The sequence below is a fragment of the Chinchilla lanigera genome, unplaced genomic scaffold (genome assembly GCF_000276665.1).
Source record: "Chinchilla lanigera isolate Chin_1 unplaced genomic scaffold, ChiLan1.0 scaffold00007, whole genome shotgun sequence".
Lineage (NCBI taxonomy): Eukaryota > Metazoa > Chordata > Mammalia > Rodentia > Chinchillidae > Chinchilla > Chinchilla lanigera.
In genome coordinates this window covers 26,925,342-26,997,430 of record NW_004955408.1, presented here as the reverse complement: position 1 = coordinate 26,997,430, position 72,089 = coordinate 26,925,342, and the positions used below count along the sequence as shown (strand labels likewise).

Below are 72,089 nucleotides of genomic sequence, written 5' to 3'. Positions count from 1 at the left end.
ACTACGGCCATGCCACTTGTCATTTAGTGGGGCTTTAGTGGGGCTAGTTCTTCTGATTCTCCTCTACTGCTATTCCTCAGTGAATCTTATACTATCACACTGTGGATGTCTAGATTCACCTTTTTACATGAAGCTCCTATGCTCTTATATTTCCCTCTACCTAGAGGGCTTTCCTCTCCTTTTCCCACCAGGCAATCTCCTACTAATCTTGGTTAATCCATACGATTACTGCCTTCCGTGACTTCCCACTACTCATCCTCCTAGTCGAGGTTGGCATCACTCCTTCCCTGACCACATCTTGGTTGCTTTCCTTGCTGTAGTTTTTGGCAGTCTGATGCTTACCACAACTGTTGTGCCAGTCCAGGGGCTTGTCTGGCTCACCCATAAGACGATAAACTTGAAAGTAGGACTCACTCATTGTCTTAATACACAAAAGATCCCAGGGAAAAATAGAGTATATAGATGAATGGATGGGTGGGTGGGTGGATGGATAGATGGATGGATGGATGAATGGGTGGATGAATGGATGGATGAAATTATAGTACTAATAGGTGGGATATTAGCCAGACTTTCATTACTATTACCAAAATACCTGAAAATGTCAACTTAAAAGAGAAAACGCTGATTTTGTTTCATGTTTTCAGAGTTATTGGTCTACGGTCAATTGATTCCAAGGTGGAAACATAATGGAAGGGCATGGTGGAAGAAGCCAGCTCATTCTCATGACAGTCAGGAAGAAGAGTGCAGGAGAAGAGCCCAAAGGAAGGAGCCAGGGACCAGATATAGTTCCCTAGGTCATGCCCTTATGACCCCTAAACATACTCGGAAGTGCACTTTACTAAACCTCTAGATGTCTCTTAAACCACTCAATTTGACAATCAAGATTAATCATCGCAACTGGGGGCCAAATTTTCTCTTTCAACAAGTACTCTGCCTCTGACTCTTTTCCAAGTAACTATTTACAGCTACAGTCTCCCCTTGATATTCATAGGAAATTGGCTTTAGGACCCCCCAACAATGTTCAACTCCTTTCTACAAACCAGTATAGTACTTGCATTTGTTTATAACTACATATATCCTACCATGCACTTTAAATCATCTGTACACCATTGCAATCATATGTATAAGAGCTCTAGGAACACTGAGAAATGTGTATTTTCACTAGGGGCTGGGATAGAAAAGCAGGATGACTGGAGCCAGCAATGTTAACCACCTTCAGGATTCTCTGTACTGATCTAGAGACCTTTGGAATAAGAGAATGAAGGGACCATATGTCAGAACTGCTCCAGAAAAATGCAATTGTGAGTTACAGAAAAACTGCTTTCAAGTCCATTTGACAAAACGTGCTAGAGGTTGGGGCACTCAAACTCTCCAAAGAAATTTCCAGCACCCAACATCTCAGGACTTCAACATCTGGGCACTTTCAGCAGCACCTCAGCGGGGATTTTTTTTTTCGGGAGGTACTGGGAATCAAACTCGGCACCTCACACTTTCCAGGTAAGCACTGTGCCACTGAGCTAAACCTTCAGCCAGCAGGGACATTTTTGTGCTTTTGATCACAAAACCCATGAGGAGACTCTGCTGGGCAGCACGGAGATAATGGATAGGAATGGATGGGAACCAAGGACAGGAACAAAGATGACATCATAAAGTCATTAGAATAGGTAGTTGGTAAGATGTGAGGTGTTACCATTAATCTCATCTTTTTTTTTTTTTTTTTTTTTTTTTTTTTTCTTTTCCAATGAAATTACTAGAAAATTTAAATTTCACATGTGACTGGGCATTGTGTTTCTCCTGGACAGGACTGCTACAGCCCATTACCAAACCATGGCATGAATGAGGTCCATCTGTACACACCTCCATGGGTGCTCTCTAATACACATTTACCGTTGAGGGTAGGAAGCAAGTTGTGTGGCACAATGCATAACCCAATTAAAAACCTATATACACATGGGAAAGAGAAAGATGAAAGACAAAGAGAATATTTGAAAGGGTCCCAGGAAGGACCCGATGGGGACCCCCAAATAGGCCAACTGAGCTCGCCGACTTCACAAGAGAACTCTTGAAAAGTTTGATTGGGGTCAGGACAAGCCAATGCATTAGAAAAACATCTTAGGGAGCACTGTGGGTTTAGGGAAGAGAGAAAGGTGGAAATTGGATATCTTCCTAGATGTATATTTCTGTATATTTTATTATGACAAACATAGAAGTCTTCTGTAATTTCTTAAATAACTATGATTATAGAACAGACAGCTCGTCGTCACTGACGGGCTGACAGTGGCCCTGGAAACTGTGCCAGGCCTCTTCCTCTGTTGGCTCAGTGCACCTGGCTCCCACGCATTGCCTTCCGTAGAGTGTATTTCCACAGAGCCGGCTTCGTGCCCCACTTGATAAATGCGTTGTCAATAGCTCACGCCAACTGAAATAATAGTGGAAGAAATGTTTGCTTCTGCCAAGAACGGAGAACTGCAGTGACGCTGGCAAATGTTTCCCAAAGCCCAAGGCAGGTTTCCTATAATTAGAAGCAATTTGCTAGAAAGTTTACCAGGCTCTTCCAAAGCATACACTATGGCAAATTGTTACAGGATTCTTTATTTTTCCTTTCCTTTTCATGACACATTCACAGATGGAGAGCATGGAGTACTCCCTTCTCCTGGGCTGGGGCTGTTATTTTACAGGATCACATCTTTGCCTAGTCAGGAGAGTGGGAAGAGGAAACCAACTTTGTGTATCGTTGTGGGAAACGGGACCAAATTCAGAATCATATTCTAAACATTCCGAAGCTCAAGGCCTTTCCATGTGTCTCCACTCAGAGACTTCAGCTTTAGCCAAGCAGGGTCTAGAGAGTGAAATTTAAACCCAGACTCAACTCATGGAATTTCCACTCCAGTGTGTAAGAAAATAGGAAACTCAGATTGCATTTATGCAAAGAGATGTTTCAATATTCCTTGAAGTCAGTCTTGAAAGCCAGAGAAAAGTACAGGAATGGGTGGACTAATACCTATTAAGTGCTTCCTGTTTCCCCACTCCCATACAGGCATTTTGCCTATTACTAATACAACCCCTGCCATCTCAGCCTGTCACTAATCTCCTTTTATAGAGAATGAAAGTGACACCCAGCAAAGCTAAATACTTTTCCTAGGCTCAGTGGCAAAAAGGAATCAATCCCAAGTTCATCTGACTCTTAAACCAGTGCTCTTTCCATTGCACATACCCGCCCTGCTACTGTGACTTGAGTCAGAATTGTGATGGCCAAGTGGTGGCTCTGAGCCAGATGTCAGACCACTGTGTTGTGACGGCACCACATTTCGATCTGTCCAGCTGTGTAGCACAAGCCCTGCTAAAGCATCAGATGAGAGTCTCGTTCACCCTGAAAGCAAAGTGAGGGGGAGAGAGAGAGTAAGAGAGAGAACTGGATCTTATTAACTGTGACTGTGGTTAAATGGGTCCCCTGTATCCACAAGTTCTGCATTCATAGATTCAGTCACTGAAAACATTTTGAAAAAAATTGTGCTAAATGTACATAGCATTTTTCTTGTCATTATTGCATGAACAATGCAGTATAACATATTTATATAGCATTTACACTGTATTGAGTATACAAGTCATGTAAAGATAATTTAAAGTCTATAGGATGATGCACATAGGCTATATGTAAATACTGTGTCCTTTTATACAAGGGACTTGTACATCCTTGGGTGTTCACCACTGAGCGGGCTCCTAGAACCAATTCTCATAGTCACTAAGAAGTGTCTGTATTTAGATCTTTCAACCACCTTCTTCAATTCAGGGTGCCTGGAAGCTTCTCTAGACCTGGTGTGTATGTGTGTGAGGTTGGTAGAAAGCAGGGGAAAGTGCCTTTAGAAGGGGTGAATCCCGCTTGCATTAGGAAATCCCAACTAGTTTGTTTCTGCAATGCCAAGAAGCTAGAGGTGGCCCTCTCAGTCCACTCAACTTGGCCACCGAGTAACCATCACATGAGGAAATAGCAAGAGTTTTGACAGAACAAAAATTTTGAGAGATAATGCATGTAGTGTGATCTGTTATTACAAAAAAATCTATGCAAAATGTCAACTATACATTTGCATATGCCCATAACTATAAATTTTAAATATATAAAAATGAACCAATGCTAACAGGGGCTATTTATGAGAAGGAGAATAGAATTGGGAGGGGGATGGGAGAAAAATAGAAAACCAGTCTCACTCTGTATTTTTAAAACTATTTTATTGAGATGCTCTTTACATACTATAAAATTTTCCCATTTAAAATATACCATATAATGTGTTTAGAATATTTATAGGGTTGTAGAAATGTACCATAATCTAATTTTAGAACATTTAGAACATTTCATCACCCAACAAAAGAATTCATACCTCCCCATGAGGCAAACAAACCCAAAATGTATATGGAACCAGAAGATACTCACAATAGCAAAAGCAGTAAGAGCAATCCTGGGCAGCAAGGATAAAATAGCAGTGTAATCCTGGATTTCTAGTTCTATTACAAAGCTATGGTGATAGAAAGCAACATGGTACTGGCAGAAAGTCAGATATGTGAATCAGTGGAACAGAATAGAAAATGCAGAAATAACTCTAAACACATTGAGCTATCTGACCTTTGACATAGACCAAAAACATACATTTATGTTAAAGAGGAAAGATAGCCTCTTTAACAAGGAAAACTGGCTATACATATGTAAAGAATTGAACCCAAACCCATATCTCTTACCAGGTACTAAACTAAAATCAAAATGGATCAAAGATCTAAATGTTAAAACAGAAGTATTTAATCTGATGGAAGATAAAATAGATAAAATTCTGGAAGACATAGGCATAGAAAAAATTATTCTGAAAAGAACACCAATCGCACAAGAGAGAACACCAAGAATCAACAACTGGAATATATCAAATCAAAAAGAGTCCACACAGCCAATGCAACAACCAACAGAATGAAGAGACAACGTACAGAATGGGAAAAAATTTTTTTACAGCTACTACTCAGACAGAGGAGTAATACCCACCATAAATAAAGAACTCAATAAACTTAGAACCTCCGTCAAATGACAGACTCAATAAAAACACTGGGCATCTGAAATGAGTAGATATTTCTCTGAAGAAGTACAAATGGTCAATAAATACATGAAAAAGTGTCCAAAAGTGTCCAAAATGTCTCTGGGCATTAGAAATGCAAATTAAAACAACATTCAGCATCCATCTCACTCCAAAAAGCATAGCAATCCTCAACAAATCGAAAAATAACGAATGTTGGTGAAGCTGCAAAAGAAGAAGGAACACTTCCACTACTAGAATGTAATGCAAACTAGTACAATGAAATCAGTATGGAGAGTCTTCAAAATTTCAAATCTAGAAATTCCACTACAAAGAATAAACTTCAGTCATTTATAGGATGATGGATGCCTCTTGAGACCATGTTAAATGAACTAAATCAGACACACAAGCTTAAATATCAATGGTTGCTCTTATATGAGAAACTAAAATGTAAATAAAAAATAGTAAGAAGTAAGGAGATAGATCTTTTTCAGGTGAGAAGAGGATCAAGAGATGGAGAGGGAAAAGGGATAAAAAAACTGATAAATGTTATTACATGTACCATCAAAATACCTACAAACATGTACTAATATGTACTACAAACATGTACTAATAAACATTAAACAAAAATGTACTAATAAAAATTAGGGGCTTTTCCCCATAAATTATGTATAACAAACACGTACTAATAAAAATTAAAATTAAACAAACCTTTGAGGTTTGATTTCAAGAGGTACTTACTTTGGGACCTGTGCTGTATACTCATTTCCAATAGGTTTTTTACTGCTTTGAGGCCCAGTTTTCTCAGCTTTAAAGAGGGCCTGTATTGTTCCCTTCCTGTGGTGACTCAGGATTTCATTAGAGCTCATATGTGAAAAGGACACAGAATGTTAAGTCTTTCTCTTCTCTCTCTATTTGTCTTCTGTGTTTTTTTCCTCTCCTTCTGACCTCTGGTTTCTTCACCTATACAAGAAGATGAATCATAAATTCTACTTCGTTGGGTCGTTATACAGGACAGATGAAAGTCTTACATAAACTGAGACATTGGATACATCAGTCAGAACAGAATTACAAAGAAATCTTTGGAGGCACGGGGATTGTTTGATTTTCCTGCCAGAGGAGTCTGGGTCCACTCCCCACCTACCTCAGCTCCAGAAGTCAGGGACCAAGGGATATAATGGTTTCTTGGCATGAAAAGAACAAAGTCCCTCTGAAGAAAATCCTAACACACCTTTCCAGAATATCACACCAAGTGGGAAATGGTTTCAGCTGAAGCTGTCTGAATAAATTACTGGCACACAGAGGGCAAGGAAATTGAGCTGTGAGTGCATTTATAGAATGTTATTTACATGTCAACCTTAGCTCATGGTCTGCATATTTTTGTGTATTTTAGACTCAGGATATTTTACCAGATTCTCCTCCCCTTGGGCATTAGTTGTGTTGGTGGGGAGAAGGCCCCACACAAATCTTGAAAACATATAAATTCTTCCCTTCTTTGAAAGCTTTTGTAAAGAAAAACAAAAGACCCTTTACTGTAAGGTATACATTCAAACACATAACTCCTATTGTTGAATTGGAAAATGTTTGAGTGCAATCTTAAGGTACACTTCTCCTTTTCTCTCTACTTGGTAAAGCCTAAATCAAAGTTGCTTTGCCGTATGAACCTTTCTTAAAGGGTTCCTAAGCTTCCTGAGCCAGTTGGCTCTTCCTCTGAAACTAGACTCCCCTTCATAGATTCTTCAGTCATGGCACATGATGCTATTTCCTTGTCTATTTCTTACCAGAAGCTATGACTTTGCTGGAATCAGGAACCCCTTCTGATCTATACAGGTACCACAGAACCCAGCACAGGGACTGCCATGGAACAGGTGTTTTGCTGGTGGATTAAAGAGGGAAGCGTATGCATGCATTCTTATAGACAAGTGAAGAGGAGGTTATAAAGCAGGAGATTTTTCAGGAGAGTAGATACAGGAGAGGTGACTGATAACACTTTCTGAAAAGTCCCCAGGGGCTTGTTTTCCTAGTCAAACAACAGTAAGAATCGCTTATTACACACTGTGGAGGCCAAACTTACTGAGTGTGAAGCCAGCAAGTAAAGGAAGAATAGGAACGATCAAGAGTCTCTGCAAAATGCCTTACATTGTCCATCAATAGCGAGACAATGCCTTAGTGCATCTAACTTCATAGATGATTTCTCTCCATTCCTTTGCTCCTGGTCTTCAACTTTTCCCTCAGTTTTCTGTTTGAAGAAGTGAGTTCCTCCAGAGGAACATTGTTTTCAGTAAACTGGACTTTGCTTCATTGTGATACAGCTAACATTAAAGTCATCTCTACACACTCTCTGTCCCAGTGGGCATACACCAAGGGAGCCAGGCTCAAGGACATCTGGCAGAGTGGCACTTATTTATAAAAGGAAAAATTAGCAGCCACTGGCATGTGCTACACTAGGTCACATTATGCCAGAATAAGCAATACTTCTATAGTTACCTTTTAATACAAACAGTACTACTTAACACTATCATTCATCAGCATGTATGCACAGAAAATACCGTGAATGCACACATCACATACTAGCATTTGCAAGTGGCAGGATGTCTTCACAAAGTAACTTAAGGAAAAGAGGGGAAGTGTTTATTTCACATTATCAGAGTTCAAAATGACCACAGTCAAAGCAGGCCTTGGGATGAGCAGAAGCTCCTTCTTTTCTCTCTCCCTCTTTCCCCCTCTCTCCTTCCTTGGAAGACAAGCAACTTTGTGTGCCAGGGAACAGAGCTGCTGTCAGCCATAGGGTATGATTTCCCAGTTCTGTGAGGGGACATGCAGGGAAAACTCTCCCACAGGCTTCCAGCTGTGGAATTCGAAGAATGACTCCAAAGGGTTGAGCTTAAAATGCTCTATGGTGCTTGGAGAGGGTCCTCCTTACCCAAGAAGGTAGGTGACTGCGTCTTGGATGGACGTGATATCAGTCATGGCAGTATATGACTTGGAAGGCTACAGGTAGGACCATGTTTTTAAAAATTTTGTAGATGATTTGGATGCACATTTCCAATTGAAAAGGGTAACTATAGAGCCTAAATGAAAAATAATGCATAAGAATTATTTAGCTCAAGGTCTGATATGCAGTGGGCCCCTCCTCTGAAACTGGACTCCCTTTATAGCTGCCTCAGACATAGCACATGACACTCTGTGTCCTTGTCTATTTCTTACCAGAAGCTATGACTAAATACAGATTGCAGATTACTGTGTAAAAACTACTTTGGGAAGTCCTCAAAGCACAGTTTGGCATTTAGCAGGTGTTCCATTTCTTCCAACCATTGCAGCTAAGAGGGACCCACAGCTGGGAATCATCTTTGCAAATCTGACCGGCTCACAAGCGTTTGCTGAGGTGTTGAACAAAGATGGGCTCAGCAGCTCCACAGCTCACCACAGTCAGGGCTGCATGACAAGCAGGGAGGTTGCCCCACTCATCCAGCTCAGCTTTCTTAGGCAGAGGCCCAGAGTGTAATGAATGGAAAGTTGCCATGCCAGGGAGCTCATTCTGGAAGAGAATTAGCCCTACTGGAAGAAATTCTTTAATGGAGTGAAGTCCTGGCAGATGTAACGGAATTACTACACCATAAGGATGGCATGGTCTCCCTTTCCTGGGGGCATGTGGAAACCAGAAAGAATATTTCACATGCCTCATCCAAATAGGCAGCTGACTATTCTAATGAGCACCCCAATCTGGCGGGAGTGGGCAGGACTGAAGTCAAGATGGGGCCAGAGCTCGGGCATTTCTTTGCCATTTATACACATTTCATTTCTCAGTATGTTCAGTTTTTATGTGGCCTAATCAGGGCCTGAAAACCCCAAGAACTTTCAGCTGGCCAAGGTCTAAGTTCTTTCTCCACACCCTGAGACTTTGAGATGGGCAGCTCAATGACTTGTCTGAGGTCAGTGTCATCTCCCAACCTGAGTGCTGAGGCCTGAGCTCTTTTATTGACAAATCCCCCTGAAGCTCCATGTACTAGGGAAAACACGTTTGGAGCCACCTGGGCACGGGTACTGGACTTAGCAGCCATGAGGTCTGGAGAGGCACTGACCTCCCTCAGCGATGTGATTATTGATCCACACCTGTAAAAGGGGAACAATAAAGCCTATCTCCGTGGGTTACAAGGGGGATTCTAGTGTAAGGAAGGCCGGGAAGATACCCTGAAAATATCAAATTCCATGCATACATGTGCAGAGCTGATGATATTCTGAGTTCTCAGAGGGACTGGGAAACCAAAAGTGGAGAAACACAGTAGAAAATGAACCCCTCCAGGTGGCCAGGCGGGAACGCCCCCAGGGCACAATCAGCCCCTCCTGGTACCGCTGGAGAGCTTGGCAAAAGCTTGGCACTGATGACAAGGAAGGAATGCAAGAAGACCCTGGAGCCTCTTGGCCTGCAGTGGGAGCCCTTCAAACACAGCACGGAGCTCTCCTTTGTGCTCCCAGCTCCTGCAATAGGAAAGTGATGCTTTAATGTGTCGATGCCTGTGAGAATGAAAACGAGCTCAGGTTTCAAGCCCCGCTGCTGAGCTGCAGCACGGAGCACCAGGCAGGGCTTCTACTGGCTTCCATGCATTTAGACACAGCAATGGGTGTTTGTTTTTTGTATTTTTTTTTTTAACTTTTAAAAAACTTGTTTTCTTTTTGTGGTTTTCTGTCAGTGCATCCCACTTCCTGAGTTCCAAGCATTTCTCCTCTGTGCCGGGTATCTTGTTCTCCTGCCTTAGTGCCTTTATTCTCTTTCATTTTTCAAGTCAGGTGAGGAATGTGCATATTTTAAAATTCAAAACCTTTTCTCCCAGCCAGCCTAAGAGAAAGTTCCAGGGCTTTGGGGTGGCAAGAGCTGTGAGTAGCCTCGCCCAGGGCAGGCCCTAGCCTGAGTCAGAAGACTCAGAGTGTTTGGAAGGTGGAAGCTGAGGGCACCAGCCCTGGCTGAATCGCCCATCCTCGGGTGGAGGTGGGAGATTTTAATCTTCATCAGGAAATCCTCGGGGTGTGAAAAGTCGGACCTGGTATTATAAAATCCCTGCTGCGAGGGTCTAATGGAAACCGACACTTCGGGAGCATTCTCAGGCTCCGGTTTTCTCATTCTTAAACTGACCAAAGTGTAAAAAACACCAATGCACATTTAATATCTCTAATATGTGGCTGCCTTTTAGCCTCCGGAGGAGGACAGGTATTCATTTCCATAAATTACTTTTTAACCATTTTTTTCAAAGTGGGGGTGTGGTGAAAGAAAACAGAGACAAAACAGATGCCTGCAGCCCTTTGATCAGCCTCACTGCAGACAACCAGGCTGCCCGCTAGCACCTCTTTAACTGCAGCTTGCCAGGAAGAAAATGAGTGGGTTTAACTCTGCAATTACAGTGCCTGCTGAAGGCCTGTCATCGCAGCCAGAGGGACCTGATCTCAACCAGCGTGACTGCCCCCAGAATTACAGCCACTGGGGCAGAAAGTTAAATACCCCCTGTGGCTGGGCAGCTTTCATAGGTCCCGAAGCTCTGGGCCAGCAGCCCTTTCCAGCCCCTGCCTGCATCCCCCACCCCCCGTCTCTATAAATATAGAAAACTAAGGCCATCTATGCCGCCTGAGCTGGGCTAGACAGACAGGGGGACAGGAGACAGCGGCCTTATCTCACGCCAAGGCGTCGGGGAATGTGGCTGAGGCAGGAGGTCAGATTTCTGGAAACAAAAGGGGGGCAGTCTAACCTGACCAGAGCCCCTCGCTGAGCGATCTGAGTGTGTTCAGGCTGGTCTTTTGGGTATGTAGTGCCGAATATCTATTGTCTCCGCAAGGAAATGGGGAGATAGTAACATTAATTTAGGGTCCTATATTCTGGCTCCATCGTAGACTATTTCTGTGGGCCACTTTATTATATTCAGCCAATATCCACAGTGGATGTTATGTAAACTCCCAGCATGCTCTGGGCCATACTTGGTAGAACTCCTATCTTTCTCTCAGGATCATTTCTTTACATTTACTGCTAGACCACTTGGAATGTCTACAAATTGGCCTGGCTCCCTTGCCTCAGGGCCTTTATACATGCTCTTCTTCCTGCCTGGAGCCCTCCTCTTGCTGGTTTCCCAACTGAGTCTCCCTAGATGGCTCTCTCCTTTCAAGGACCACTCTAGGAAGCCTCACAGGGACCTTGCTATGGCCCCAGCATCCTCTGTGGCTTTGCTGAGTACGTTCCCCACTAGGGTGCAATGGTTTGAGACAGTGGGTCTCCTCCTCTGATTGTGAGCACTTTAGGGCACTGATGGATCATTGTCATGTCTGCTGTTTTGGACCAGGCACTGTGCTGGGCACATGGTAGTATCCTGAAAAAAAAAAAAAAATCCATTCTATAAGTAAGACCTGGCTATATTTTCAGAAGAGAAAACTGAAACTCAGAATTCAGTGAGCAAAGTTTACCTAATGGGGTGCAGGAGATGGAATGGGGTCTGATTACACAGCAAGTTCTTTCTTTAAGGGTGTCCTGCCTGCTGAGAAAGGGGGTGCACTCTATAACCAGGAACTATGAGTCCAAGACTTTACAGGACCAGGACTGGGTTGAGGCAAGTGACGCACCAGCCTCAGAAGCAGAATTTCAAAGGGAAAATAAACATACAAAACCGAACTTAGTGATCCAGTTCTGTAACATCAAAGTGAATGCACAACTCCACTGCACAAGAGAACAAATTTTAAGATAAAGACAGGATCAGTTTTACTGATCTCTTCTCTAGCTTTAGGTTCAAATAGCTTCTGTCTTTAGGTCGCTGTATACCCATAAGAATCCATTTTCCCACTGTGGGCCTCGGTTTCACCTTCTATAAAATGAGCTGAAGCTGAGGGCCCGCTTCCAACCCTGCACACTGGTGCATGAATTCAAGTCTCAGCCTGGCCTGTCTTGCGTGCGCAGTGTGGGCCTTGCATTGGCGCCTGCCCTTTTGTACTGCAATGTGGGGCAGGTGTATGGATGGGCACTCAGTCTCACAGCCCGCCTCAGCCTCCTGGGCCTCCTGTCCTTCGGCAGCCACTAGGTTGGATGTCACGGTGCCTCCAGAAGAACACACAGGGAGGCCCTTGGAACCCACGTCCACTGCAGACCTGACGTTGGTGCATTTTTGGCTCTGTGGGGCTGGGATGTTCCAGGGGAGCTTTCTCAGCTTTTCATAGCTTCAGCGATGACAGACCCTCATAAAGTCACTGATGGCTCCAGCCGGTTCCCCCGGGATACCAACTCTCAGGGTCGCTGCTCCTTATTCATGTGGCTTTTTCATTTACTTCCCGGACTCATCAGCAGAAATTCTTTTATTTTAAGAACAATGAGAGAGACAGCTGGGAAACTTGCAGTTATTTGCTTAAATTCTTCTGACATTTGCTCATTGCTTTGTAATTACATTTCTGATCCTGTCTTCTCCCACAAATTAGTGCTATAGTTCAGTTCCAGCCATTCACTAGCTCATTCATTTGTTGATTCACTTAAATGAATGGTTACTGATGCCTGATGGGGGAGTGAGATTAGTTCCGGTGCTCTTGGCACAGTGCCTCATGCCAGGTGACCATCCACTGGTCCATGCAGTCACAATAAGTATCACACACCTACTCTGTACCACGCTCACATCTGGATTTACCTCATGGCTTGAGCCAGCCACATCCTACTCTTGCAGAGCTGATAGACTAGGGGATATCAACATGAAAAAAAAAAAAAATGTAGCAAATCTGTAGCTAATGCCTCTGAGAAAGGGCATGAAGAAAAGATACATAGTGCAGCCATGTAGGGGTCAGAGAAGGCTTCTTCCAGCAAGTGCCAATAGAGCTGAAATGTTGGATTCACAAGTTGAATCCAACAGAAAATCCATCTGGCCCAGAAAATAGCACATGCAAAGGCTCTAAGGTAAAGGAACAGATGAGTCTGGAGACTCACCCATTGGGACAAAGTTTGGATGGGTGGAGGGCAGAGGGCCATGGAACTAGTAAACACATCCGCATCAGATCCTGAAGTGTCTCATATCAAGGAGTTAAATTTTGACATTATTATCCTGACTTCAGCAGTTGTTCTATTACTGTTGTTAGCCTTATTTTTTAGGTGAAGAAAATAAGCCTTAAAGAGGTTTATTGATCCTAGCAAACATTTATGAAATACCTATGTACAGTATCTGAGGCATGTGCTGTGTGCTGAGGATATAGCTACAAGTGGGACAGGCTGACTCTTCAATGTTGAGCTTTTACTTGCACCATACCAGACAGGATGGGACCTGAGTCCACCTGTTCCAAAGTTGTTCACCATCCTTAGAGATTCCGGGGCCCAGTGCTGGGATGAGGATGCTCCGGGTCCCACCTCTTCAAGTGTTTGGCATCCAATCTGAGTGACTTTTGTGCTTTGTTTACTGGACTCAAGCCCAGGGTCTCTACCTCTAGACCCAGGTATTACAGTTGTCCCCCAGATGTCCTGAGAAGGGGGCAGGAAATGAGGTATGGTGTTGTCCCCTGCCTAAAAAAGGACAGGGAAAAGCTCTTTGGTTTTGTAGCTGTTGGGCTAAATGAGACCCTTTGTGATCTCATTTCTAATTTTGTGCGTTAAAAATGGTCACAAATTCTTTCTTCCTTGTTGCTTTCTTCAAGATGCAGAGACTGTCTTCCCTCCCCTTGCTCCAGGCTGTCCTTGTGACTTATTTTAACCAAAACAATGTGGCATATGTGATGGGGGAGGAGGAGCCGTAGCCTCTGTGCTCTGGGAAGCAACACCCTGAAGTACAGAGGTGAAGCTAATGCAAATGTGTGCATAGAGAGGAGTGGGGGGCGGGGCGGGGTATGTTCTCGGGAAGCGACTGGGAGTCTTTCAGCTGTGATCATCCACTATCTGCTGGTTAATGTCATTCTAGGAGCTTCACAAGGTCAGGGGAGCAGGGTGGAATCCACAGACTCATAGGAAAGAAGAGGCCATTGCATTTAAGCAATGGTTTGTTGCCTGTCACTAGATAACAGAAACCCCACATCCTGTGCCTTAGGAGGAAATGTAAAGAATGTCCTGTGGACCTGAAGACCTGTGGTGCTCAATGGGTGTATGAAATGGTGCTCAGTATCACTAATCATTAGGGAAATGCAAATCCGAACCACTATGAGATACTGTACCAACTCACACTTGTGAGCATGGCTGTTATAAAACAACAACACTAACAATAACAACAACAACAGAGAACACAGACAAGGGTTGCCAAGGATGTGAAGAAATCAATGGGTACATAAATGGCATGGCCACTGTGGGAAAGAGTATGGATTTCCCTCAAATATCTAAAAGGAGAACTACCACACAGCCCAGTAGCCACTTACGGATGTACATCAAAGGAATTGAAATGAGGATCTTGAAGAGCTAACTGCACTCCCAAGTTCACTGCATCATCAACAAGAGGCAAGATGGGGAAGCAACCTACATGACTACTGATGAGTGAATGAAAAGATGGACTATAATTCAGCCTTTAAAAATAAAGAAATTCTATCACTGTGACCACTCAGATGATCCTGGAGGCCATTCTACTAAGTGAAATAAACCAGGGGCAGATACTACATGATTCCACTTACACATGGTCTCTAAAATAGTCAAACTTACAGAAAGAGGAAGTGTTTTTGCCAGGGCCTGGGGAAGGTGGAGAATTCCTGTTCGATAGGTATAGAGTTTCAGTTATATAAGATAAATACTTTCTAGGGGCTGGGGATTTAGCTCAGCGGCAAAGCACCTGCCTGGCAAGTGCAAGGTCTTGAGTTTGGTTCCCTGTACCGGAGAAAAACCAAAAAAAAAAAAAAACTTTCTAGACATCTGCTCTGCAATATTGTACCTATCGCTAACAATATTCTATCTAGGACTTAAAAATCTATGAGGAGATCAACCTTATATTTAGCATTTTTATCATTTACAAATAAAAATGGAGAGGTGACATCTATTTATTTTCTCTTCACCACTATTTCTTTTTTTTCTGCTACCTGCATCCCAGTTTTTGCCCTGTGTTCCTCGAGGAGGCACTACCTGCCTTCACACTCCGACATTGCAGTGAATGAAACTGATCCTCCTCTCCTTCTAGGAGGGGTAGTTAACTCAGACCTAACCAGTCAGAGAATGGCATCGCCCTGGACACAGATTGGCTCCGAGATGGGCACCTGACCCAATCTGGGCCACTCAAAGTGATTTCTGGGGCATTTGCTTGTACGGCGGTCAGGGAAGAAAGGAGTAGGCTCTTTCCCACTGGATCGGAATCTGCAAGTAGATGAGCCCAGAGCTCTTCATAGCTACCTAATTAGCACAAGGAGAATGCCCTTTTGAAAATGGAGACCTTTCCAAGGAAAGTGGAGACATGACACAGAGAAATAATGTCATCTGAAAGCAAACACACAGTTAAGCTTAAGGGAATTCTAATTCTGGGCTTTTGGGTTGTGAGTCCACAAGTCTTTACCTGGGGTGGCCATAAAAATGTGCCACTCAGATCCACTACTGTGGGAGCAGTTTCTTGATGGCACTGCTGCACTCTCCATGGCATTTGCTCCAAGCCAATGACTGAGCAGTGGAGGAAGCCAGTGCTGTACCTTCCATCTGCTGACTGGCTCTAGGCTTCCCCACTGGCCACTCAAAATGTTATTGGAAACTGCACTGCAGCCTGAGATGCTCTACTCAATGCTGTTTCTTTTCTTCCGTCCTTCCCAGGATCATCCTTGCATCAGCTTCCCTCCTTGCCCCCCCAGCTACTGCCTGCTGTGGTGTGAATGTGCTCTCTGGAAGTTCACACCCTAGAAATAATTTACACATTTGAATGATGAAGGCCTTTGGAGGAGGGGCCTTTCGGAGGTAATTAGGGTTAGATGAAGGCATGGGTGTGGGGTCCCATGACAGCATTAGTGACAGAAGAAAGAAGAGAAAGAGGAAGAAAAAGTGGGGGAAGAGAGGGGTAAGAAAAAGAAGGGGAAAAAAGAGGAAGGGAAAGAAGAGGAAAAACAGCGCTGAGCTAGCACGCTTGCTCTGTCTAACCATGTGATGCCCTCTGCCATGTTATGAGGCAGCAGAAAGGTCCCCCTCAAATGCCAGTGCCATGCTCTGGGACCTCCCAGCCTCCAAAACTGAGTTAATAAACCTCTATTTTCTATGAAGTACCTGTCTCAAGTATTTTGTAACAGTAAGAGAACATGGACTAAGACACTTGTTCATTGGCTGAAGAGAAAAAAAAAAAGAAGACCTTGCCAAAATGCTACGTCTTTTTCTACACTATGATTATTTTTGTGTATTTCACACACTGTTCCATAACAAGAGTAAGCAATGAGTGCAGGTTGTGCCACACCCCAGTGCCCACTAGCCCTGATCTTTACACAGGTATGGATGGCATTTATGGCAGAGTCATGTGACTTCTGTAAATGGACCTCTATTCTTCCATTCTTGCAAAGGAAAATGATGTTGCAGAAGACATGGTCTTCCTCTTGCCCTTTCGCTGTGGAGGACATAAACACACCTTTTTCCAGACATGAAGACCAATTCTTTTTACCTGGTCCCAGCTTCCCGAGGGAAGTCTCTTGTTGGTCATCTTCTGCCCACACTCTTCCCCCCTCTTCAGCAAATACACACCACACAGTGTTTCATTCTGAGCAGATTCTAACTTCTCTTAGGTTCAGCTCTTTAACTGTCCTTTTCATGAAACAGGGAGGTGAAAGCTACAGACCTGAAGGAGCAAATTGATATGGTCAGGAATGATAACAACATGGAGCAAAAGTCTGGTTTCACGGAGCACTGATGAGAGCCAGATGTGTCTGTGGGGATCCCCAGCCTATCTCGGTTTTGTAAGGGAATGGTTCAGCTGCACCGAAGCTGTGTCTACCAGATGCACAGAGATTAGTACTGTTTGAATGCACATTTGATTCTAATCATTCTAATGGCTGTGAATTGACTTAGCAAAGAATAAGTGATTTTTGGCTATTAGCATAGTCAAAATGACCACGTCAGGCATGAGAGTTTATTTTGAATGAATGAGATAGGGAAAGGAAGGCAAGGGAATGGAATGGAAGGGAATGGAATGGAAGGGAAGGGAAGGGAAGGGAAGGGAAGGGAAGGGAAGGGAAGGGAGACTAAAGAAAAGATGGACTGGCATGCATCTGTCTTAGGCACATTCACAGAGTGTCTTTCTAAGCCCAAAGATCTGAGAGCAAAGCCTCTCTACCTCCATTTTGCAAGTGAAACAGTGTCTCAGAGAGCCAAAGACACTGTGTTTGTAAAGGCAGACCCAAGTTTTGATTCATAAACTGTGCAACTCCAAATCTAACATTCTTCACTCTACTGCCATAACAGAGCTCAAAGGATTTCCCTAGTTAAGAACAGGTTACATCATCTACAGACACAGCTAGGAAAGGACTGCCCATTCCTGCATTTACTCTTGGAAGTGAAAAATATGCTAGTCACTATGGTGTGGACAGCTACCCCTTCCTAACTCATGTTAAATTTAATCGCCATCCTGGCAGCATTAAGAGGCAAGACCCGTAAGAATCCCTGATGCGTGAGGCCTCTGCCTTCACGGCTGTGTTAATGCCACTGGCCTGGAAGTGGGTTCGTTATGACGGGAGGGGCTTTCTAGTAAAAGGATGAGTCTTACTCCCAGTTGCTTGTTCTCACTGCTCTTCCCTTTGCCCTCTGCCATGGAAGGCCACAGTGAGAAGGCCCTGCCAGATGCAAGCCCCTTATCTTGGACTTCCTGGCCTCCAGAACCGTAAGCTAATAAAGTTTGTTTTCCCACACTGCTTGGAGCCCTGGATGGGCCTTATCAGATCTGCACAGCAGTGCCCTTGTCTCTCACTCCTACCCACTGTTACTGCTGCGCTGTGTGCCCTGGTGCACAGAGGCTGGGAGGAGAAGGTGTGGTCTGGCTCAGGGGAACCCTCACAGCCCCGCACAGCTCCTGCTTCACGGCCCCCAGGGCTCAGGCTGGGAGAGTCTTAGCTGACATTCAAGGACAATGTTCAAAACAGACCCAGGGGTCCTGGCCACTGTCCTCCCGCTTCCTCATTCTCCTTTAGTCCAGAACAAAGAGCTAAAAATCTCCCTAAATTGACTCTTACTGGGAACTGCTCGGGCCTGTTCCAAACAGGCCCAGGCCTGTCAGGATTCCCAGGCGGACTCAAGCTAGAATCCTCGCCCTCTAATTTGATTTAGAAAATTTCATACCTACTCATTTCAGATGAGCTTCAGAACAAGCCCCCAAACAACAGGCAGGGGCCAGGATCTCTGGCAGAGACAGCTCTGATACGGATGGAGGAGTAACAGTTTGAGGTATGATAGGTTGAGTTATGACCCGGGCCCAAGAGGCAGGCTGCAAGGGCTCCCTCCCAAGTGCCCTCAGGCCTGGCAGAGAAACCTGATCCCACATGTATTAATGTCCACTTAGGCTGTACTTGGCTGGAGACGCTGCTGGACCTCTTCGTTAGACAAGGGCGCCCTCTGCTGGCAGAATGAACACAAGCCACTTCAAGGGAGAAGCCTTGGGAACTACTGCCTAATAAAAAACAATAACCATACAGATTGAGCATCCTTTATCCTTGACCCTGAAGTGCTTGGGATGAGTATTTTTGGTTTTCAGTGTTTTAAAAAAAGTTTGGAATAGCTGCAACCTGTAACGATACTTCCTGAGGGTGGGCCCCATTCCCAACACAAAATTCATGTGTGTTTCATATACACCTTACACACAGCCTAAAGGTAACTTTATACAGTATTTCTAGTAATTTTATACACGAAGCAAGGTTTTGTAGTGTGGAATTTTCCAGTGTGGTGTCATGTGGATGCTCAGAGAAAGTGTAAGATGTGAAGCATTTTGGGTTTTCAGATGAGGGCTGCTCAGGGTTTGAGGCTGAAGATGACCAAGCAGTAATGATACCTAGTAGCGTTACGAAGAGGAGATGGAGGAGGCTTTCATGGGGCACTTAGTACCAATGACTGCACAGATATGGTCTCACAGTTCTCTTAAGTGAGTGTTCATGTTATTGTCAGTTTCCAGGAGAGCAAGTACGAGGCAGAGAGGTTAAAGACCTCGTCCCAGTGCAGCTCCATTGCCCTGCCCTCTCTGGGCTGGGGCAGGCACTCCTGGCCCACCCAGTTCTTCACCAGGCTAAGCCTTGACCAAATGCTCTGCTTTTGTCTCCGTCACGCAGGCGGCTGGCATGCTGGGGAATTCAGTGCAGCTCTGCGGGGTGACAAGTTATCCACTCTACAGGGCTGCCAGATTAACCAATAAAAATAAATTCATATTTTAACATCAAATTGAAATGGGTATCCTATATTTATCTGATTTGGACGCCTAAGCTGGAATCTCACCCCACTTCCTTTAAGTTGTCTGTCCTTGGGTAAATCAGCTTCTGAGCTTTTGCTGCTGCACAATACCCAGGAGCCAGGTAGACACAGGCTGTCAGTTTAGCAGATTGACAAGGCCTCCTCACCAGATATTTGTTTCTGATCCCAACACCATGTCTTCACAAAACTGTCTAGAGGCAAGAGAGGAAGAGGGTTTCCATCTCACAGTGCATTCTCATTGTCTAGTCAGGGGCAAGGGAAGCCGAAGAAAAGAGCACAGGGCACTTGCAGCCCAGTGGTGGGAGACAGTCTCCACATATAACAAAGCAGGAAAAGTCATTGGTCAAAGCCAAGCACATTGTGCTTGGTCCAGACCAGATGTCATCCTAAGGACATCGGTTATCTTTGTTAATGTGTTTAGTACTCACAACAGCCTCACAAAGTGAATATCGCCATCCCATTTTTGCAGATGAGGTAAGTAGTGCAGCCTGGAGCCACTAAACAGCTTGTGTAGGTTCACAGAAACCACATAGCAGAACAGAGATCTGAACTCAATCCAACAGCAGCCACCTCTATAAACCTAGCTACCAAGTCCTCTGCCTCTCAAGAGGTGGCCAGCAGCTGGACTCACCCTGTTATTCATCTCTATCATCTCAGTGCCAGCAAAATGCCTGGCACAAAGGAAGTCCTTACCAGAGAGTTTAATGAACACCCTGTTGTTACAAAGTGTCTGCCTCACTGTGGGCACCTGATCAGTGTCAGCAATCATGACGGCCTGCACTCCCACCCCTGACTGCATGTGCATGGAGATACGGCTCTTTACTCGGCAAACACCCTACTCTGTGGACAGGGAACAGGAAGCGGGTTGTTCTTGTGCACAGAGCTCTTGTCTTGTGACCTTGATGCTGTCCCTGAATAGTTCATTCTCATCAGTTACTGGAACATGAGCCACGGATGAGGCAATGCAGAAACTCGCAAGTAAGCAGAGGGCTGCCTGGAATGTGTCCAAGGTCCTTCCTCTGAGAGTCCCAAAACTTTTGGTTGTATTTCTTAAAATTGTTGTTTTTACTGTTCTATCCATTATTTTTATATTTATTATTATATGTTATACTTATATCCATTATTTCTGTATTATAGTATTTATATTTATGAGTATAATTAATACTTATTAATTTAGATTTATTATTATTATTATTTATATGAATTAAATGTACCCATATTTATTGGGTTAGAAATTGAAATTGATGCAATCATATACTTACTTCAACTTGTTTTAAAGCTCATTACCTATTTGTACCTTTCAAAACAACTTAGTGGAAAAGTGGCATTGTTATCTTCTGTGTGTATAAATATCCTTAATATCTGGTTTAGTAGAAGACAACTGGAAGCTCAATTCTGTTTTTCATTTAATCTGTTGAGATATGATGCATAAAAAAAACAACAAATGTTTACAGTTTATTACAGTAAAAGACACACTGCCATCAACCCCCTCAAAATACTTTCTTTGCTTTGAATACACTTACCTCATCATTCTTGCCACTTTTTTTTTTTTCATTTTAGAGGGAGTAGTAAATGAGAGACAAACAAATAGAGCCGCAGCAGCATACCAGTATCACAAACATAAACAAATCAAAACAAGAACATTCAAAGTGATACAGAATCTCAAGACAAAATAATTCAAATCAACAGTGGTTGTTACATTACATATCGCTATCCTCAACTACATTGCTCAGATTACCGGATGTAAGAATGAAAGATTGCTCAAACCATTATAGGGAATAAGAAAATAATTTTTCGATCAAACAATAGAGATAATACAGAATTTTACTAGACAAGATGGTAGGAGTTCACCATTGTAATTCCATTGCATACTGTTACCTTCAAATCAGTTGCTCTGACCATCTTTCTGAAGCAGTTCTGGAAGTCTTTTTTCACAGCTTTTGTTGTACTGTCCTGGTGGCCTTCATGTTCTGAATCAACTCAAATGTTTACCTTTCCTGGTCATCTGGACTTTGGGCAAGATCCCAAAAACCCCACGGTTGCAGATCCTGTGAATAAGGTGGATGAAGACACACTGTAGCATTTGTACAAGCCTGATTTCCTTGGGGTGGCACTCAGCAGTATTCACCACATGTTTTTATAACATATTGCAAAAACATTCATAAAAGAAGACTTTCGAACTTCTTCAGAAAGTGGCAAGAATAATGGGATAGGAATGTCTGAAGCAAGGCAGAATATTCTGAGGGAGATTCATGGTAATTTGCCACATATTTCACTCAGACCTCACACACTGACTGAAATACATGAAGAAAACCTGCCTCACAAATTTGAAAAAGTTGAAAAAAAAGGAGTAATTTAAATAGCACATTACAGGTAACCGTGCGCATTCTTTGAAATTACATACACTCAAAATTGACAAATGGTTTCAGGTTTCAGGACACAGTGACCTCCGGAACCTGAAATCACATCATTGAATTATTTTCTACTCTGTCCTATGAAATCCATTGTTCTCTCCTGCATGGATCGTTCCCTATGCGTGACTTTGCCGTTATGCACTGGCCACTTGGAAAACACTTGCTTACAGAGTCATGTGAAGCTCACAGGCTCATGCGAAGCTTCCAAAAGTGGCCACAGTTCACCTTCAGATATCTAAAGAGACCATTAAGTTTAACACATCTTAACAGAAGAGTGTTTAATTATTGGGAAATTGTCAAACTCATGGTGGTAAGTTCTAGCAAGACCAAAAATTTGCCAGTGGAAATAAATGCCATCACTTTTTTTCCTTGAAGTGACAAGCTAACTTTATTCATCATCAAGAAAATGCCAAATTCTCAACTTTGAATCATTTATCAGCTGTGCTTTCAAGTGAAATGATCAATGACAAAATAAATGGCTAGTTCAATTCAAAAATTAAGTGTTTTTCCTCAGCAAACTATTTTCTTTGACTATGAAACAAAAATACTTAACCTTTACTTCCAAGTTTTCATATAGGGTTTTTAAAAGTTATATATGCAAGAGTTGAGATTGAGTAAAATTAATTTGCACAGCATCATCAAGGATGTTCCTAGGTGAAACACATTTGTGTTTGTGTGTGTATCTCTCTCTGTGTGTGTATGTGTGATTTATCTGATTAAGCCATTGTAAGTCGAATATATTACAAGTCAAAATGCATTGAGTACATCTAACCTGCTCAACCCCCTAGCTTAGCATCACAGAATATTATGGAGTATCAGTGGTTTTTCCTTGTAAGGAACGAGGTCTTTTCTATCAAATATACGAACAAGACACAGTGTCTCCATCTTAAACTCTAGGTCATTCTAGGTGCCCCCGCCTTCTCTGTTTTGAGCACACTGAGTTACAAAAATGCTTGTTCAGTTTAGATTCCAGGAACACAGCTAACAGCCAGAGATAATTATCAACAACCCAGGACTTTCAGTGCCCCAGACACCCACTCCTCCCTCCCTCAGCAACCCTGCGCAGCAACCCTTCGTGCCCCTTAAACTAGCCAACTGGGAGAGACTGTAACCCTTTGAATTCAGCCAATGCATTTAAAACATAGCTGCTTCTCCAGTATTAGGAACGAAAGGAGCAACCCTCCTTTATTCTGTGCACCTGCTACTTCATGCTTGTGCCCTCTGGAAGGACTAAAAACTTGCCTTGTGCAGACTTCTTGCCCCGTGCCTGAGTGCATTCTTTCCAGTACCAACAATTTGCATCTTGGGGTTATTTACAACATCCTCAGACCCCTGTAGACTACCATACTACGTATAGATAGTCTGAGAAGAGATCAAAATTTGAAGCTCATTTCTTCTACTAAATATGTGTCACTTTCATACCATTAAAAATTTAAAAAATCACAAGTCAAAACCTCTTAAATGGAGGACCATTCATATGAGTGTATGCGCGCTCACTCTCTCTCTCTCTCTCTCTCTCTCTCTCTCTCTCTCTCTCTCTCATCCAGAATGCATGGTAAAATTGTGACAATAATGCTGTCTACAACACTTTTCATCTTCCCTGGGTTCTTGCTAAAGTTCTAGCAGTCTTACTCTCTAGTGTTTCTGTAACCCCACTGCACTTACTTCTGACCCTGCTGATGTACCAGGAATGTGCTCATCTCTTTCTGTATATTGCCGTACGCTACATCTTCCACAAGTGGAGTTACATAACGTGGCGTTTCTCTGGGAGGACAGCTGCCCGGCTAAGCCAGAACTACATTTCCCAGCCTGCTTTGCTTGAAGCGCTGATCACATGACCACCTCCCATCCCTGAAAGGTGGGCAGATATTTGTGTGCTGAGCTCTTTTGAACCAGTGGCTTCTTCTTGGCACTATCTGGATGCACAGATCACAGGATGCATACAAAATAATTGCATACACCACAGGATGCAGAGGATTTTAAGATCCTGAAAGAAGAGGGAGTCATAAGATAAAGGTATCTACTATCCTGACCTCGTAGAAAAAAGTCTCCACCCAAACAGAACCTCTCACATCAGACAGTGTCGGGAGACACAGATAGAATCCCAGGGGCTCTACCACAGAATTTTAGAGTATCTTTCAGAGACTGGTGCCATTCTAACTGGAGTAGCCAAGGTTTAAATGATCATATTGGCTGCTATGTGCAGAATGAGTCAGAAAGGTGCACAGTGATATGGAAGCCCAAAGAGGTCTAAGCATGGCATGGGAGATGGAGAGAGGAGGGGAGGGGCCAGACGTCAAAGGGGCGTGACCTGAGAGGAGCAAGGAGGGAGGGTCTGCGGGATAGGCAGGGGAAAAGAAGGTGCTCAAGTCCTTTCCCTTCCCACCACGTGGGCAGTGGGCAATGTTGCCCTCATCAGCCCGAGGAGTGCCAAGCAGAATGAGAGTGTGAATTCATGTTTTGTCAGAAAGCCTAGACTTGGTTTTTGGGGGTATAGATTTCTGTTACTTAACAACTTTTTTGGAAAGCATAACTAATCACATCCAACAAAATAAACCATATCACTGAGTAGCATCAAATACTCAGTCTATGTTCATTTTCTCTGTTCCGTCAAATGTCATCTTACAGGTGGCTTATTGGAATTGGGATCCAAATACAGGCTCCAACACTGTTTTCTTTTTGCCTCACAGGCATCTTAATTCCCTTTTAATTTCTTAATGATTAAATCTCTAATCTTGTCTGCTCTTCCTTTCATAAAGAAACTGGGTCATTTTTTTCCTGTAGAATTTCTCACATTATAGCTGATGTTGCTTGAAAATTCCTCTCTCCCACATGTGTCCTTAAAACTTGTTGCTAGAAGCTTGATTAAATCCCAACTAAGTTATTTTGGGCAAGCATCCCTGCCAGGTCCCACTGCATCCTCACTACTGTGATGTGCCGTGTCTAGCTGCTTCCCTTAGTGATACTAAATTTGCCCATTGGGTTAAGTTTTGTAGGCTGATCCATTAGGTCTAAGTTGCCACAATAATCTATTCCTTTGTAGTCTTAGCCGACACTGATGTTCATTGTTGAGTTTTTGATGAGAGGTTGATTTTTCCAGCTCTATCCTTCCTCTTGCCCTTTTCAGCTTTGATTTTTCTAAAAAGAATTTTCCCTCACTGACTATTTGCTTATCTTGAAATACTGTCTTTCGAGGAAAGGCAAGATATATTCATTCTACTTTGCAGAATAATGAACCAATACTTTAGCAACCTCCAGAAGAAACTTGTAGAATCATTTCTGAAATCAAAGCTTTTCTATATTTCCTGTATCGCAATCTGTGGCAGGCTTTATTCTTTCTGATGCTAAAATCAACCCATTCCTTAACAGTGGAGGGGCCTTTCAAGTTGCCCTCTCTCTTCTTCTATCTAGAAGTCTTTGGTTGCTTCTTCCTTTGAGTCCTGAGAAAACATAGACTTATCCTGAACACTGACGGCTTTAGAATCAGATAATCAGACATTACTCCAAGGAGCTTTGGTTATTCTTGGGAATGTGAGTGGGCAAGGACAACAGCCCAGGACACAGTGAGCTCATTTCCTATAGGGCCTACAGATCCCTGCAAACAAGAGGGCACAATGAGCAGGTAATTGCTGCTGGGAGAAATCTTTGCAAGCGCCCAAAGGACATTGTTTCTCTTTATTGTGAGCTCCAGATCAGTGCTGACAGCCTCCAAGGGCAGACCTGTGGCTGGGGAGAGGAAGACAGAGCGATGCAGATGACTCAGATTTCACCCGATGGCAGCAGCTGGTGCAGAGGTGAGCCATGGTTGCTTTGAGAGCAGGAGCCTTAAGATGTGCTCCAAAGACTCTGCCTTAGAGGACAGCAAAAGGCAGAAGGGCAGATGTGGGCGTTGTGAGCAATCAGATTTATCTTCACTAAAGAAGGTAAAAGAGAAAGGGAATTTCACAGGGCTCCTAGAAGGTTATGAAGTTCTGTGAGTCAGAGATTACTGTCCCTGGTTCATAGGTGAGAAAACAAGCTCAGCAAGGAGAGGAACTTGGTCAAAGAACCAGTTCCCGGACAGAAGTCATTAGGTGACTGTCACTCAGTGTAACATCTGAGGCCATGCACTGCTTACTCTTCAAGTTGTGCCTTGAGGATGCCGCCTCCTGACCCAGCCCTGCTGGGGCCCTGGGTGGGAAAGAGTGCTGGCTGTGGCCCAGGAAGCTACTGGAGCCAAGCATCATCTCTGCTGTCCCCACAGAGTGGCCTGTGGAATGTGAGTGCCCTTCAGACCATGCTACAATTTGGCAAGCAAATCTTCCCAGTTATGTCTTTCTTGAAAGGTACTGATGAAATCAATCCCCGACTTTTTTTCCCTAGCCATTTAAAAGTAAAATGAACAAGAAAAGAATGAAAGTGAAATCATTTACTTCAAAGATTAAAAAAAAAAATACCTAGAAACCAATTAAAACAACAGATCCAGCACCTAGAATGAAAAAAGCTACAACAACTATTACTAATAAGCACAGAAAAAGTTTTAGAGTCCTGGATAGGGAGCTAAAGAAAAACCCATAATGATGTTAACTCTTGCTAAATTAACACGTCAATTATTGAATCCCAATTGTAATTCAGTATTTTTGAAAAAGAAAAAAAAATCATACCACAAATAAAAACTAAGCAATATTGTGACAGTTAAGCTATACAGTCAGCTTGGGAACTGCCAAGGGGATTCGTAAAGCACACTTCCGGGTTTATCTCGATGGGTCATGGAGGCATGACCTTGGGAATATATTTTGTCTCTTGCCCCTTCCTCTTTGGCACTGTTACCCTGCTTCACTTGCTTGCTGCCATGAGCTAAGCATCTTTGCTTTACCATGTCCTTCTACCATGACGTTTCTGCCTTGAAGTCAGCTGCCCATGGACTGAATCCCCTGAAACCATAAGCCAAATACAACACAGAGAGCTTCCTTTAAGTCGTAGATGTTTGGTATTGTAGTTCAGGGATAAAAATTTGTCAAATATGAATATATTCTTGAAAAGGGAAAATATTTGCTATAAAGCTATCATAATAAAGAGTGTGGCATCACCACAGGAAAAAAAAACATAGCACACATGACTAAAAGGTAGGATAGGACAATAACCAACAGGAGTACAATGCTATGTGACAAAGTATTTAGAAACATACCCTTCACCTAGAAATTCAATGTTTAAAATGGTGCCATTTTATTTCCATGAGTAGATGGCACTGTATTTCTGGAAGAAAACAAAAGCTAGGGTAAATTCAGTACATTAAAAGGTTCATAGTGCCTGGCGAGTGCAAGGTCGTGAGTTCGGTTCCCGGTACCAGAGAAAAACCAAAAAAAAAAAAAAAAAAAAAAAAAAAAAAAGGCAATAACAAGACGTTTTAGGAAAGTAACTTTGGAGAAGAAGCATCTTCTTAAAGAGGTCAGGAAATGCATTGCATAGAGGACAGAGGGTCAACATTTCACAACAGAGTCATGTGCCAAATAACAATGGGTACATCATAGGACATGCACCTTGATGATTTCATCCGTGAGTGAACATCACAGTCTGTGCTGACCCCTAGCTGGTCCAGAGAGATCACTCAAGGTGGCTGCTGATGCACTGAAGAGAGGTGGTAAAGCTGAGATGGGTGGGGCTGCTGCCAGCTTCACACAGTGTGCTGTTTTACAATAGGCATTCTGAGTAAGTAGGTGAAATCATTATGAGATAATGACAGATGTACAGCATAGTAAATGGTAAACTGGTTAATAGTCACTTATTATCAAATATTATGTCCTGCACATAATTATACATGCTCTAAGTTTACACCTCTGGCAGCACAGTAGGTTTGTTCATACCAGCATCATCAGCACAGACATCTAATGTGTTGTGCAAGGACATCCCAATGGCTATGATGTCACTAGGCAACAGGAGTTGTTCAGCTTCATCATAACATTTTGTCATCATCATTATATATTTGGGCAGAGCAGTATTATATGGGGCAGGACTCTACAAGAGGTGCTCCCATAGATTGTTTTTAAAAAGGAAAACAGTGTTATCTCAAAATGAGCAAAGGGTATACAAAGGTAAACTCCACTCCTTTCCCATCAGGGAAATGCAAAATAAAATAAAACACAGTATTCTTTTCACCCACTAGATTTGCAAGTCTCAAAAAACCCATTTCTGATGTGGGAAAATAGACTCCCTCATCCACCGGTGTGGAAGTGTTAATTGCCACAACCAGTTTGGAAAGGAAATTTGTATTACAGTTTCATAAACACTTATCTTTTAGTCCAGGAATATCACTCTGGAAAATCTATCATGTACATTTAAAAATAAATGTATGAAGGTTGTTATTTCATCACTAAATGTGCAAAGCTAAAGAAGGAAATGAGTCAGTCATTCCTGGGCTGCTTGACTACATCACGGTGGCCCCTCCAACGAGCACTCATGCACCTGGGACCCAGCAAGCCCTGTTCTGTCCATACTGACCCATCCTGATCCAGACACATGGCCGTGAAACCAGAGGGAACATAAGCTTTGCTGCAGAAAAACATGTAAGGAATCATCTCATTACTTCCCAAACAAAACAAACAGAAAATTCCCCAGTAGATACAAATGCATATATGAACACAAAGAAATACTTAGGAAGCTTAGCCCTGAACATGGTCGGATCTAAAGACTCGGCGGGCCCAGGCACAGTGAATTCCCCCGAGAGCTTCCCACTCTGGAGCCAGCTGGAGCTGGCTCCCTGGAGCTGACCGTGGGCGTCTCTCTGCAACTCTACATCCAGTGGTCTCACGCTGGTTCTTTGGAACTGGCCCTGGTGATAGTATTTACACCAGGGAAGCAAGCAAATACTACAAATCAGAGCTCTTTCCCTGAAAGGCTGTTTAACAATGTTAACCAGCATGTCACTGTCACCGGGGCTGAAAACACTACTCCTAGGGAAAGGCGCTGTCCCCAGAAGCCCACTAATTCCTTCTTTCTCCTCACATTGGGAAATGCTTGCATAAAGGTTAATTTGTGACACAAGGGAGACCTATCCCTCTGGCTTCTCCCAAGAAACACGTTCCTTTGTGCAGGACTATGCCATCTACGCAGGCTGAGACAGCCCGTGAAGGGCAATGTGGCATCCCTACCACTGGAGGGCAGTGTTGCCACAGGCAAGGCACCCGCACACCCAGGAATGGCTGGGCCAGCGCTCCCAGCTTCGCAGCAACGGGCCCATCCTGGGAGAGACCTGGAACCTCTCCTGGGAGTGGAGGTGAGCAACAGAGAGAATGCAAACTTTAAACCCAAAGAGCTCTGATCTGAAGGCTGGGAGTAGCAGTACAAGACTTCAGCGTGTTCCCATGTTAGGCCAAGCAGTGCCACTGCTTACAAGTGGTGTGACAACTCACCACGCTGCTGGGAGCTGTTTCCCCACCCGCACATCAGAGCCAAGTTCGTGGGGCTTTGTTGTGACTCGGTGACAATATACATACAGAGCTTCGAACATGCCTGGCACGCGGTGAGCTCTCAGTAACATTTGCTAGTATTGCTATCATAGACTGCAGGGGAGGTTTGCGGTCTCGTCCCATTCACCTGCCCGCTCTCGAAAGCTGCACTGTCATTTCACAGAGCTAATCTTGCGGACTGAGCACGGAGTCACACGCCTGTAATCGCAGCACTCAGGGGACCGAGGCAGGAGGGCCTCGAGTTTAAAGCCAGCCTGGGTTACACAGAGAGAACCTATCTCAAAAACAAATAAGGACATAGAAGGGGCATGACTGTCCCCAACTAGAGGACGAATAAGGGGACAAGCTGGGACTGCGGGCCTGGTCTCAGTGACGTTGCCAGCCTCTCCTCCCTCGTTCAGCACGGCAGTGGTGGCACTGAAGAGTGGCAGGGCGTGGAGCCGGCCCTGGGATCCGGTCTCCCCTCCCCCGCCTCTGCCCCTACCCGAGTGGGCTGTCTCTGAGCTCGGCTTCCGCTTCTCTGAGCCACCGCAGCAGATTCGGCGTTGCCGCCTCCAGGTCCTGGGAGAGTCTGATGACACAGAATGCAGGCCCCTGCGCAGGAAAGACACGCTGATCTCTGCGCCAGCTCGTGTTTGTCACACGGCAAATGAATGCCAGACCCGGGGTGGCAGTGTTTGCATGCACCCAACACGTGGCCCTAAGGGGCTCAGACTGGAAAGCCAGGGTGGAAGGAACCTCGGTTTCCTCCTCCTGGTCCAAGCATACATACAGAGAGGGAGGCAAGGCAATTCTCTAATGTGCCCCCCAGCACAAGCGCATACTTACACTGGCAAGGAGGCAGCTGCCTGTCAGCCTGCAGGAGCTCAGCCTGAGGGGCACTGGTGCGTCCTATCGTGGGAGCCCTGCCGTGTCCAGCAGCAGCAGGGACGCCGGGAAGAGGGCCCCCTTAGTCTTCTCTGGTCTGCGGAGGTTGTCATGCTGGAGCAAAGCTCTGGGTGTCTTCTGCTGTCTGCCTGGACAGAGGCGGCCAGCTCCGGACCCCACAGTAGTCGGCCTGTCCAGTTTCTGAGCCTGGCTTTCTCACCTCTAAGTGGGAGGGCAGTGGAAGCTCCTGCATCACAGTACTGAGGTCTGAGTCTCTGCACTCTACCGGGGGCCTGGAGCTGAGGGCAGGCTGGGAGATCCACGTGACACTGTCCACTGTCGCTGCGGCTCTTCTGCATCTGCGCAGAGCTCCCACTTGCAGCTGGGTGTAGCCTCTCCTTTGCCGTCTTATTCACGCCTCACTCTGAGATTTTGTCTGTTCCGTTCCCTCTCTCTAGCATGCTCTTCCCCATATCAGGACAGCCAGCTCCTAAACTCCTTCCAGCCTCTGCTAAGGGCCACTGTGACAAAGGTGCCCTCCACCACCTTACCCATGGCACCCTGTCCCCTCCACTTCAGGCTGGCTCTGCATCCCTCTGGCTGGCTTGTTACTCAGGGCTCACAATCCATGCTGGGCCCCCACTTTTTGTTTGTGCGTTTGCTGGGTCTCCCCGCAGGTGCCCATGGGAGCTCCAGGCAGGCAGGCAGGCACTCAGCCTCATTTTCTTTTAAGTCCCCAGTCTCTAGTCCTGGGGGTGCCAGTGCTAGTAGCTGCTTGATAAATACGTCCTGGGGAACTGAATGAATGCATCAGTAAGCAGAGCACTGGTGAACCAGTCGGTGAGTGAATAAACGAAAGATTTCCCACTAATTCATTGTCGTGCTCTAAAACACTGGTTCAGAATCAAAGGAGTTTGGTCAAATAACCACATGTATTGGCTTCCTCTCCAGACCCAAGTTTCCCCCCAGATAGACTTGTCTCTCTTTATAGAAACACACTGAACCCTTTTTCTTGTTCTGGGACACAGAATTCTGGCAGTGGAGGTGGTTTGAGGAATTTTGACCTGAAAGAGCCGATTAGCTGCTCAGAAGCGGTACTCAGAGGGATTCTGTCTTCTCTGCATGCAGCCTCCCAGGGGGAAAATGACACAGCCCTGCCTCAGATTCCAGATCTTTCTCCAATCTGCTTGTCCATTTGCCTGTCTTAGACTCAGCTTCCCCGGGTATACTGGGTACAATCCCAGTACACAGGAAGAGGTTGTCGTGAAGTTTAACAAGAGCAGGGTCCTTTGCAGCATCTTATTCTATCCTGCTGGGTGTAAGGACACTTGATAGACATCAGTCCCCTCCCTCCACTGGCACCCCAACCACGTTCTTCCTGCTCCCTCTCGTTTCCCTTTGGGGAGTTGAGGGTGGGAGGAGGAAACCACCTGCCCAAGGTTAGAGCTAATGCTGCAAAGCTGAAGCTAGGGTTACCGCAAATTCCCGACTCTGAGCCCCAAGCTCACCCACCACCACCCACTGGGCGCTGACACGGAAAGGCTGTCTGGAGGTGTGGTCCCCTGCTGCACACCGAGGCAGGCGCTGGAGCCCGAGCGAATGCCGTGCTCCATGAAACCTGCCAAAGCTGTCACAGGCACAGAGCCAAGCCTAGACTGCGGGTCTGCTTTGTGCCAGGACTTTGGGCCCAAAATCATTTCATGCGCCTCTATTCTGCCTTCCTCACAGAAGGAGAAACTGAATCTTAGAAGGGGTAACCGCTCACCCAAAGTCACACACAGCCTTCAGATACTACAGCCTGGATTTGAACCCACATTCTCCTAGATCCCAGCCTCCCCGCTGAGCAGCATGCTCAGCCGGACAGCAGGCCTCTTGCTCAGCTCAGCTCCTGGAGCTCTCAGGCAGCTAAGGATGAGGAGTGAGTGGGGGAGCGGACAGTGCGGGGACCACAGAACCTACACGCGGTCAAAAGTGAGCTCCACTGGGCCAGAAAGTGGACCCAGTTAGTGGCATATTTTCCAGAGGATGCGGAAATTCAAGCATTCATGGGAAATCTCGTGAGTGTTGAGAGTGTTTTTGTTTTTGTTTTTTTTCTGAGATAGGGTCTTACTATGCAGTTTGGTCTGGCCTTGAACTCACTTTGTAGCCCAGGCTGGCCTCGAACTCACAAGGAACATCCTGCTTCAGCCTCGAGCGGGCTGGGATTACAGATGTGCGCCACCACGCCTGGCTACTTCGAATATTTGCAGGTGGTTATTTGCTCCTCAAGGTACTATCTATAGTTTAGTCACTACATCACATAAACACCGGCCAGGGGCAATACTAGACAATACTGCTTCATTTCCCCCTCCCTTCTTTCCTTCCTTCCTCCCTCTTCTCCTTCCTTCCTTCCTCCCCTCCTTCCTTGCTTTCCCCTGGAAGGTCTGTAATATTGTTATGGCACTCCTAATGAGTGTATTTCTTCTCTTTCTTACCTTCCTTCCTTCCCCCTCTTCCCCCGCCCACGCTCAATCTGATGGGACATTAAACAGTGGCTTCAGGTGAGTGCGGGACAGATCTGCCACCAGAAAGGAGATAATGAGCATAAATCCACCTGTACGCCCCTCTGGAGATGGAGGAACCGGCACCCACCCAGAGTCCTCTGGGGAGGAGGGCGGCGTTAGCTGGGGACCGGTGTCTGGAAGTGCGGGGTGCAGGGCAGCTCAAAGGAAGGAAAGCCGTTCCTGTGCTCTGGGGAGCGGCTGGGGGCCGAGGTGCAGGTGCAGCGGGGTGAGGGCTGGAGAAAGACTGAGGACAGGGCAGAGGCCTCCTGCCGCATCCCCCCCCCAAACTCCTCCATTCTGCTCCCGCCAAAGGGTTGCGTTAGTGGATTTCTGCAGGACCCGGGGCGGGGGAGCCGGGCAGCTGCAGTGCGAGCGGCCCTGCGTGGTGCAGCCTGAGAGGGCCCGACCCGCGCGGGTGACAGTCCGGCACCGCCCCAGCGCGGGCGGCTCGTTTCTGTTTCACACCTGGCGAAACTGAGACTCGGAGAGGACTGTGGAGCCCGCCCACGCCCTGCGGCCGAAGAGCGGCGCTGGCACTAGCGCCTCGGCCCACCCGGCTCCAGCCCCCGCCGGCGCCGCTTCCGCCCCAGGCCCCAGAGCGGCCGCGCAGAACAAAGGAGCGGCTCCGCCGTACTCGGCCGCCAGGGGGCAGCGCCGCCCGCCTTTGTGGCGGGTGAGCCGCGTCCGCCCCGCCCCAAGCCCGCTGCCGTGCGCCCTCGGATCCGAGACTGCCCTCACCTCCTTTCTGGCGAGTCGAATCGCCTTTCATCCTCCAGCTCGAGCTCGCGATTCTTCCCATGGAGCCCTCCTCGGTCCTCTGCCACCGCCCGGCTCCCGGCCCCAGCTCCGCTTGCCAGCGCCCTCCAGGGCCAGGTGCTGCGCAGGGGTGGATTCAAGCACCTTGGCGCTGTCCAGCTGCCCTGAAGCTGACAGAAATCTGGAAGCTTCCTGCGCCCCGCTCCCCCGCGGGTAGGAAGGGGCCAGGGCCTGGGTCTGCCCGGTGCGGGCCACGTGCGGCTGGAAAGATCTCCTGTGGACCTGCCTCCACCCGCTGGACAAGGACCACTCTGGGTCACTGGGGCGTGCACTGCGGTCCACACGCCCCTCCGCCCCTGGCATTTCACTTGGTCTGGGGAGCCCTTTACCCTCAGGTACGCAGAAGTCACGTACTCCTCAGCAGGGCTGGGCTTCCAGCCTAGGCAAGCTCTGTCCAGTGGCTGCGGCCATCCGAGCCTGCCCGCCACCAGCCCCCCTTAGGAGGGGCCAGAGGATGCGCTGCCACTGTGTGCTGTTATTTTGTACCTGGGAACAACGCCTTGGGCTCTTTCCCTCATTTCGCCCTCAAGCAGCCCTGCCCGGTAGAAAGCCGCAGGGTCCCTTCTCCGGGCCAGGAGACTGTGGCCCGGAGCCACAACGGGGCGGCCACACAAGCTCGGCCTCCTCTGGGCGCCCACCAGGGCTGCACCCTCCTCCTGCAGCCTGCCGGCCCCTCGCCCCTTTCTTCCGGCTTTGCCCCCCAGTGCTGAACTCCACTCTGTCCTGCAGCTCCCAGCCGGTTTCTGCAGAGCCAAGGCAGTGCATGAGGCCCCGGGCCCGCCCTGGCTCTGCTTCTGCAGCCACGGCGGGTGGGGAGTGGAAGACGTTTGACAACAAGTGCAACCCTTGAGACTCCTTTGTTCTCGTCATTATTTCCGAAAACCATGCACCTCACTACCATTTACATAGAATTAGGTCCTATCAGTACTCTGGCGACGATTAAAAGTCTATAGGAGAAAGTGTGCCAAATACGGTGCCACTGCCCCAAGGAACTTGTGCACCCCTGGATTTTGATATTTGCAGAAGTCCTAGAACAAAGCCCCAGGATTCGAAAGGAGGACTGTATGCACTTCCTCACCCACCCTTCCTCCGGGCCCCTCCTCAGCTCTAAGCTCCAGGCAGGCCAGGACTGTGTGAATTTGTTCATCTTCCTTTCCTCCACTTACAGCCCTTTGCCCTACACGTAGTAGGTATTCAATAAAAGATGTCAGATGAGTGAAAATTCAGAGCACCTGCAGGGAGCATGTGATGTCATCCTTCTCCTCATCCCGCCATTTCTGAGAGGAATCAGGGCTCAGAGTGAGAGCTCAGCAGTACAAAGAGTGAGCACTTCTGAGGCACGGATCAAGAAGGCTATGAGAGTGCATTTTCATGGAATTTCAGGTCTCTGGCACACAGGAAAAATCCAAGCACGTGTAACATGCAATGACAGGTGTGCGTACTGTGGACACTTGGCATGTGTCTGTGACAGAAATAGGATGGATGAGAACAGCCAACTTAGTAAAAGCAAGCTCTGTGCGTGGACTGCATGGAGACAAAATCCATGGAAGGAGGCGGCTTTCGAGAGCAGGGCCTGTGCTGCTCTCAGTGTAGGTGTGCGGAGAGCCAAGGACACAGTTGGAGTTGGACCAAGTAGAGCAGAGGGCCAGAATGCAGCTGAAATGTCCAGGCACTGTGCAGGCGGCCCTGGCCAGGGGCGGTCCTCCTGCTAACAGCATCAGGGAAACAGTACCAACTGCAGGCAAATAGTCACCAGTGGAGCAAGCCGGCCGTGGCCTTGCTGACTGCACCCAGGGCAGATTAGAGGGTTAGCAGTGAACTGCTAATGAAATGACAGTGCTGACCAGTGGTTCAGACCCCTTTGAGAACCCCAGGCCTGTGGTGACACCCACTTACACAGTGTCCTGCGGGGGTGGGGACAGGTTACCTTGCCAATCCGCCTTGTCCCCGTGATGAGCCAGGTGAAGGAGAGGAAGGGGTGAGTGCAGACAGGTGAAGCCACTTGCCTCGACCTCCCAGCTGGTGATGGTCTCCATGGCTGCAAACTGCATCCCAGCGCCAGGCAGGAGCCAAATCCTGACAGGCTTTGTCATCTGAGGCCCCAGTCATGCACCATGAATTATTCCTCCAGCACCAGAGAAGCTGTCAGAGGCTGGCGATGTCACTGGTTTTCAATTTACAATGCTTCCTGCGGGAGGCTGCTGGAGCCGGAGAGACAGCCCATGCCCTCGCTCCCTCTGTACACACTTGCTGAGCCCATGGAGCATGACAGCCCCTGCGGTCAGAACCCAAGAGCTGCCTCAGAGAAGCCAGGGAGCTGGGTTCAAACCTCAGATCCAGATAGCTGCGCAGCATCAGGAAAACTACTCTGTGTCTGGCACATTTCCTCATTTGTCTAACAGGGTTGGCCACTCGCAAGTTTTTGTGTGGAGGAGATGAAAAGAGACACAAGAAGTGAGAATATGCCTGGAATAAACAAGGCAACAGGACGAGGCTCCTGACCCCAGAGCCAGGGCCTCCACAGCAGAAGGGCAGAGATGGTAGCAGGAGCTGAGCCATATTCTGTCAATGTTGGGCATAAATCTGGATACTGCCTGGGAGGGTGGCGGGTTTGAACGGAAGCATTCAGATGTGCATTTCAGGAAAGGTCCCTGGGAGGGGAGAGACAGGAGGCTGGGGGTCATGAGGATGGCTACCATGGGTCTTGCTAGAGCCCAGGAACATGGGAGCTGCCCTGGGTTCGTTAACACTCCTGGTGTGTGTCATGTTGGTGCTCAGCAGGAAGAGCCTATGCCCTGGCTTCCTGCCATATGGGGCTTCCTTGCTTAGCTTTTTCCCTGCCCCCTTCTGCCCATTCCCTAGAAAACATCAGAATTGAAGCATTTTCTTTAAAGGGAAGATTTATAATGTCAAGAAAGGGAATAGAGAAAAATGCAGCCTTGAGCTCTGCTCCCTGCTCTTTCTTTCTTTCTTTCTTTCTTTCTTTCTTTCTTTCTTTCTTTCTTTCTTTCTTTCTTTCTTTCTTTCTTTCTTCCTTCCTTCCTTCCTTCCTTCCTTCCTTCCTTCCTTCCTTTCTGTTAGTACACATTTGCAGCACAGAGCAATTACATTTCTGACAGGAAGTCGGTAGACATGTATACGTAACACAGCTGAATCCTTCCTTCAATCCTTTCCTTCCCCTCCTTTCATCTCTTGGCCCCTGCTAGTCTTAATCCTTGCACAGTACCTCGAGCAAGTCCACTGTGGCAGGCCAAGTAATGGCTGCAAAGATGCTCACATCCTTTCCTGAAATCTGTGCATATATCACTTTGTGAGGGAAAGTGAACTTTGCAGATGTCACAAAGTTAAAAATCTTGAGCTGGCATAGTTATTCCAAGTTACACAAGTGGGCCTGATGTCATCACAAGTGTATTTATAAGGGGGAGCATGAGAGAGATTTGAAGATGCTGTGCGGCTAGATTTGAAGACAGAGGAACAGCCACAAGCCAAGGAATGTGGGTGGCCTCTCAGAAGTTGGGAAAGGCAAGGAAACTAATTCTCCCCTACAATCTTTCGAAGGAGCACAGCCCTACTTGTATGTCAGTTTAAGCTGATAAACCAATTTTATACTTCTGACCTCTAGGACTGTAAAAGAATAAATATGAAATGTTTTGAGGAAGAAAAATTTATGGAATACTACAGCAGCAATAGGAAAATAATGCATACGTCCCTCTCTCTGGGCCTCTGTTTACCCACTGATGACATGGGCCAGGGGATGCTTTATGCTTAGGTCTTGGTCAGTGAGAGGCTAAGGTGGAGTGGGGATAGAGCAAACCTTTCCTGATTAGGAGGCCCACCCTGCCCTTGTGCTTACTATGGACAGTGCAGAGTAGATGTCCCCTACTCAGATGCCTGCTCCAGGGGTGGTGAGTGTGGTGGTGGTTGAGAGAGGTGTGGAGGGCCTGTAGAAGTAGGGACTAGTAGGGCCTGTAGAAATGTGCAGAGCAAAGGTTTTAGCTACAAAGGAAGCGTCACTCATGTCACCAAATGGGGGGTGGGCCCAGGTTGGTTGGATCATACAGCTCTGCTCAGAGAAATCAGAACAATGGTTTTTCAAGTGAAATCTCCAATGCTTGGTTGTTGCCAGCCAATTAGAACAGAATCAAACACCAAGCAAGCCAAACCAAACACATCTGCAGCCCAGCCTGGGCCAGGGGTTGCTGTGGCACTGTTGCCTTCAGCTAGCTCATTCAGACTCTGGACTTGGGTGTCAGCCAGATGTAAACGTGAACCCTTGGTCATCCACAGCGCATGCCTCAGAGCAATTTGCCTGATGTCCCTGAACCTCAGTCTCCTCATCTGTAAAATCAGGAATAAAATTCCCTAACTTGCCAAGTTGGTGAAGAATAAACTCTACAGGGCCCTTAAAGCACACAGAGCAGAGCTTGGCCCGGAATGAGCAAGCTATTAAATTCTCATTGTTATGGCGGCTATTTTGCAGCGTGAGTAGAATAACAGCTTCTCACTCTTCTGTACCCTGTGCGGGTCTAGGAACCCATCATGGCACGGCAGAGGCCAGTTCCCACAGAGGAGACCTCCACAGCCTGCTCAGCCTGGTGCAAGAATGCCACGCAGGAGGTGCTGCGAAAAGCAAGTTCAAATTCATTGCTGCCCTGAATCCCTGTTGCTTCCTTTCTGTGTAGCATCCCATCCTGTCCCTTTTTAAAGTCAGCATTTGCCAATCTCAAAGATCACCAACCGCTCAGGCTGATGTATAACTTTGCAGCACCCACACCTCCTCTCCCCAAAGATGTCTCATATACTCAGAACTTGCGGAACTTTAGTCCCTATCCTACAGTTGACATCGTCTACCATCATTTGCATCATTTGCATACTATTTTTCTTTAAGTGACTCATTTCTTGCAATTTAGTTCCACATTAACAACATTGTATGAAAAACAATGAGTTTGATGAGCTAATTTTTTTCCCACTCAAACACGTTATGAAAAAATGTCCTTTAAAAATTTTAAAATTTGTCAGCACCAGGACGGAAAGTCAGCCTGCCTGCTCCTGAGGTGATAGGGGACCCCTTTGGGGTTGTGTTGAATTAAAGGGCAGTGTTATCTGTCTCTCAGCCACCTTGATTTTCTCCTTTCTTTGGTTTCTGCTGTAGCACTGTGCGTCAAGACTCAGACATGAGAGGGAGCAGGTGCAGGGGCTGGGGAGGTGGGAGACCCAGGGAGTGCTCCATAGGCTGATTTTTAAAAACTTGATCACAGTGCCTTTCAACAACTCACCCATGTCTTCTGCCTGTAAAAGCGTTCGTGGTCCTTTCACTGGAATTAAATATGTTAACTAACCTCACATGTTTCTCAACTTATAATGGGATTGTGTTCTGGTAAGTGTGAAAATACTGTAACTTGAAAATGCATTCAATACAGCTAACCTTCTGATCAACCCAGCTGTTAGTCAGCCTTGCATTACTATAACAAAATGCCTGAGATAATCATTTTTAAAAGAAAAAAAGTTTTCTTTGGGCTCACAGTTTTGGTAGTGTCATTCCATGGTCAGTTGGTTGGTTGATTTGGAGCCAGTACATAGTTGAATGTGACAGCAGGAACACATGGCAGAAACAGCTGCTGAGCTCATGGCAGCCATGAAGCATAAGGAGAGAAAGAAGCAAGGCTCGGGTCCTAGTGTCCCTGTCAAGGGTATGTGTCTGTGTGACTGGAACACAGCTCTTCCATCTCAATTCCACCACCTCCCAATAGCCTCGGAGGCTGGAGACTAAACTGGTAACTCCTGGGCCTTGGGGAGGTACTTATCCCCAAGAGAATAGCATAGCGGTTATTCCCCTTGTGATCATGTGGCTGACTGGCAACTGCCACCATCCAGCACCAGGAGAGAGGTTAGTGTCACTTACTGCTAGCCACCCTGCCAAGACTCAAATTTGACATTTGAAGGATGGTACTTGCTGAGCATGTGCCACTTCATCCCATCACAAAGTTGCAAAATCATAAGCAGAACCATCTGTATGTGGTTTCTGTAGCTCCCACCACCTGTAACATGAAACCCAGACTCTGAGTATGATATCACTGGCCCCTTAGGCCCCCTACTTCCTTCCCAGCATTCTCCCCTTTGCCATGCCCTGCTTTTCTCTTTACGTTCCAGGACTATCCACTCCCTTGGGGTTCCCCCTTGATGTCAGACATGCTAATCTTCTCTTATGGCAGTTCGCTTTCTGAACAAATTCCTATTCAAGTTTCAAAACCTGAATGGCACCATCTGTTGTAGAGTTTTCCCCAACTTACCCTCTGAGCTCAGTCTCCCAGCAAGAGTTGACCACACTGTCCCCCAAACCCCTTGGCTTTATGGCATGTCCTTTGCCAGTGCTGTGGGCTGAGCGTACTACACAGTTACCCAGATAAGGTCAGTCACTTCCCTGCCACCCTGATACATCCCCTCCCATCCAATCTCCACCGCTGGAGGAATCATAGAAAGACTTAGGTCCGAGCATGTGGCTTAAAATCTTCCAGCAGCTTCCATTGTACACAGAATAAAACTTGTGTTCCTGATAAAGGTCTCCCATAGCTTGGTGTGACCTGCCCTGCCTTCCTTGCCCTCTCTCCTCCAGCTCTTGGGCTCAGTCTTCTCGCCAGAGTCTGCAGCTGCTGGTCCCCATCTGGAGTGTCCTGCCCCTCCCTGCCTCTACTTGTGGACTCCCTGAACCCTGCCTCGAACTTACACTCCCTCCCTCACCTGCCTGCCTCCTGTTCATCCTCCGATCTCATCTGGACCATAACCCACTTGAGGAAGTCCTCCAAGTCTGCCCCCACCCATGCCTGGGCACTGCTGCCAGCCAGGGGTGCCACTGCCTTCACCTGTGTGTCCCCGGGTGAGGGTGGCGTCAGGGACAGACTGCTTCCCACATCCTCTGGTGACTTCCCCCCTAGAACAGCCCTCCTGGGGACTGGTGTTGGGTACGTGTGAGTTCTGCTGACCTCACGTGGACGTGTTTCTCTTCTTACCATTCAAATAATACGATCTAGACAAATACAATCTGTGCTGGATGAGATTTCCTTTTCTCTTCTTGTCTTAAATGGACACATTTTGTGGGGGCTTCCCCTGCCCACCTCATCCGTATCTCCTCTGTCACCCTCATGCTCACTACACAGGGTCTCGGGCTCTGATTTCAGCATGGGAAATGAGACTTGGCCATGCCAACTCTGCCTAGTGGCTGAGTCAGCCTGGAGGGAGGTCTGTTGATGTTGTACAATGTCTGTGATCGAGGTAGTGGTAACATCCAACTTTTACTGGAGCTAATAACTTCCCAGCATTGTCCTCCTATAGTGAGTTCGATAGTATCCCCCAGAATTCACTTACCTCCAGAACCTCAGACAGTGGCACTGTTTGGAAGTAGGTCTTTGCATGTGAAGTCGAGGGCCTGGGGAGGACATCGTCCTGGATGTAGGGTGAGTCCTAAATCCACTGATCAGCGTCTTTATAAGAAGAGGAACATGGAGCAGAGAAGATGTGAAGATGTTTGCAGAGCGGGGAGCGACTTGTGTATAAGCCGAGGAATGGCAAGGACGGTAGCAGACACCCAGAATGAAGGAAGGCACGGGGCGGTTCCCCCTCAGAGCCCCAGTAGCCCTCAGTGCTGACTCCTCCTGTATGTGGAAGAATGCATATCTATTCTTTTGTTTTCTTTTAAAGAGAATTAAAAAAACAATAATGAAATGCCAACAACAGAGACAAAAATAAAATGAAGCAAAAACAATAAGTGATACAGGGGTTGAGAACAAAATGATAGGGATTGACGGCGGTTGTTATACTCCGTATTTTTATCTTTGTTGAAGTTGTTCAGATTACCAGATATAAGAATGCAAGATTGATCAAACCATTAAAGAGCATAAAAAATAAAAATGAAAAAATTATAAACAATACACAGTTTCATAAAACAAGATGGTAGGAATTGAACAGTGGTTGTTATATTGCATACTGTTGGCTTCAAATTCGTTGTTCAGATTACCAGATATAAGCATGGAAACTTGGTCAAAAAATTAAAAAATAAAGCATTAACTGTTTTGTAAATTGTTTTTTCAATAAACCATGAGACATCAGTGTTACAGTTATCCCAGCTATCCTTCTGTATATATATATATATATATATAGAGAGAGAGAGAGAGAGAGAGAGAGAGAGATAGATAGATAGATAGATAGATAGATAGATAGATAGATATCCCTTCCTTCTTTCTTTTTCAGTGAAATAAATAGGACCCACATGTGTAAACATCATATTCTCTCCCTAGTGTAAGAACTTGAAAGAGTAAGTGGAACCCAAAATGTACAGTAGATATTAAGAAAGGGAGAGAAATTGCTCAAAAGAATAAACAACTGGCATATTTATTCTTTTAAGCCACTCGACTTGTGGTCACTCATGAACCCTCCCACAGCGCCAGCCGGAAGGGAAGCATCCTTACTGTCCTCCAGGTGGGAGATGTAACGACAGGACTTGGACAGGTTTGGTAGCTTGCTTGGAGTCACCCGGCACCCCAAACCCAGGCCTCAGCAGGGTGAGCTGCAGGAAGCAGGGGCAGCAGGGAGAACGCAGCGGCTGGCCTGGAGCAGTGGGGGCTGAGGAAGCCTGGGGAAGCTGCATTCTGCAGCCCTCAACTCCGAACACCAGAAGCACCGCAGAGTCACCTGAGAAACGCTCACATATGACCTCCAATGAAGGAGAAAGGGAAAAGCACAGCAGACCGCACCAAGTTTTCAGCTGTGCAAAACCAGCTGCATGCAGACATAGCTTGCAAAATAGGCAGCCAGACACCCTGGAGCACATGCTACACTACGTGGGGATTCCTCCCATCCATTATTGCTAACAACTCCCGAGTGCTGTGTGCTGTTTGTAATAGGGAAGACGCACGGAGGGACCCCGTCCCCTTGCTCCTAAAATCCACACAACTCCGAGCTCCCCTTGGCTTCTTCCCCATAAAGCAGCTCCTCCACTTATTTGCAATCCGGCTGCCAAGGTGCCCCTCCCTCCTGGGGTCAGCACCACAGCCACAGCAGCCAGCTGTCCCCTGGCAGCAGAACCCGATCCATAGGGCTGGCTTGTTGGGAGAGGACAAAAGGAACCGCTCCATATCTGTGCTGACGTCAGAGCCCTACCAAGGGCCCCAGGACCCTGTGCCAAGGGAGGGGGTGGGGCAGAGCTGAAGTCCCTTGATCTCCACCATCAAGGCTTTGCCTTTGCCTGGCAGGCTGGATCTTCCAGAGTGCCTGCCATTTACCAGTTCTTGCTCTGGCTTGTGGGGTGAGCCAGAGCCATGGCATGGAGTAGTTGTGGGTGCTGAACCCTTTTGTTGCGCAGCCTAATTCTGATGATTTTCTGTCATTATCGTCTTACACATATTTAATGACTTGTTTAATTACAAATGTGAGAAGAAGGAGCTACAAGAATTATCTGGGACCCTGAAAAGCTGCCTTTCTCCAGAAAGAAAAGTGTTAGCAGAGAGCTGTGAGATGAGGAGGTACTGAATAGAGTGGAAAAGGCATGCGGCTATTCTGGAAGAGCATTCAGGCAAAGGGGGGGATCAGCACATGCAAAGGCCCTGGGGCAGGAGGCTCGAGACAATGAAACTGATAAAAGAAGAGATAAGATTCCAGGAATAAGAATTAGGGTGGAGAAATCAAGTCACGGGAGGTTGGCAGTGCTTTTGGTCTCTAGCCTAGACAATGGAGATGAGGATAAAGAAGTTTAAGTAGCTGAGGGACGTGGTCACATTTTCCTCCCACATTTTTAATAAGATTAGGAAACTGCAAATCAGCTGAAATGTCTAATGTACTGTGTGGCTGGGGACAACTCATGTTGTTCCAGCCCACTTTCTTCCTTTGTTAAGAGGTAAGACCAACTCACCAGACTCCTGCCACTTAATTGAGTATTTGCTTAATGCCATGTGGTTACTGTACAGTTTTGTGTTGCTTTACAGAATACCTGAGATGGGGTTACTGATAAAAAATGGGGATTTGTTCCTCAGCCTTGAAGGCTGGGAGTTCGGAGCAAGAAGGTGCTGGAACCTGGTGAAGCACATCTTGCTCTATCAGCCCATGACCGAAGGCAGATAGACAAGAAAGAGCAAGTGAGCGAAGAAGCCAGAAAGGGCTAAACTTGCTCTTCTAACAAATCCACTCTTCCTGGACAGAGCAGGCACTGCCTCGCTGTAAGGATGTTAATCCATAACCACCCTGTGCTGGGTCTCACTGCGCAGCATGCTTAAACTCTCAACGCACAGCCTTTGGGAGATGCATTCTCACCACAGCAATTATGGGTGAGAAAGCTGAGACTCAGAGAGGTGAAGTGAGATGCCCAGGGACGCCAGCAGGAAAGTGATGGGTGTTGGCTTGAACTTGAGTCTACACTCTGCAGAATGCTCAGTACATGGCCCTGAACGTGGTTCAGTGAGGATTAAGGACACCAACAGGCAAGGAGTTGGCCCTCCCCATCCATTGCTCCTCCCTTCGAATTCAGCCGTGGTAGCTGCACAGAGGAGAAGACGTGTGTGTGTGTGTGTGTGTGTGTGTGTAGTTATTTTTGGAAGCAAGGGGACTTAATTGAGAACTGAGTTCACAGCTTTCCTGCTGGGGGTGCAGGACGAAGAAAAGAAGGCAAAGTCACAGCAGACAGCAGACAGTGACACCAAAATAATGAAACACTCACAGAGCCTTCCAGTGGTACGAGGGAGAGGGTGGGGACACTGTTGCAGGACCAGGCGGGCATCACAAACCCAGTCTGATAGCGCTCTCCATCACAGGCAGAATTCTCTCTGGCCCAGAGTTGGAACCCAGTCCAGGAGGCTGCTGTCCTTGGTAGCTGCGGAGACTGTGTCATGGGTAGTTGCAGACTGTCGTTGGACTGAGGAGTTTAAGCAGGGGCCGACCCCAGAAGAGGCACCAAATTGATCTTCCTGGAGTCCGCCCCCACCCTCTGGCAGCCTCTCTCCTTCCACCTTCTCTCCCCATTCGGCCCTCCTCTGTGGCTCTGGAGGTCATGGGTCTTTTCTCTGCTTTAGGATTTCAGAACGCCTCCACCCAACACAGGCTCCAACTTAGAGATGAGTTTTGTTCGGCACGTGGTGTTTTTCTTAAGCATATGAACTAATATTCTGAAGGCTGGGTGCTGTGGGTAAAGAATGTGGGTATCCATCAGGCCCCAAGTTCTGCTGGGGATCCAGGGAAAGGAGGACAGAGGCCCAGAAAGAGCAGTGGTAGACAGCAGGTATGCACAATGATGGCTTTGTTCTGTTGTATCTTAGTCTCTTTTCTGTTGCTACAACCGAATGCTTGAGACTGGCATGCCAACATTATTTACACAGCAAAGTGGAGGTGTGACAACATTTGTAAAGAAAATAAATGTATTTCTCACAGTTTTGGGGGCTGGGAAGTCCAGCAGCATGGCACTGGCATCTGGTAAGGGCTTGCTGCTGTATCAGAACATGGCAGAGCACACCACATGGTGAGATACACCAGGCAAGCTGGCTTTGCTTTCTCTTCCTCATCTTATAGAGCTGCTAATGCTATCGTGCAGGTTGCCTTCATAACCTCACATAATCCTCATCACTTCCTCAAAAGCTCCACCTCCAAACATCATCAAGATTTGATTTTGAGGGTTAAGTTCCCAACACATGGACTGTTAGGGGACACATTCCAATCTCAGCAGATAGTGACACAGGTAATGCAGGGCAATAAGTAAGACGTAAGCAGGTGGTTTCAATAAATTGGGTGGTCAGTAAGTTGGGGAAGTGGCATTCCCAGTTCTGGAAAAGAAAGGAAAAAGAAAGGCATTGAGCCCAAGGAAGAATGGATGTGAAGGAGAGGGCATGAGAAGAAAGTGAGAGGGAGGCGAGGGCGTGGTGCCGGGCGGCTGGAGCTTAGCACTCCTGGTGAACTGCTGAGCAAGCAGGACTGAAAATGGGTGGGCTCAGGGGCCAGTGATCCTGAGGTCTTAGACTTTATGGTGAGGATCGGGTCTTGATAAGGTGAGGGGGTTAGTCTGATGCCATAAAGAAGTCACTGTCTTAATTTGGGGCCACTATTGCTGCGATTATCACATTAAGCAAGTATGACTTATGGGAGAAAATCAGTTTCTTTGTGTCTTGTGAATTAGAGGGGAGTCCCCAGGCCTCTCCTGCCCTTCCATCCTGGATAACAGAGGTAGACCTAAGTCACATGAGATCACAGCCACAGGTTCAGTTCACAAGCTAGCAGTGCTGGTGCACCGTGTTTCTCAATTTCTTCCTTTTCAGTCAAAGGCAAAATTGTTGCCCCATCACCCTCAGCTAAGGCCATCGTGGAGAACACAGGCTGGACACCAGGGTTCTTCCTCTGCTTACACCTACTCATGCTCTGTACTTGCCAGCTGCCCTTTCAGATCTCAGCAGTGGCCCAAGGGGATGACAGAGAATGGGAAGTAACAGCTTTTACTCAGGGAAGTAGCTTTGCATTCCTTGGTTTAGGCAGGTGGTCAAAGCTGGGTTTTTCCACCAAGGGTGTTTCTCTAGGCCTGGCAGGGACTCCTATACTGTGTTCTTCTGTTTTCAGACTGTGGTGGTGATAGCTCTCATTTGTCTGACCACTTTCCCCTTAGGCTCTGAGTCCTCAGCCATCCCTGCATTCGATACCAACTGCCACTTCCATAATATCCTTTCAGCAGAATTGAAGGCACTTCAGGTTGGCCTCTTTTGCTCTTGGGGCCATATCTGGTCCAATGAAATATTCACACATTCCTTGGTCTAGTCTGAGGTGAGTCAGGCACATCATTGTCATGATCAATTCTCAATCATAATCGCTATCATCATCATTGTCAACACCATCATCATCATCATCCTCAACATTGTCGTCATTGCTGTTGTCATCACTGGTCTAAATCAGGAATCAAACATTCTCCTAGAGGGTCAGACAGTAAATATTTTGGAACTGGCTGGCCATTTGCTCCCTGTCACTATGACTCAACTGTTTTTGTAGCTCTTCTTTGTACCCAACAGACAGTATGTAAATGAATGCATGTTGCCATATTCCACTAAAACTCTGTTTGCACAATGGGCAGCCAAACTCAGATCATAGTTCATTGACTCTTGATCTAAACAGACTTGAGAAATCATATTTTCCTGACTGTGTGAGAATCCAGTGGCCACACTGTCCTCTGTCACAGGACACGAATCTACTTTACTGTAGAACCTCAGCAGTCCATGCAAATGTTTGCACATACAAAAAAAATAGAGAGACCAATGCAATGATTCACCCATATTTATCACTCAGCTTCAACAGCCTCTCATTCTTTTAAAACTCTTTTAAAACAAAATACTGAAGGGCTGAGAGATGACCAGTGAAGGACATAAGATTAAAGGGAAAAAGAGCATCAGAGAAATCTCTTCTCTCTGTTGGAGAAGCTTGTAGCTGTCTCTTTAAGTCATTGCAGAGGCGCTGATGGTTTGAGGTCAGAGAACTCCAGGATCTTCAAACCTCGAGGCAGAGATATTTTCTGACACAGCTGTGCTGGCCCTGTCTGACTTCCTTAAACAGCTGAGGAGAGCTGCCAGGATGAGTCTCCTTTGTAAGTTAAGTGACTTTGCTGATTCCTGCTGATAGCAGCATCCTGGAATCATGGAAAGTCTGAGGACAGCTGTGAGTTAGAACACCAGGCCCACCTCATCCACAACCTTGGATGGTTGTATTTGGCCTCTTGAGTCCCCGTTTGCCCATCAGCACACCGTGCTAATAGTATCTGTGCCTAGAGGGTAGTTGTACAGGATTCAATGAAGTAATGAATGTGGGGTGATGAGTTTGAGAATATTCCAAACTCAGTGGAGAGGCAAACAGGTTCCTTTCCCCATGTCACTGTTTCTGGCTGTGTGAGTGAACCCTGTTTTCCCAACCTCTGTCAACATCTGCGGCAGATGATGGATACTTATGAGTTACTCTGCAACAAAGACGTCCTCAGTTACTGAGCAACTGCCAGCGCCTCAAGAACCAGAAACTAAAGGAACTTCTATTCTTCATAAATCATGAAGATTTTTTTCGGTTTTGGATATTTTCATACAGCCACCAAAAATGGACTAAGACAGCCCACGTGAGAGTCATTCCTGCACCTTCTACACAGAGAACATCCAAACCCTGTCACTGTTGGCCTGAGAAGCAGCCCTGGCTGAAAGACCGAAGAGGAGAACAGCCAGCGAGCTGAACCATTCGCCCTCATCCCTCTCCCTCTTTATTCTTGACCTCAGAAGAGGGCGCAGGCAGGAAATGCCTCAGAGACGATCCCAACAGCTCCCCGCAGTACAGGGTGAGGAAGGGGAGTGAGAAATAAGGTCCAGCTCCACTGAGCCTTTACCCTGTGCAGTGGTAAGGACAGCAGAGGAGCAAAGGAGGAGATGGCACGTGACCTACAGATGGGATTGCAGCCTTACATGGATGAGACCGGACTTCTAACAATTTCCAACGCCAGCAAGCTCTGAGCATCTGCTGAGAAGTACTGCACGTATAGCATCCCATGAAGACCCCACCCCAACCTATGTGTGAGTCAGGACTAATCTGGTGGCTTGTTGAGAAACCCTAGTCCAACTTTATTAAGCAGAAGGAAAGGATTTATCACACAGAGAGCTGACAAAGAATAATTGGTTAGCTTTGAAGGAGGGGTTAAAGGAACCAGTGCCCTGGGATTATACCTAGACCCAGGAATTAAAACTTGGGCCTATGTATGTCTCTCATTTCCTCCCGCTGTCTTTCGTCTTGCCTTCTGTTTCTCATTGCCTGCCAGTCTTTATTTATTGTTTTCTTTATTTCTATGTTTGTTTATCCAACAGCCCTGGGCAGTCACTGGAAGGACAACATTAGCTTCCAAATGGTGCTGTAACAAATCAACACAAACTTGGTGGCCTAAGGCAATCCACACTTCCTCTCTTCTACTTCTGGAGGTCAGAAACCCAAATAAGCCTCAGAAGGGGTAGAGTTGAGGTGTGGGCCGCGGTGTGCTCCTCCGTACACTCTTGTAGAGAATCTGTTTCCTTGTGTTTTTCACGGTGAGTCCTTTTTCCACCTTCAGAACCAGCCGTGGCCACAGCACTCCAGTCAGACGTCCATTCTTCTTCTGCCTCTTCTTCCCCCTTTCCAGAACTCTGTTGGTCAGATGGGGCTCAGTCAGTCAGATCACCTAGCAAAATGTCCGTATGTTAAAATCATCTAATTAGTTCCCATAGTTCCATAGGCAAGATTGATTCTACTTTACTGTGTAAGGTAATAGTTGCAGGTTCCAAGGATCAGGGCCTGGACATCTTTAAGGGCCAGCTATCAGCCACAACACGTCCTAGGCACCTCCAGCCTGCCAAGTGCGTCTCCACACTCCTGCCATCCTCTCACAAACCTGTGTCCCCGGCACCCTCCCCTGCCTCAGCTGAGCTGGTAGCAAGTTCAGCTTTCTAGTTGGACAAGTCACAAAGATTCAGCTTCCTTACCTTCTTACCTCCTACTTCTGGTCAGCAAATCTTATTGTCTGGACCTCAGCATCTACCCAGAGCTTTCTCACTTCTTATCAGCCTAAATTGGACATTATCTTCTTGCCTGGGTGATTTCAAGAGCCTCTCATGAAGTTACCTGGGTTCTTCCCTTGTCCTTTAGACCTTTCTTAATAGAACAGACAAGGAGGTCTTTTTAAAAACTAAACCAGATTATGTCTCTCTTGGTAAGTAACCATATCTGGGAGATTGTATTAGCTGTGTTTCTGTTTTGTTTTTTGTCTTTTTGGGACAGGATCTCACTGTGCATCTCAGGCTGGCCTTGAGCTCACTTTGTAGCCCAGGTTGCTCTCAAATTTGCAACGATCTTCCGGCCTCAGCCTCCCAAGTGCTGGGATTACAGGCGTGTGCCACCATGTGTCTAGCTGCTATAAACTTGGTGTTTTAGAATTTACTTTACAAATGTGCACCAGATATGCTTTGTTCTAAACTACCCAGTAATATATCTGCATCACTGTGCCTTTGCTACCTGCATCCCTTATTGCTCCCACCTCAACCATGAGCCCTAACTTTGGGAGGAGTCCTCCTGGGGACCACTTTTCAAATACAAATCAACCAATCTAATGTGCATACCCCCAACCACTCCTTCATCAGGCACTCACATGGTGCCATGACCTGTCTTTCCTAATCTCCCCCGGCCAAGGAACACATAACTAGGGTAGCCCAATGCCACAGAACCTAGTGAAATTATTCAAATTGCCAATCCTAAACTTACTCATCCTCCTTTTCCTACTCCTTCTTGTAGAACCTCAGTAAAGGTTCAGCTCTGTGGGTCCACCTGCCCCTCTGTCTGGTGACCAGTCCTGGTGCTCTCCCACATAGCACCTTGTGGAGAACTGTGAGTAGTAAACTATCTTTTTCTATGGCATTCATTTCCTGATCTGTTGACTTTACTATCCCTCAGATTTTCTACTTGTAAACTATCTTTTAGAACAGAACATTAAGATCAGACCTATGAAGACCAAAGTGCTACTTTATTACTGATGAAATCTCTACTAGAGAGCTTGGCTTAGAGGTGATGAACAGTTTGCTACATATCTCCTGAACTGAATTTACCCACTCAAACTGCAGGTACCTCGTACAAAGAACAGAGCTTTGCTAAGATGACCTAGCAAGCAAACTAAAATGCTGTGTTCCCATAGTCAGGCAGATGTAAAGGAAGAGAAAGGAATAATTCTGACCTAGCATCATCTCACTGACTCCCCATTTACAGGAGGAAGTAAAGTGTGGGGAGAAGGATCATGAGTGCTCTGGAGAAATCCGTCCACAAGGAAACAATACAATTCCATTCTCACTGATGCTTTAGTAGGGGAGGACTAGTTTTATGCCACCAAAGAAAGGCTTACTTCTGCATCAGATTTGTCTGGGAAGGGTAAATGGATATAGGGCATGAATACTAGAAGATTCTATGTCTGGACGACCACCTAGGTGACTCTCCTTGAAAGAGGAGCAATTGCCTCCATTTTGGCTGAACCTGACACTATTTCCATGTATTGATATGTACAGAGCTGGCTGGGACTTTTCCTTATTCCTTCAGTTGGCTTTAAGCAATGCATATCGGTCTAGCCAAGGTGCTGATGGTAATCTTTGGAGCTAGCAGGTCTGTTTACCTGGACCCCCCTTTGCTCCCTCTGGTGATCTGGGATGATGCAGGATGTGTGAGCCAATGCTCCACACTATCGGCTGGGATTGAGCCTTGGGATAGAGGCTATGGCTTCCTGGGGCTTCAGAGATTACACATCAGAGCTGAAGTACTGACCCCAAAACATTAGATACTCTCTCACTTGTGTTATGTAGATTATTCTTTCTGCATATCCTCTGTCTGCATATGCAGAGGTGATTTCAGGCATCCTTCCTAGCCCAGCTCATGGCACTCGTGTTCTTCCCACCACTCTCACAGTCACTCATCGTCAAGCCACTCCCTTCTTCATGAATGAATAAAAGCTGGGTTCAGCCTTGGGTATAAGCCTTTATTCCAGATAGCTATCATTGTGGCTGAACTCAGGACCCCCTTGACTCCCCACCATTTTGGATATATTATTGTGTCTTTATTTACCCAATGAGTTGAACTGGAGGTGGTAGATTGGAATGAACTCATTACAATTCCAATAATTTTTCCATGGGATTACAAACATAAACTTCCCGGGTCATGACGAGGACTGGGAAGAGCTGTCTATATCTATGGATGTCTGACACCCTGTAACATATGCTTAGGTAGGGGAGGTTTTTTGATATGGCTCTCATGACACTAAGCTCTTGGTATCCAGTATTTTGTAATTTTGTACACTTGAGTGTAGTCTGGACCTAGTGTCTTTCTTCTGCAGACTGTAGCAGAGCAAAAGTGATAGACTCCTGGGTTCAATCTCCAGCACCACAAAATGTGGTAGACTACTGCTGCCAAGTCTCTCTCTCTCTCTCTCTCTCTCTCTCTCTCTCTCTCTCCTTCCTTCTCCCGCTCCAGCCTCCTCTCACGTTCATCCTGATGAAGCTTATATCATATAGAGTATGATCATGTGTCCACGAACTCAGGGTGGTCTCTCCAGGTAAGTACCAATGAAGAACTGAACCCCTTAATCGAACGTCCCAAGAAAGATTAAATTCTGTCAACAATAACAAGACTCCCTTGGAGCACATCTTTTTCGTGTTGATCTTTGAGGTATCTATCGCCCTGGAGACTTTTTGAGTGCAGCTGTCAGTGGCTGTGAAGCAGGGACCTAATTAATCCATGTATAGATTTGTGCCCCATGGACTTTGTAATGATGGATTGTATAGTTCTAAGTGCTCATGTTTTGGAGTAATTTGTTATATAATAATAACTAGTACATAATTCTTTAGCACAGTGCACTGCAGATAAGTGCTCAAAACATATACACTGCTTTTTAAAAAATTTCTGACTGAAAAAAAATAAAAAGAAACATTTCCCCAGCTGTCTCCCAAGAATGGTCACATTGCAGGTAAGGTTAGAGACATTCTCCTAATATCTTCCTTTCTGAGGCTTTCAAATGTCTCCAGTCTCAGACAATTTAGAAGCAAAGAATATAAAATTGCTTTTCTTCCCTTGAGCTCAGAGGCCCCAGGAGACAAAACTGAAATGAGCAGTTTTCCTTTTCCTCCTTGCTGTGTTTTCGCTGGTCCTGGTTTTCTCTCATCCCCTGAGTTTAGTTGCAACCCAAATTCAGCCCTAGCCAAATAGCATTAAAGTGGTACCAGATTGGAAGCTGCACAGCCCACATAGAAACAGGCCTCCCACTGCCACAGTTGCCATAGAAATAGGGGAAAAGGTGACTAACAGAGTGCCTTGTCTGGCTCTTGGTAAAGTAGACAAAGTAACGGTGCCCATGAGATTGCTCACATACGAGATATTCTGGAGCTTTATTCAGATGAATAGTTTGAAGAAAGCTGAGTTCCCAAGAAAGTCATAGATGAATTCACAAGATGAATCATACTCTAAATTTAAAGGCATCTATAAAGTAATTTTCATGTCTAATAATGGTTTTTCTTGAACATCCACCTAGACTGATCCTTAGCCTAAGCTGTATCAGTGATTGATTCCCGATGGGCACCTGCCGAAGCCAACTAGTGAAGCTTCGTTCTGGGATCAAGATTCAATCTTCTTCTCCTCTCCTCCCCTCCCCTCCCCTCCCCTCCCCTCCTCTCCTCTCCTCTCCTCTCCTCCCTCCACTCCCCTCCCCTCCTCTCCTCCTTTCCTCCCCTCCCCTTCCCTCCCCTTCTCTCCCCTTCCCTTCCCTTTCCTTCACTTCTTCTCTATTTTCTTCCCTTTCCTTTCTCGCCTTTCTTTTTCTTGCCTTTCATTATATTGTCTTTTCTCCCTCCCTTCCTCCTTCCCTCCCTTCCTCTCCCTGCCTCCCACCCTCCTTCCTGTCCTTTTTAAAATTTTTTTTTTTTTTTTTTTTTTTTTTTTGTTTTTCTCCGGTACTGGGAACTGAACTCACGACCTTGCGCTTGCCAGGCAGGCACTTTTGCCGCTGAGCTAAATCCCCAGCCCCATTTTTAAAATCTTGATATGGTTAGACTTTGCTAAATTGCCCTTTTCTGATTGTGTTTCTGTTTTGGAGGAATCTATTTATCTTAGTTTCAGAGGGGCTTGTTGGAACCTTTGTATCACGCCCCTCTTTTGTCTTCCAGCAAAGGTAGTTTCTTTAGTTTCTCTCAATTCATTCTTCTTTATAGGAAGAGTGATGGACAAATCATAAAAGCTGTCAGACTGAGAGATTACTGTAAGGGAGTTGAGTTCCAGCCTTAATTTATTTTACTTACCAAGGTTAAGAAAAGGAAGGCAAAGACAAAGCTTTTGGCATTTTCTTAATTTGCTTACCTATTTCTACAACCTTGTTTGATTGTAATAGAATGGGACGGACACATTCTCCTTGCTTTTAGTTTCAAGGAAGCTGGGGAGAGGCTGTGCTTCTTTATCTTCCTGTGGATATGAACCTGGTGATGGGCATGGCCTGGAGAATTAGAGGCAAGAGAGGAGGAAAGGTCCCACAGCTCAACTATAAATTAAAGAAACTAATATTGTTACCATGTCTATTACCCTAAGTGATCTGTAAACTCCATATGATCTTTATCAAAATTCCAATGACATTTTTTCACAGAAACCAAAAAATATTTCTAAAATTCAGATGAAACCACAAAAAGCTAGAAATAGCCAAAGCAATCCTGAGAGGAAACAAAGTTGTAGGCATCACACTTCCTGATTTCAAAATATATTACAAAGCTATAGCAATCAAAACAGCATGGTAGTGGCATAAATCAGACACACAGACCAATGGAACTGAATAGAGAGTCTAGAAATAAATTTATGCATTTATTATGGATTGACTTCTGAGAAAGGTGCTAAGAATACACAATGGGGAAAGGATAATGCCTTCAATAAATGGTATTGGAAAAACTGGATAGTCAATGGATGAACATTAACTTAAGACCAGAAATCATAAAACTACCAGAACAATGGGGGAAAATAACCTCCTGATATTGATTTAGGCAATGACTTTTTTGGACATGATCACAAAAACATAAGCAATAGCAGCAAAAATAAACAAAGGAGATTACACTCCATCAAATGGTATCTGCACAACAAGGGAAACAGTCAACACAATGAAGAGACATCCTGCTACAGACTGAGTGATAGTATCTGTACTCCACGTTTCTGAAAAGTAGCATAATACTCAAAGCATGTAAGGAACTCATCCAATTTAACAACAAGCAAAGAAATAACCTGCTTTAAAAAGTAGGCAGAAAATATTCTCAAAAGAATATGTACACTTGGGCAACAGATACATGAAAAAATGTTCAGCATGACCAGTCATCAGGGAAATGCTAATCAGAAAAGCAATGGGATATCATCTCATACTTGTTAAAATGTCTACCATCAAAATGACAAAAGGTAAATAACTGTTCATGATGATGTGGAGAAGAGGAGTCACTTGAACATTACTGATGGAATGGTAAATTAGTAGAGTCATCATGGAAAAGAGTATGGAGATTCTTAAAAAAAAAACTAAAGGAATTATCACATGGTCTAACAATCCTACAACCAAAGGAAATAGAATTAGTACAGAGGAGAGCTATCTATACCCATATTCATTGCAGCATTATTCACAGTAGCCAAGAAACAGAATCAAACCAAGTGTCTATCCATGGATAAATGAATAAAGAAAAATATATATATGCATATTTCATATATATATATATATATATATATATATATATATATAGTGGAATTTTATTTGGCATTAAAAGTGAGGGAAATCCTACCACTTGTAGCAACTTGGATGAAGATGGATGATATCATGACAAGTGAAAAAAGCCAGGAGCAGAAAGAAATATATCATGACAGCACTAATATGTAGAATCTAAGTTTGGGCTGAGGATATATCTTTATGGTGTAGCACTTTCCTGTATGCCTGAGCCCCTCAGTTCCATCCCCATACCAAATCAACCAATCAATCCATCAATCAATCACTCACAGAAAGAGAGTAGAATGCTAGTTGCCAAGGGCTAGGTGGGACGGTTTTGTTGGGAAATGGGAAGAGACTGGTCAAAGGGTGCAAGGTTTAAATTATGTTAAAAAATAACATAATTCTGGAGAGTTAATGCATAATAAATAGCAATGTATTGTATACTTGCAAATTGCTAATATGCTTGCTCTTAAAACTCTCACCACGTACCAAAAAGGTAACTATGTGAGGAGATAGATATGCTAATTATTTGAGTGTTTCACAATGTATGATATATTAAGATAAAACACTGTAGATAAAGTTTTACTTGTCAATTATATCTTATTAAAACTGGGTAAAATAAAGGCAAAAATCCCAGTACAGTATGGATTGTAAAAGGCCACGGTTCCAGAGGTAGTGAGCTCTGATCAAAAGTCTTGTGAGGCACCAGTGATTTCCTTCCAATATGAGCCACAAAAAATTATGCAGTCATTTTTTCTGCCCTTGTCATTCTCCATCTACAGCCTATTTCATGATGGGAAGAGCTTAATGTAAATGATGTTGTCAGGCTCTAACTGTGGTCATACATCTTTGTAAAAATTATTATTTAAATCAAACTGATTCATCATAGGCTTCCTCATTTTTCCTCTACTGTACCTCACACCAGGCTGAAGTATTGAGCTTAGGTCTATTTGTGCAACCAGACCACGGAATGGTGCTGTGGTATGATTAATTGGAACAAAAGTGTTTTAGTTGTTGAAACCCTTTGACAACAATGACATCTGTGTATGTTTTATATTCCACATGTGTGTGTGTGTGTGTGTGTGTGTGTGTGTGTGTGTTCACTGTTTTATATAACTCATGTTAGGGGGGCATCCTCATATCTATGGTAAGACTGTCATAGGCCACCATTCTGCAGTTTTGATATGAGATTGTTCCACTGGGAAGTTTTTGTGTAATGGGGTATAGATCTTGTGTACCAGGGCTCTCTTTCCTTAGGAATAGGATCACACCAACGTACCCCTAAATTCAAAATTCAGGCCCAGGTTTGTTCAAGGAAACGCCCTGATTTGTTCAAGGAAACCCACTTGGCAAAGTAGCCTGTGGATCTGGAAGGTGGAGTGGCCATGGCACATGGGAGTGAGGTGATGCAAACTCACTCTCTTACTCCGTGTTTCCTTCTACCTTCACTCAGGAAAAATCTCTCTATTTGCCCTTCATACCCTTGGGTTCTGCATCAAGGACCCAACAAGTATGCTTAAAAATTCAGGAAAAAGCAGTTAAATTATAATAATACAATAAAACAATGCAAATAAAAATAAGAATGCAGCATAACAATAATTTACCTACCATTTAGTTATGATGGATATTACAAGTAATCTAAAGATTATTCAAACCACATATACAGGGAGACCTGCATGGCTTATGTGCAAATCCTATTCCATTTTACATCTGCAGGCGTTCTGGAACCAATCTCCCATGGACACTGAGGAACAGTTATACTCTTTTTATGCATTTTAGCTAAGTGAGGAATTTTTTTATAGCTTAAGGTATCACCTCCTCTGTGAGAGGGGAACACTTACCCTCCACTCTAAATGGCTTAACAGAATGCAAACTGTTAAGTGCTTTCTCCTACAGAAACACCAGTGAATAAACATATCTCCATTGTTTCTATCAAGAAATATATCCTGTATGAGTTTTGCTAGGGTTACTATAACAAACTACCATAAACTGTGTCTCTTAAAAGGTAGTTTATTGTCTCACAGTAACAGAGGTTAGAAGTTCAAGACTGAGGTGTTGACATGGGTGGTTCTTCCTGAGACCTGTAAAGGAAGGATCTTTTCCACACCTCTTTTGGCTTGTAGATTGTCATCTGCCTGTTCTCATGGTGTATTCCTTTTATATGTGACCATCTCCAGATTTCTCCTTTTTATGAAGACACAAATCATACTGAATAAGGGCTTTCCCCCATGGCCTTACTTTGATTTGACTATATTTATAAAGATACTATGTTCAAATAAGGTTACAGTGAAAAGTACTGGGGATTAGGACTCCAACATGGATTTGGGGGTTGGAGAAGGAAATGCCATCCAACCAATTAAAAGCCTTATATTTTAGTTCAAAAAGTTCTGCTTATGAAGTGCTTGAAATTTGGATGCAGAAAAGGTTGGAAACACATGCATATCTTCTGTGGTCTTTATGCAAACAGCTCTTACCTTGCTGAGCCAAATTCCTGTCTTAGGTGATGACAGACAGTTGGGTATAACTGGATTAGGTGATGGTAATGTACTGTGGTCTGTGATGGCCCTACTCATGTGTCACCCTGATCATGAATATGGCTGTCAAATTTACATGAAGTCCAGAATACTAATTTTCACCTTTGCAGTTATTATTGTTGCACAAATGATGAAAGCCTGGCTGTTTGAAGTTATAAGTAATTAGCACTTTCAGTGATTTGCTCCAAAGGGACATCAGCTTGACTGAACATGATGGACTTTTAATTAACTCTTATTGTTGGCAACACAGGATTTCTCTGTTAGTGTGGGCTTATAGGGAGGTGTTCCATTAAGTTGCTAAATATGCTGTCACCTTGATGAACTATTTTAAATGTGCACTCCTGCCCTGCCATGGAGGGAATGAAAATGCCTCCAGATGGCCCAGGGGAGTGATCCCAGTGTAGGCGGAGTTTGTGCCACAGAGACAATGAAGTCACAGAATGTATCTGCTTATTTGGAACCAGCTACTTAAGCCATTGTCATCTCTTGGGTGGAAGTTAGGCTGCAAGTGCAGGGCCATAGGCCATTGTGAGGAAAGGAAGTTTATATTTACTGCATGCAGACAAAGGATAGCAATGAAAAATACACTATTAGCTGTCTTTCATGGAAGGAAAATCTCAGCCTCACAGGGACTTGCTGGAGGTCACATGATTTTAAGCAGCTGAGCACCAATAGCTTACGTGAGAAGGATTTTCTTGAACTAGGTATGAACAGTGCTGCCTTTGGTAAATTTCTGTAGCTTTTCCAGTCTGTCACTTGCAAGAGTTCCTCTTCTGTGCTTACAGTGCGTACATGTGGTGCCTCTATGTCGAGAACTAGTTGCTTCTGAAACTTTATTCTGTTTTGCATAGAAGTGGGGTGACCATTCTTTCCATGTTGCTGGAGACTGAGGGGTTTCCCCAGATGTGGGAGTTTTAGCTTGAAACCTGAGAAGGTCCTAAGTGAAATGAGGTGAGCTGGTCACCTCAGATCCGCAAGGACTCTTTCTACCAGCCACTTCCTTCCTTGGCAGTCTGGTACCGAGGAGACCCATCATCTTCCAAAGCTCTTTCCTAACTCTTCTCCCAAATCAGTGTGTTCCCAAGTCTGTCTCTCTCTCCCTGTGTGCTTCTCCGGACTTACCTACCATTTTCCTAAATTCTCTCAGTGAACCCTAGTGAAGGAGGCTCTCTCACCAGGTGAACCAGGTCATTGTGTTCCTTACGCTGTGGCCTTCTACCCAGCCGCGTGTTTGTCACAATGGTCTGCATTCATCTCTGACTTTTTTCAACCCAAACACCCATTACTTGACTCCTGCGTAAACTAGGATTGATAGTCTTTTTTTCCTCTGAATTAAGCTGCAGTTATAATTTTACATGTAGCAAAGGAGTTGGCTTTTTTCTTCTAGTTGCTTTCTGGATTTTTAGGAGATGTGGGAAGATTCAGTTCTTGATTGATCACCATTATCTCCAGGGAATCCAGTACCCAGAAAGCTGGAAAATGGTTCATTGTACTGAGAGGTCCCCTCTCTATTGCGCCAATGCTGCTGCGCTCTGAGGAGCCTGGGCTTCCTGCCCCACCAGTCAGTCTGGCGATTACTGTCAGGAGGGTGGACTCAGGATGAACTCTTCACCAGGCACCTTGCCATTCCCAGAAAATGTGTCAAGTTCTTTCATGTCTCCATGCCTTTGCTTATGTGGTTATTTCTGCCTCAAGTACCCTGTGCCTACTTCTCCATCTGGAAAAATTCTATGCATCCTTCAAATTCAGCTTAAATATCATCTTGCGTGAGCCTTCTCCAGCCCCCTCCCGACTTATTCTGCTATGTGAATGCATCTCCTCTTCTGAGCGGTGCTACAACATCACTTGGCTGAGATCTTCATGTCTTAGCGCTTGTTCTGCTGGACACAACATATATTCTCTGTCTTAGCAGACCCCAAGCTCCTCAAGGTCAGAGACCATGAATGATTTTTCTTTGTTTCCTAAGCGTATAGCACTGTGCTTCACACAGAGTAGGTACGGTCAAGTCTTTGTTGAATGCATGAATAAGTAAATAAAATATCTTATGCCAGGCTTGCGTCAAAGACAGCTCCACGAGGTAGACAGCATTCACACAAGGCTCTTCTCGCCATTCACAAAGGCACAGCTGACTTTGCAGACTCAGCCTCTTTAGGAAGCCCTCGCCTCTTTTATTCCACTTTATTATTATTTTTTTAAAGGAAACAATACGATGCTTCCTTAGTGCTGCTCAAAGCACACCAATCAGCATACTAATCACCCCGAAGTGTCATCCAAATCTGCCAATTTCATACATTTGCATATTTTCTGAGCAGTTCCCCATTCCCCTCCCCCCTTCATTAGCTCTTCTTGGAAAAGCTGCACTCCCTCCATATTGCTCAAATGGACTTGATTTTTATTTCACTTTGTAAAGACAGATTTGTGAGATGATGAATTAGTCATTGCCAATTTCATGCGTTTACGCTCCGTGCATTTACACCTTATATTTATTCAGCCCCTTTCTCTCCTTCTGGCTCCAGATGGTGTGGCAATACAGCCTCGGGTGTAGAAGGCAGAAAACTCATTCTCCCACCACCTCACCCCACAGTGAAGGCTCCAGCTCCACTGTGCCAGGTTTGAATGTCGCATCACCCTCTGGCAAATGTGGCTGCCTCTGCAGTTCTCACTGCTGCTCAGGAGCCAGCAAATGGGAGTGAGACAATGGGAACTGTCAGATACAGGCTCTTTTCGCTCCACTCACTGCCCTACAAATAAAGCCTCAGTGGGACCATATTTTGATATATTCACAGATGTGTGGTTTTTTTTTTAAAGGCTTCATTCACTCTGGCAGCAGACTGCAAGTGTCTCAAGAGAAGACTGACACAATAGAACTGTGAAACAAAAGAATCAAATCTTTAGATTTTCAAAAGCCCAAAGTCCTGCTGACAGATGAAAAGAAAAATTTGGAATTACATGCGATAGGGCCAAATGCACATTCTCCTGCCTTCTTATGTGTGAAATGGGAATTCAGGTAAACATGCGAAAGAAGGAATTATACAGGTAGAAGGGTCAGAGAGAGAGAAGTTGGTGATCTTTGAGAGGTGCACCCTGCACCCATCCATCCTCCAAAGCTGGGCCCTGAGGGAACAAACAGACCACAAGACATGGAGGTTGGTGATTATTGGGGATATCTGAGAGTGAACCAGTCTTTCCTTTTTTTGCAGTTGAGATCCAGGGAGGTAATTAATGTGTATATTTCCTAGGCTCATAGGCTCAGTAGAGTAGAAATGATGTATCACATCTAGACAAAGAAGACCAGAGATAAACTGTCAACATGTGAGATGAAAAATTCATACACCCATGAGAGAGGGATGGGAGCAGCTAATGGGATGAAACTGGTGAGGATGCAGAGTTATAAGTGAGGGTGGACAGCTGCTACGATTTGATTCTAGAATGTTCTTCAAAGACCCAGGTATTAAAGGCTTGGTTCCCACCTCATCCATGTGGAAATCAGGAGGTGATGGAAACTTTAAGTGATGGGCCCAGTGTGAGACTTTAAGTCACTTGGATCATTCCCTCAAAGGGAATTGTGAGACTCTTATATTTTATGTCCAGGGCATGAGATGAACGGCTTTGCTTTACCACATGCATCTAGCCTCTCCACCATCCCAAAGCAACGAAGCTGACTGGTCATAGATCAAAACCTCTAAAACTGAGCCAAAATAACCCTTTTGTTTGATTATCTTTGGTATTTGTTACAGAAAACTGACTAAAACAATGAGCAAGGCTAATCTGATGTGTCCACTTAGCAAACATCTGAGGACTTAGGACAGTGGTGGTAAACCTATGGCGTGTGTGCTGCAGCAGGGCATTTGTATCATTGGAAACTCTAAAGGGTTCACCACCACTGACCTGGGACAATGCAGACTTACCAAGCATCTGAGGACCTAGGATAACACAAAACACAGAAACTGATGGCCCATAATGCTGTGGGCCTGCATGGGCCCCTTAGATAGTAGAGAGAGCTGGGGAGTAAGGAAGCCCTTGAGTTGATTGAAGAGATCCTGACTTGATTGAGATGATCTGCAATCAGCTGAGATTACTTAGAGTGCAGATTGGAGATGTAGGTAGACATTGAGGCTAATTATGGGGTAAATAGAAGAAGTTTGTGTCTTGCACATATATGTTTGACCCTAGGACTGATGAACTATACAAGTCTTATTGAGTAAAAGTATGTGAATTGACTTAAAAGTTCCTGTGAATCCTAGACTTCCAGCAGGAAATAGAGAGATCACAGAGGGCAACCATACACAGTGGTACCTCGGTTCATGACTTTAATTTGCTCTACAATTCTGGAAAAGATGGCTGCATTTGTGTTTGTGAGGGAAAGATGGGCCTAGTCAAGTTTGTCACCTGATGCAAATAAAAGCATAATTTTGTTGAACACTTCTGTTTATGAACCAAATTGTTTGCACACAAATGCATTTCTGTCTGAGGGAGAACTATGTTTGATGAATTTGGCCATTTTAGGCAGTGGTCCTGTCAGCACTCCACATTTTCTAAGGAGAGAAGTAGAATCTTCTTGTCCTACAAGAAACCACTGATCATATCAGAAAATCTAGTTTTATTTCACACCACAAGTGTCCACACAGAAACATTTTAAAGTTTTGAAATAGCCATGGACTCTGTGTGTATGTGTGCAGGTGTGTCTGTATGACTCTGTGTGTTTATGCAGAAAATGAAAGGATAGAATGACACCAGGGGCCAGGTCTTCTGCTCATTGAGATGGAGAAACCCCTGCAGGAGATGAGCTCCACAGAGGACAGTAACAAAGGGACAGCAGGAATAATTTTATTGGCAGAAATAGGACCAATTATTTAATGTTACTTGTAAGACTTAAATATAGCTACACTTGCAGGCTGTGAAACATAATGAAATATAAAAGGAGCGGTCAAATTAAGCCCAATTGGCTTTTCCCAAGTTTTCTCATTAATTTCCATTTTCTCTGTTTGCATCCCATATGTCATCTTTGCACAAATTCAGTGAAAACTGGCAGGGAAGGTATGAAGAAAAATGCATGGAGAAGTGTCATTGTTTTCACTTGCTCTGCAAAACAGGAATGGGGGAGGGAAGACTAAATTATTTGATTTTAGAAGTGTTAAATAAAAATTACAGCTCGGGACTAAACTCCTTCACTAGGCACTAACAGATTCCACTAAAAATGGAGTTGCTCATGCTAAAGTTTTGAGATATGAAGGTTAGAGAGATAACAGCTGAATTTCCCAAGAAGACTAGTTCCCACTGGCATAATAATGATGCTTTCTCTGGTTTAATCATTACTTGCCTTGAAATAACCAGTTATTTTCTCATTACTCTCTCTTTCTTCTTTTCTTTTTCTTTTTCTTTCTTTCTTTCTTTCTTTCTTTCTTTCTTTCTTTCTTTCTTTCTCTCTCCTTTCTTTCTTTTTTCCTTTCTTTCTTTCTCTCCTTTCTCTTTCAAATTAATCACAGTCAAATGTTTTCATTTCTTTTTGCTATTGTTGTTTCTATTTTTTTAGTATGTGTTTGCTGTACATTAGTAATTATATTCCTTGTGGGGAGTTGGTACATGTATATAACATACCTCAAATCTTTTTTTCATCCATTTCTCTCTCCTCCCTTCCAACTCCATCTATTCAAAAATCTGATTTCTCCTTATTTCTGCATTCTTCAGCCTTTCTTTGTTTATAAAGAAAACCTCCTTTGTTTGGACCATTAGAATATTTATTCTGTGTTTTATGGAATAAAGTTTTGCACAATTCTAGAATCACAAAATAAAGCCAATTAAGATCATTAAACTAAATTGTTGTAATTTTGTCCTTTGATGGAGCAATTTGATTTAATTTGGTAAGTGTTCATTGAGCACAAACTTGAAGCCAAGAACTCCAGTTGGCCCTGGGGAACCAAAGCGACCAAGTGGGGCCTGCATCCTGAAGCACTGCAAGGCTCCCCGGCAAGTGTCTGGTATAATCCGGCCCACTGGGGAGTTCTGTGGCAGTTGTAGGTAGATGATATTAGAAACAGAGAAAGTATAGCTATTTATAAAGGAGGTCAGCCAGCAGGAGTCATGATAAAGCTCATCCAACAATCCCTATTCCTATAAGTTTTGTAAAAGGAAGACATCTTCACAATATTGAGGTAAACAAAAGTCTGGGTGGGACTTTGCTATTCTTACCAAGGCCTTATCAGCCACACTATACTTCTCTCAGACTTCCACAAACCCTTTGAAATGCAGCTCCTTCCCAAGACTGCACATGGAGAAATACCAAGGTGGCATTTCATGTGTCTGTTATAATGATAGGATCTCACAGTGGTGATGGAGGCTAGCAGGATTTCCACATGCTAAGGAAGGTCTCCCTGGGATTAGTCTGGTTGTCCCCACACCAGAACCCCTGTGTTGAGGCTGGTGCAGAATGTGTGGAAAACAGCTATGAAAGGAAACTAGAGCATGAACTTACCACAGATGTCCCTGAGAAAGTAGAATCATTTACTTATCTCTGAGAACAGGCATGAGGTGCAGAAAGCGTAGGGTGAGATGACTTCCAGCAGCCACAAACCAAGAGTCTATGAAAAGGTGAATGACACAATTCATACCTTCGTTCTGTGAGAACGGTTCACACAATCTTGATTGCCCAGAGTGCATGATCAGAGGTGCTGGCTACATCCCCTTTGGCGAGCAGAGGCACAGCCTTACACAAGAGGCAGGGTATGTGGAATCTTTTCTCCTCTATTACCAAACAGGGGCCCTCAAAAGAGTCACTTTATCACTTTGAGCCCCTATTTCCTCCTCTGTAGAGTGGCAGTGTAAAGCAGGGTTCAGTGCCATGCCTGAGTTTAAATCTTCATTTTGCTTGACCGAAGGCAATCGTGTTGAGAACTGCAAGAGCATCTGGAAATGATAGCTTTTAACTGTATATCCTCTGCAGGAGTCACTGGCTAGAGAAGATCCTTGCCCTGTGCAGCATGGAAATCAAACACAGACTGGTTTTCATTAAATTGCAGTGAAACTTTATTAGAGCACAATTCAGCTGACTGTCCCATAGGTACCGTAGTTTAGTTAAGAGACAAAGCAGGCTGTTCCATAGGCAGAGCGATCTTCCAAAGGACAGCAGAGCTGGCTACTGCGCAGACAGAGAAGCCCCAAACAAAGGCTACAAATCACTGTTATGAGGCCTCAAAGGAGTATCATTAATTATTCATAGGATTTTTAAAAATACGCAGGTGCCTTTGGATGAGGTGGGGTTTAGTTATTAGCATTGATCTCATCGAATTTTCCCATGCCATCTTGCTTCTTCTCTCAGGAAGTGCAATGCTCAGCCCTTTGATTAGCCATTTTCTCCCCTTCTCAAGGAGTGCAGTGCCTTGCACCCCCTTTTTGGGGGGATACTGAGGGTTAAACCCAGGCTAGACAAGTGCTCCATCACTGGGCTACAACCATAGCTTTTAATGGATTTTTTTTTTTTTTTTTTAGTTCTTAGACATCTCACTAAATTCCCAAGTTTACTTCAGACTTGTATTTCCCCTGTCTTGGGCTCTCAAGTAGCTGGAATTACAGACATGTGCCACCACCCCTAGCTCAGCTTCTCCCTTTGGATAACCATTCACTTGCTTTTCAAGGGTTTCAGTGGCTTACCCTTGCTTTGATTAATCATTTGCTTGCTTCTCCCTCTTATTACCCAAAGTATAACTTTCTGCTTGTCCCTTGCACCAGGGGGTTATTTCAAAGTCCTGTTAGCTCCCTGTTAGCTCCCTGTAGAATGGAGTTGAAATGGGTGTTGAGTGACTTCACTGTATCTGCTGACAGACTGCTTCTCAAGGGTCATGAGATAATCCAGTGGGATGATGAGGGAGATTTGTGGAATGTAGTAGGTTGGTAGCCAGCAAATATCCTTCTATTTCATCTTTGAGGAATCAGATCAAATTTGTTCTGAAGGGAATCAGGGATAGCTTGATCTGTCATATGAGTGAACTGATGTCTAAGTAGCCAAAAGGTTAAGCACACTTTGTTTGGATAATGAACAACCCTTACAAAGCCTTTGGATTTGTCTATTTTATTGTAAAGATAATAACCTTAAGTCCTTGCCAAGATCAAATGTAAAATAAAGCTGCAGTCACAGCACAATAGCACCCTTGAGAAGTGATGAAGACAGGAGAGAGAAGAGAAAGGAGTGAGAGAAAGAGAAAGAAAGACAGAGACAGAGAAAGAGACAGAGACAGAGACAGAAAGACAGAAAGACAGGAGGACAGGAAGACAGAGAGGTGATCCATGCAATGTTAGCAAGCAAAAAACCCTAAAGAGAATTGCATAAAACAGTAATTTATATAGAACATTAGTTCTCTATGCTTTAGCACATTTTATTATTTTACTTTTATTTACTGCCATTAAGAAATATTGGGTGAAGTAACATTCATCCCAGGGATGCCGGGATGGTTCAATATACACATATCAATAAATGTAGTACACCATATTAACAGAGGCAAATAATAAAACCACATGATCATTTCAATAGATGCAGAAAAAGCATTCAACAAAGGCTAATACCCATTCATGATAAAACCCCTACAGAAAATTAGAAAAAAAGGTCTTTATCTCAATCTGATAAATGTCATCTATGACAAATCAACAGCTAACATCATACTAAATAATCAAAAATTGAAAGCTTTCACTCTAAAATCAGGAAGAAGACAAGGATGTCCACAATCACCACTCCTGTTTAACATAGTTCTAGAAACAGCAGAGAAATTACACAAGAGACATAAATAAAAGGAATAAGGCTAGGAAAGGAAGAAGTTAAATTATCATTATTTGCTGATGATGTGATACTGTACATAGAAGACTGCAAACACTCCACCAAAAGACTTCTAGATTTAATAAGAAATGGTCCCAGCCCTCAGGTTGCTCTCTATGATGGTTAATTATTTGAGTCATCAACTTGACTATGATAAAGGATGCCTAGATACCCGATAAGGCAGTCCGGTTCAGTCCGTGAGAGTGTTCTTGGAAAGATGAACATTTGAAACAGCGGACAGAGTAAAGATCTGCCCCCACCCAGTGTGGGCAGCACCATCTAATCAGATGAGAGCCCAAAGAGAACAAACAGGCAGAGGAAAGGCGAGTTCACCTCTCTCTTCTGGAGATGGGACATTCGTCTTCTCTTATCCATGAATATCAGAACCCCAGATTGTGTAGCTTTTGGACTTTGGAATTTATATCCATGGCCCCAGAATGGACTCTACATGCTCAGGCCTTTGCCTTCAGTCTAATGTTTATACCATCTGTCTTGCTTGTTCTGAGGCCTTGAGTCTTGGACTGAACCATACCACTAGATTCTCTGGTTCTACAGTTTATAGATAGCCTGCCATGGGACATTTTAGCCTACATAATTATGGAAGCCAGTTCCCCTAATAAAGCCTCTCTTATGTATCTATTTATCTATTTATATATCCTATTAGTTCTGTCTCTCTAGAGAACCCTGACTAATACAATGCAGCCTGTAAGGAACCAGATATAAATAAATGAATCAGTGCAAGGTGGAGCATAATGTACTGAGGGTTCATAATGAGTAGTCCTGACAAACACAGTTGGCCCTGCATATCCATGAGTTTTCCATCTGTGGGTTCAACCAACCGCAGACCAAACGTTGCCTAAAAACCAATTGTATCTCTACTGAACATGTACTGATTTTTCCCCGTCATTATTTCCCAAACAGTACAGTACAAAAACTACATACACAGCATCTATGTTGTATTAGATATTATAAGTAATCTAGAGATGATTTATGTAGGGTGAGGCATGGAAGTTCTCAGCAAATGGTCCACCGTCTTATACAAGGGACTTGAACATCTATAGATTTTGGTGTCCAAGTGGGTCCTGGAACAGATCTCATAGTTACTAAGGGACAGCTATATTTCAGACAAGAATTGCTCTTGATGAGTATATATGGCCCATAGCTATATTTTATTTGGTCTATCATGTTTTCACATTTAAAAACATAATCACCAAGATTTTAAAAATTTGAGCCATCAAAGAAAAATGTATGTTTCTTATATCTTTTTAAAAATAAAATAATTCTAGCCACAATGACCCACACCCCCTCATGGCTCACATGTTTTCCTGGGGGTGCGGAGCAGAGGCTCCATTCAGATGCTGTATTTTCTCTGGTCCACCTCCTCTGGCTTTCTTCCTTCTGTCAGCAGCCACCCACACCTGAAATCCCCAACACACACAATTCCCCAGCCCCATGCCTGATATGTAACATGTTCTCCACCAATGGGCACTCAGGATAATAACAGTAATGACTATTATCTCCTTCCTTTCACCGTCTCCTCGTGCTCTTAAAAATTTGATGACCATTCAGATTTTCCTTTAAACATCAGAGAACACAAAGTATCTGTGAAGATCCCAAGAGAAAGATGGGGAAACATTCATTGTGGTACAAGTATTTACCCCATGTAAGCCTCAGCAAAGTAGTCACAGCAGGGAAGCCACAGTTGAAGGTAAAACAAATGGTAGCAACAAAGACCCATACTTCACTTTGGAACTGGAGGAGCCCAGCACGGGATAGGCTGGGAGCTATTTTGTAGCAAATGAGCACATTTCTGACAGAGCCAAATATGGCTTCCTTCTTGGGTTCCATCTACCCGGGCACCTGTTTTCCCCCATCTTCTTCCCCTAGTCAGCATCCCTGAGGAGCAGCTCAGAATTTATGGTCTCACTAGCACACTAAGAATGTTTGTTCACTCCTTAGCCCAACTCTTTCCTGCATCTGGGCTTATGTCTGTACCCACAGAGCACTTCCACCAATTACTTCACTTCTGTTTTACAAACAACAAAAATTAGGTAATGCTGCATCCCGTGACTATGCTGGTAAGCAGAATAAGGCCAGAGACTGTTAAGGATAAGCACTGGAGATAAACTTACCTTAAAGTGTGTCACAGGGTGAATTATGTCCACTACCCTAAATTCATGGGTTAAAACCCTATCCCTCAATGAGACTATATTTGGAAGATAAGAACTTTAAGGAGGTAAAACAATTAAGTAAAAGTCATAGGGTAGACTTGCTAGGAGTGTGACATGATTCATCCTCTAAAGGTTTGTGTGTTGAAGCTTGGTTCACAGTGTGTCAGTGTTGAGCTGGTAGAACCTTTAAGTGGGGACAAGTGGAAGGTAACTGGTCATGAAGGTGCCAGTTTTAGAAAGGATTAATGTAGCTCTCATGGGAATGAATTAGTTCCTGTGAAAATTGTTTTTTGTCGGGGAGCCTAGCAACCCCCAGCTCTTGACCTCTCTTCTATGTGCATGTTTGGTAATCTCTCACCTGCTTCCATTATGGTGATGCCATTAATCCTGAGGCTTTCACCAGAGACAGGAGGTGCTGGTCTTGAGCTCTTGGACTTCCAGAATTATGAGCTAAATAACCTTGTCTTTCTATATTATCCAGCCTTGGGTATATTGTTACAACAACAGTAAAAAGACTAGTCCTAATCCAGTAAGATTAGTGTCCTTATAAAATGATAAAAGAAATATCTGGAAGGCATGCACAGAAAAAGAAAAATGGCTCTGTGAAGTCATGGGGAAAGTATGGCCACCTGTGAGCCGAGCAGAGATGCCTCCCCAGCAGCCAACCCTCCTGGCACCTTGATCCTGAACTCCCAACCTCCAGAGCTGTGAGAAAAGAAATTTCTTTTATGTAGCTACTCCATCTGCCATGTTATGGCAGCCATAGAAACTAACACAATGTATGTTAGGAAAAGTAAGTAATTGGAGCATTGAAATTGGATCTCACAGGATATATTAATCAGGCTTAAATTTCTGACTTTAAGAAAAATACTAATCAAAAATAAGACTTAACAAAAGTCGCAAAAATTGCCAAAGCATTATCCAAATAATTGAAAATAAGCAACACTGGTTGAGTGGAAAATTGTGTCAGAATAAGATTGAATTTCAGCTTTACCTCTTCCTAGTGACTTCTGTGTGAGTTTGGGGAAGTCAGTCTCTGAAGATGAGTCCTCAAAGTGGTCAACTATGGGCAATGGAACTTTATGTTTTAATTTTCTGTTAATATGTCTGTGAGATCCATAGGCTATGAGCACGTTAAGGTCCATCTCCTGTTTTTTATTCTTTCTTTGTTCCTGATGCCAAGCCTGGGACCTGCAGGTAGCAGAATGGGGAAAGACATAGGTTTTCTCATTTATTAGTTCTATACCCTTGGGAAAATTATTCAATCTCTTTGAAACTCATCTCTGAAGTGGGGATGATAAATCACCTACATTGAGAACCTTGTTTTGAAAATAAATGTGGTAATCCTTGTCAAAGTACTTCACAGTGACTAGCACATCTTAAAAGTTAAATAAAGTATTTTCATCATTATTAATTAATAGTAAATGCTAGTTAAATACAAGAGTGAAGAAATACTTAGTCAAACAGATGGGTGTGACTGAGTAGGAGAATAGATGGAAGAATGGATGCATTTTTCATTTAGTGAATGTATATATGTGTTTTAAAGTGAACAAATTGATTGATAGGTGAGTAAGTAGGCAGGCAGATGTATGTATGTATGTATGTATGTATGGATGGATGGTTGGATGGATGGATGGATAGATGTATGACTGGACGGATGATCAGATGAATATATTTTTCCACCAATGAATATGCATTTGTGTTCATAGGTGAATGAATTGACTGATAGATGAGTGCACAGACAGATGAATAGATAAACTTTTTGAATGATTGGTTACATAGAGTGGTGATTGGACAGATGAACAATGTAGCTGATCTGTTTGAACTATCATCTATTCTTTGTATAGCTGAGGGCTGCCACCTCCAAGGTCACGGACAGAACATTAAAAATAGTGAGAAAGTTTATGAAAGTAGCTGTGGGAATAAATGCTTTGGAGGAGAGGTGAATGGCAGTTGGAGACTCTCTCTTTTGAATAAAAAGCCTGGTTATGTGTTCATAGATTCTTCTTAAAGCTACAGAAGTGGCAGGATTATTTGTATCAAAAGCTTTAGTATTCTTTTGTTTTCCTACCCATTTGGCTCCCCCACTTAGAAAATATTTATTTCTAATCTGCTAAGCAAAATCTCCTTTAGCAGCAATCAGGCTTGACCCTAGGTACAGAGTTATTTGCAGATAGGCCCTAGATAATCTCATACCTTTTAGTTGCCAAGTGCTACCCAGGAAATCATAAACCTTGGTATGCAGGCTGGGAACGTTTTGAAGCAAATTGACAAAACACCAAAAAAGGACCTGGCATAGGAATTTCATCAGAGCCTCTGATTTTATTCAAATAATCCAATGATGATTTCAGAGCTTTCAACAAGGTCAGATCTGTAGACAGATATTTGTGGTTTTATCCAAAGAGCTTACTTACCTGTAGTATCAGGGATTCAAGTGGACATAGTGCTACAGATGAAGTTTCATGAGGCCACAGAATTAAAAATAAATGTGGTCGCTTACACACACACACATATCTGTTGTCTAGCTCCTCGCTCATTTTTTCTTCTTTGTGTTTTTTCTCTGATTTCAGTACCTATCTATAATTTAAGAATTCCCTGAAAGTGTTTCTACTATGAAAATACTGCTTTTATCCACACCCATCTACCAAAATCTTTGGGACATTCTTGGGGAACTCTCATTCCTCCACCTTCGGTTTTTCCTCTGTGTCAGAGGCTACTGCAGAATGGACCCAAAGGCTGGCCTTGGGGGCAGGCAGCTCCAGATTCCAGTTCTGGCTCTTCTCACTTTCTGTGAGGTCTTGGGCCAGATATATAACCCCTTAGAATTGCGTTTGCTTGTCTTCAAAATGAGATTAATAAACTCTTTCTCCTAAGTTTATTTTAATAAGCAAATGAAATTGTACATATCTTGCATACCTCCTTACACTTACAAGAAAATTATAAAGTCTTTAACCTATTAGTTAAGATCATGATGGACAATACATGGCAAAAATCAAAGGGTTTGAAAGAAAAGAGGCTAAGGAAGAGACTTTTTATTTTCTGATTTTATTATTTATGTTTTTTATTTTAAAGATAAAAGGAGGGAAACATTAACAGACATACAACATTTTACGACATATCACAAGCACAGTACAGACAATACAGAGTTACAAACAAAGTGGTAGGGAATTAACAATGGTTGTTGTATTACATATTGTTATCTTCAAAGTGGCTTCTCATGAAAACAGATATAGACATGCAATACTGGTCAACCAAAGACTCACTGACAGTTTCTTTCAGCATAGAAATAGAAGACAGAAGAACAACCATGTTAACTGTCATGTATATACATACATACAACATTTCTCCTTCTTTCCCAGGAAGAGACTTCTTAAAGGGGTGTGGGCCGGGTTAATGAAACCATTGGGACAGATTCCACTCCTCGGACTTGTGTCCCTCTAGGCCCAAAAGGGCAACAGAAAAGAACCATGTTCCCAGACCTGGTGACATCTGTAGACACAAAGATAGGTTGTCTGACAGGTTCTATTACAGTCAAACAGATGAACAATGGTAAGGAAGCAATCAAGTGCAGAGGGAAGCAAATGTACTAACCTCTCTGTCCTCAACTTGGCCCTCCCATTAACATAGGTAGATCTTCCTATTGTCCAAATCTCCAGGAAGCTGCAAGAACCAGAAGCCAATGCTATGACTTACAGAGTGAGGTAGAGAGAGGATAGGGTGTAGGGACAAGCACAGAATAACTGGTACAATGAATGGCCTTTAATATTTCCATCTTACTCTACCTGCTAGCCATGCAATACTCATAGGATCTCTACAATAGCTATGACTTGAATATGCCCCTCCCCGGGTTCATGTGTGGGAAACTTAAT

General features: G+C 44.6%; 1 protein-coding gene across 1 annotated transcript; it reads left to right on the top strand.

Moving 5' to 3' along the window:
• The first annotated feature begins 33,366 nt into the window (after positions 1–33,366).
• On the top strand, positions 33,367–59,939 carry LOC102025981. Its single transcript, XM_005376587.1, has 3 exons — positions 33,367–33,794; positions 37,990–38,076; positions 59,763–59,939. The coding sequence occupies exons 1-3, from the start codon at positions 33,441–33,443 to the stop codon at positions 59,937–59,939; spliced, it is 618 nt and encodes a 205-aa protein (XP_005376644.1). The 5' UTR covers positions 33,367–33,440.
• Positions 59,940–72,089: the final 12,150 nt, after the last annotated feature.

Excerpts from the sequence above, each read along its gene's own strand:
- LOC102025981 (XM_005376587.1), top strand. The coding sequence starts at position 33,441 with ATGGAGCCCTCCTCGGTCCTCTGCCACCGCCCGGCTCCCGGCCCCAGC. Across the intron at positions 33,795-37,989 it reads GGGGAGCCCTTTACCCTCAG|GAACCCATCATGGCACGGCA; the intron begins GTACGCAGAAGT and ends GTGCGGGTCTAG. Across the intron at positions 38,077-59,762 it reads GCAAGAATGCCACGCAGGAG|ATGGTGTGGCAATACAGCCT; the intron begins GTGCTGCGAAAA and ends TTCTGGCTCCAG.